This window comes from Gymnogyps californianus, chromosome 4, assembly GCF_018139145.2.
Source record: "Gymnogyps californianus isolate 813 chromosome 4, ASM1813914v2, whole genome shotgun sequence".
NCBI classification, from domain to species: Eukaryota; Metazoa; Chordata; class Aves; order Accipitriformes; family Cathartidae; genus Gymnogyps; species Gymnogyps californianus.
Window position 1 is genome coordinate 2,941,133 of NC_059474.1, and position 71,201 is coordinate 3,012,333.

Sequence of the window (71,201 nt, forward strand, 5' to 3'; positions counted from 1 at the left end):
CCCAGCAGCCGCGCCCGACGGCCAGGCCCACCGGCGCCGCGCTCACGGCCGGTTTTTGCCTCACGGTTTTTAATTCCTCCATTCAACTTCCCTACCGGGCGCGCCAGCGGCCGGGCCGGGCCGGGCCCGGCCCCGCCGCTTTCCTCACCGCCCGCCCCGCAGCCGCCGCTCCCTCACGGCCGCGCCTCAGCCGCCAGGCCCCCCCCGCCGCCTCCCCGGGCGGGCTGCCCTCCGCCGTGCCGGCCCGGCCCCGCCGCGCCCGCCTCAGCGCCGCCCCGCTGCAGGCAGCCAGAGGGCAGCCTGCGCGCGGGGCCTCTCAGCGGGGAGGGGCGGGACGTACCAAGTGCCACCGCCCCCCCCCCCTACCCTCGCCCCCCCCTCCCTGCGGCCGGTGTGGGCGGGGCCGGGCCGGCGCTACGGGAGGGCCGGAGTGATGGACGCGGCGCTGCTCGCCGCCGCCGCCGCGCTCCTCGCCGTCCTCCTCTTCTTCGCCACCCGCCTCCGCGGCCAAGCGAGGGCAGGTGGGTCACGGCCCGGCCGGGCCTCATCCCCCCCCCCCCCCCCCCGCCCACCGGGGCCGCTCCCCGCCCCGTTCCGGCGGGGCGCGCTCAGGCGGGCCCGCCCCTGCTCTCAACGGGGTCCGGCGCGCGGGGGAGGGGCGCCCCCCCCCCCCCCGGCGGGGGCGCGTCTCCATGGAAACCGCGGGGGGGGGGGGGCACCTTGCCTCAGGCCTTGCCCTGAGGGGGAGCCGCCGTGGCGGGGAGGGGGGTCCCCGGTAGTTCTGCTGGGTTCCCTGGCGTCCTGCCCTTCCCTCCGCCCGCCGGGGTCGCCCCTCAGGCCCCGGGGTGGGAGTCCCGGGTAGCGGCGAGGCCTGTTGCTGCTGGCCGGGGCCTGGGCCCTGGCCCGGTTCCCGACCTGAGGCGGTCCCAGGGTGAGGGGCACCGGGTTTGCTGTCGGGTTGAAAGTCTGGCTGGGTTCCCGCTCTGGGGCCGGGCGGGCGGAGGGAAGGTGTCCCTAAGGCTCCTCCTGCAAACGGGGAGTGAAACCCACTGCCTGAGGTGACAGCCCAGCCTGGCTGACAGGCGGGTCTTCACCCCTGGTCCTCCCTGGCAGGTCCTGGGCAACGGCCGGTTAGTGTTCCTGTCAGATGGGAGACCTGAAAGGGCAGGCCGGCCCCTCTCCAGCCCCTGACAGCCTGCTTTACCCGCGTTTCACAGAAATTGCCCACTTCTGCTCCTTTTCCGCCTCGCCTGACGCTGCGAGGGGTTGCTAGCCACGCCAGGTTTAGGTGCAGGGTTGCGCAGTCCCGTTCTGGGAACGGGGAGATGATACAGCACTTCCAGTCCTCCCTCGCACAGCGAGTGTTTTATTGCTGACCAGCGGTTAGAATCACAGAATCATTTAGGTTGGAAAAGACCTTTAAGATCATAGAGTTCAACCGTAAACGTAGCACTGCCAAGTCCACTGTGGCAGTGTGAAACCGTGGTGGAAGCGACCTTGTGTGGGTGCGAGTTGAATGTTATGGGAAGAAGTCAGATGCAGCTGTGAACTTGTCAGCCTCGTTATGTTTTAAAAGTAGAAGAAGGGAGGTTTTTTAGCTGCAAGGTCTCAAATTTGGCTATTTAGCCAGGACAAACACTGAACCTTTATCAATGTAACAACAGCAGTTCCAGGTTTTGGGGTTTGTTTTGTTTGGTTTGGTTTGGTTTGAAAATGGTAGCTTTCATAATTTTTTTAAGACAGAAAAAAATCCGCTAGTGCAAACACAGTCATACTAGTGCAAGAATGTATGCTGGTAAGGGCTTTGTGTTAAAAGCAGTTTTGCTGATAATAATTAAATTTTCCAGCACATTTCTCTCACACCTCTTCTTGTATAGACCTGGCCTAAATTTTTCTCAACAGCTTGGAAACTGATGACATTTCGTCAGATTCCTAGTAACTTAGAGCTGAGCTTTTGGGAGAAGTGAGTGATACATGTCCTAGAGAAATGAGACTGCTGGAAAGACATAATTTCCTAAGTTTGACCTGTGTCGTGACTTAGGTAAATCAGGGGCTGTGGGGCTTGGGAGGATTTCTTTTCTTTTTAAGCTACAAAGGTCTAACTAAATTGAAGCCCAAACATTTGTTTTAAATGGTGTGAATTCTCAAAAAGCTTTAGTACTGTTTTTGAGCAGCTTGATTAAAGTTAGTTTACATTCAGGATAATTTAATCATTTTGAAGCTTCTTTTTCAGTGGCATCTTTTTGACGCTTCCACGTTGGTCTTGCTTTTTTTTATTGTGGTTTTAAGATAATTTCTACCTTAATACACTGATTTCTGTCATTATAAAGTCCTTTACAGAATTTCAGATTGTGGGGATGACTTTGTTCTCCTTACGCAACAGAAATTATTTTTCAAAACCTTTGGGGATGTGGTGTATTTAATATCTGCAAAATTTGGTCTTAAACAGGAATTTGCTTTGCTGTCCCTTTTTCTTATGTGGAAAATGGAAGCTGCTACAATTCTGCTAGTAAATCTGTGTTGTCACACGGAAAGGATTTGAAACCAGAGACTCTTGACCTGGAGAACTGGTGGTAGCTCTCACCTTTTCTTTTCTTTTTAATGTCTGGGGATTGGGGCAGCAGCTTCCCTTTATGCTCTCTCTTGGGGAACTGCCCTTTTAAAAAGGTTCAAGACTTGCCTGCTTTAGGTAATGAAGGGAGCTAAGGATCACAAGAGGTAAATCCTGTAACTTTGTATTTCCTTTGAAAGGTCATTTGGAGCAGCACAGTGTTTCCAGCAAGACGATGCCTGGACTTGTTCTGCTCAGAATAGGAAAAAAACCGTAGCATTGCTGGCTTTTATACATGGCTGGCCTATCTATTTGTGAACAGGCCCTAACGTGGTAAGCTGTACTAGGCAAAAGCACCTCCCCAGGGAAGCCAAGCATACTTCTACCTGTTGCATTTTGAATCACTTTCTCATTGAATTTCGCAGGTTAGGTTAGCATGAAGGTAGAAGATGCTGGATGCTGCCAGTGTGGTGGGAAGTATCGCTACCGTGTGAGGGTGCAGTAGGTGAAGCTCTCTCCGTGTCGGTGCAGGACGGGGGAGCTCACGATCTAGTAGCTGTGTCTTGCTGGACTGCCTCGAAACTTGCCAACCCAGGTGTTACCCTGATGGACTTGCTTATCTGATGTAACTGAAGATCATGCGCTGTGATAGGCAAAGGATTGCTTCTCAAGGAAAAAAGTCTTTGCTCTGAGCGAGTGGAAGTTTGCAAAGCTTTGTAAAGGAGCAGATTTCTACCTGGGGAATGTAAAATTAGGTCCTAAGAAGTCTGGGCTCTGAAAGATTTCATAGTATTCTTTGTAATGATGTAACAGTGGTGCTTCCCATCCAGTTTAGGAAAGAGCTCTGCTTTCAGAGCAGAGTTCTGCTCTGTTTCTCTTTGGGAAGGAGCTCTGACAGTACAATCAGACTCTCACAGTTGCTGCTGTGTGCTGGCTGACAAGTCAGATGAAATAATCTCCGTTGCTGCTTCTGCACTGTGCTGATGTTTCTGAAAACGCAGAGGCAGAGCTGCTGTCTCAGCACGACAGTAAACCTGCTGTCCCCAGAAAAGAGGTATTGCCTGGGTTTTGGAAGGCTGAGTCAGAAAGTGGAGAACCTAAGGCTTAAAATACAAACCAAACCCAGCTTTCAAGCCGTGTCCATTTTCAGACATCTGTTTAATTTTTTGTTTGTATTGCCTGTTAATTTGAGGGCTTTATCTAATTAATTGCTTCTGGCCTGCCATTCTGCAAACCATCGAGCAACTCTTGGATCAATTTGTCTCACCTATATAGTGTTGGTCATTAAGTTTCACTCAGATGGCTCTACATCAAGTCTCATTAGTCCTTGTGTGACTGATCTCTGCATGAACTGGCTAGCCTGGGGTGCCACTTATGTCTGAGACCTCTGCAGCTACAGGAAAATGAAGAGATGTATTCAGATAAGTGCAGTGGCCAAACCACGCCCTGTGCTGCAGGAAGGGGTGAAAAAAAAACCGGGGCCAGACCCCAGGGAAAATTATTCTTGACCTCAAATCTGACAGTCAATCCAGTTCCAAGAATAAGAGCAAGAGGGTTTTTAAGCGTATTCTCTGTATTCTTTGAAGCCACCAGTCACACCCCTCCGTGTGCAGCTCTAGTCGATCTACGAGACTTCCAGTTCAGAAGGAGAGAGAGCACATCTAACTTTCTAGATATTGGAATAAATGATGTGTCTTGAGCCACGTAGACAAATCGTTGACCCCTGAAGAACCAACAAGGTGTAAGTGTGTTACAGGCAGCGTAAATGATTCTTTTCTCCCCACACCCCCCCTCAGCCATGAAGGATGGGAAGAAATGCAAGGGCTAACATTCACATCTTTCAAATGACTGCCCAGCTGAATGCCTTCCAAGCAGAAGGTATAGGGGGAGAGGGGAAGTAAAAAGCTGTATTAAAGCATATCTTTTCCTACTAAATGACAATCCATAGTGTCTAGGTGTCTTCTGTTGTTCTTCTGAATGTTTTAGACATCTGGCAAATACTGTCCAACAACTGCCTTGCATGTTTGACCGTGATACGGGTTGGGTTTGGTGGGGTTTTTGCTACTTTCTGAGCCTTGTTAACACTGGTCAGCTTTGAGGAATTACCATGTCTCCTGTAGAGGATTAAATTAAGAAAACAGGATAGCTTGGTTCACATATTTGTCTCTGTGAGGGTTAAGCACCTCGGTTTGAAATGAATACGTGGCTTATAAATAGATTCCTCTTTCACAAAATGCAAAACAGTCTCTGTTTCGCAGGACAACGGGAACCAAAAATAAGCCCCAGAATGAATGAGCACTAGAACTGCACAGCCGATACGCTGTGCAGGACCACCTTTGGCAGTAACTGAGACAGACGCACTGAAGCTTTCAGGTGAAAGGATGCTAAGGTTTGATTTGTAGTGTATCTCAACAACTTATTAAGAGAAATACTGCAGTTGCATAAAAAGTCTTTTTGCAGACTATTTCTGGCATTTAGTAGTGTCCCAATATAAGTGATCTGCTACTCTGCCTTTGCAGTATAATGCTTTCCTATAGCATGTTCTATAGCATTCAAAATAAGCATTATCATGCTACCAATAAGACTGGGCAAGCCTTGAAGCAAAATGATCGGACCCCTGGAGCCTACGCTCTAATTTATTACAGACTTGTTTTGGTCCACAGATAAAAGGAGTGGATGAGAACGAGAGGGTGACAGCAGTGTGATAGTGCAGTGACTCAATTCAAAATGTCACGGTGCGTGTTAGTGCTCGAGTTTGCTAGGGAACCGCTAACATCGTTGTTGCAGCAATCCTGAACTGCTAATGGCTTTGCTGCCCAAATACTTCCCCAGATTACTCTGCTTTGCAGCCTGTGCTGAGCTCGGTGCTGCTGCAGCTATGTTGTTATCAGTACCAAAGTCAGCTGCTTTGAAGCTAGTTGAGATATACTGAGATGAGCTGCAAGCACACCTTTGATCATCGTGTAGATATAGTCATAATGAATCTTATTTTCTGATCATAGATATGCTAATAGTTTTTTTAGGAAGGCATTGTTTGGATCTGAGGATGCTGGAGACTTGGCAGAGTGTGGAAAGCATTTTGTGCTCCTGTTGGGACACAATATAATCCAGCAAAGCACAAAAAAATGTGTCCTGAGTTTAAGTAAATGAGTAGTTCTGCAGCTTTCCATGACACCATTTGAGTATTTACCTGAATTAAGGCATAGTAGTTAATACTTTGCAGGATTGAGCAAGTAACAACGTACACAAATATCAGTTACGCTTATCAACGGCATATGCAAAGCAGGTATCAAGGGTGATGATATTTTACCATTATCTGATTGTTTTGGCATGACTACCATGGTTGATAGCAACAGGATCATGGAGGTCTCAAAGAAAAACCTGGCGGAGGGTTTTCTATGGAGAACTTCTGAAATGAGCCCACTGGTCAGTCGCTTGCTCCCATGCTGTCTCCCAGCTGCTCCTGTTATGATATTCCTCGTTTGTCAGATCGTAATTAGTAACTGAAGCATATGCAGAGAGGATGGCAGTGAGAGCTGCAGTGACCTTTGGTGTTCTGTCTTCCCCTACATGTGTTTGTTGGGAGACCTACAGTTTAAATCAGCGTGGTAGAATGAAGTTACCCTGTATGTATTACGGCTGTAATTTGTAATCCTTATTTGCTATTCAGGTTTTGTTTCGGGTATAACAATTTACATATTCCACTCTGACACATGCGTGGTCTGAGGTTTGAATTCAAATGAATCTACTTCTCAGTTACACAAGTACAAAATAAAAATTAAAAAAAATTAAAAATCAGAATACTTTAGAAGGGAAAAAAAGTATTTCTGGGTCCTTGCCTTTTGGTAACTCCGAAATGATTAGACTGCTAGTCCTGCCAGATAAAGGGAATTGTTTTCTGGCAGAAGGGAGAAACAGATTATCAGTTTAGATTAAATAAGAATATTTTTTGAGCACTTGGCGGGGGGTGTCTTTGGTTTGTGGTGTGGTGATTTTTTGGGTTTTTTTGTGTGGGCTCTGTCAGATCGAATAACATTAGCAGCTCATAGCTATAGCTTTTTCTTTATGATGATCTATGTGCTATTGCAAAAGGGACTGCTGTCAGGATAAAATTTCCATGGCACAGAGCACTGTGCACAAATAAGAAGGTTCCAGTGCATGATCCTGCTTAATCATGGGAAAGCAACTTGCACATCTCTCCTGCCACGCAGGAAAAAAAAACACATGAGAGTGGGGAGGCATTCTCTCATTTGGAAAACAACACTGGTATTGCACTTCTGATTGCAAAAGCTGACTGGCAGAAGGACAACTGCAGCAAGCAGAGATGGCAAATCTCTCATCAATTATGTTTCCCTTTTGCAGCTGATGAGGAACACCAGCAAAATGTGGCGGCAGCAGCAGCAGTGGCCAGGCCTCGGCCCCATGCTGAAGAGCGGGGAGATGGGATGCCAAGGCGCCGGAGGAACATGGGAAACCGGATGATGGCCCAGAGGAGAGCGCAGCAGGCGGAAGACTGGGTGGAAGGTAACGTTTGGTTCAGTTGATCTTGCAAACATTGAAACGGACCTTAACACCAGACGTGAAGGTTGGTGAAGGGATGCGGTTGGCTCCTGAAGAAAGTTTTTCAGTTTTGCTGACTGTGAATTGTTTGCAGCTTGACTATAATCTCTTTGACTGTCCAGCTTCTCTCCGTACTTCATCGCTTATCTCTAGATACCACTTACCTTTAACTGAAGTGTCTACCTCCTTCTGTGGTGAGTTCTGGCAGTTTGTTGTGCCAACAGTGCATCACAACATGTTCTTCACTTACTTCCTAGAAACTGCCTTTTGTATTTCCTGCTTAGCCATGCAGGTTAAATTTGGGTAAACAGAATCTGCACCTTGCACTAGAATAACAAGCTGTAATAAAGTATTGGTTTCTTGCAAATCGGTGGGAAGTGTTAATTCCCCAATGTAATCTCTGCAAAATCTGGAGTTTTCTTTCTGAGAAGCCATCCAGGTGGTGATCAGAATCAAGCCGATTAGCTGGAGATCACCACAGACTGCAGCATTTTGTCTTACCGCCAGCAGTTTGTTGACAACGAGTCCTCTGTTCCTGTGCTGGATCTACAGTTAATAGCTATACTTCTGTGGTGTGGTTGTAGACAAGAATATGGTGATAAATAACATCTTTCTACACCCTTTAAGCCTCACTCCCTTTTCTGGTGAAACTTCACACATTATTGTCTTTATTGCTAAAGAGACGATATCACCATGATTCACCTAACTGGATTCCTTCTGCTTTCAGATTGTGGGTTAAGTGTTCAGGGTTTCTGCTCAAGTATTGATAAAAGTGGGCTTTGCTTCACTTGAGTTTGCAGTGGAGATCAGGGTGTCTTTTTGGTCTGCAGTAGGTAAGAAACAGTGAGCACGCATCCATGGGATGCCTTGATTAGCGGCTAGTTGCACTTTCTTCAGCTTTTCTTGTCTTGCAGTTTGTAGAAAGCGTCTTGTGCTCACGTTGGCAGGTAAACGTGCTTTTCAAGCTAATTGCGTTCAACGGTTTCACAAATGGAAAATTGACAGGTCTGAACTTTTCAACTTTGGTTATTTCTTTTCATGTGATAACATCCTGGAAAGAAAATGAAATCTAAAAAGCTTTTGCCTTAAACTCCAGACATCAAAAGTTTGAATGCCGAAGGCCAACAGTGAAGCTGTCAAAGCAAATGGCTTATCTTACTTTGTCACTTTAGCAATAGAAGAATCTGTGTCATTGGGCTTTATGAATAATTCTTTTGCAGCTTACTGTACATCAGATGCAAGTGCTGCGGCCCTTGCGTGAAGTTTTCTTTGAAATGACATCCCTGTGTTATTTGGTTTTTTAAATTTCTTTTTCAAATTAAAACAACTTTTTGCTCTTTGCTTCTGTTTTGTGCTTCTGTGTGGGTTTTTATTCGGATTCTGGGATGGTCTTTCCAAGTGCCTAAGCACCGCTGTCCCACAGTAACACCAAAGCCTTTGGAGACTGAGCATAGACTTCAGCAGTATAGCTGTGGAGAGAAGCGTCTGTCCGTGGTTCCCCAGCGTTGAGGTGTGCAATGACTAGTGGCCATTATTACTTGGGATTAGCCCCCCTCTGTCATGGACTGGCTGCGTCTGTGCTGCAAAGTCCTTAGCCTGGCCCTGGGCTACCTGTATTAGTGTGGGGTCTGGGGTTTTTTTCCCCTTAGAAAAGGATCTGTTGCACGTTTTGAAGACCACTTTGCGGGCATATAGCATGGGCCTGGAATCACTCTTGGATTTGTCTCCTTTGTGTGGCGGCCATGTGCGTTTTCTGTGTGTCATTGCAATATAGAGCAGTTCTGTCTAATTACTGCCTCCATTTGAACCTGTTGAAATAGCAAGTTATCCCCACAGCAGAGTTTTGTGTTACAAAAATTAGTTGACTCACATGGAAAGAGAGCCCAGAATGCATGCAGTGATGTACAGTCCCAGGCAATGCAGGACCAGTTGGGGCACCTGAGGCTGCAGAGCAAAGTTATTTGGCAATGTAGACAGAAACACTGAAAACAAGCCAGTCTGGTTTCTTCGGTCTTGACTTGTAAGTGTTCTTGTTGCTTTAGAAGGCTTCTGAACATCTGCAACTGAAGTGGGTTTTGTTTCATTGTTAAAATATTGTTAAATTTGTTAAAATGTTTTACTAGTAAGTTTCTATTCTGTGTGTGGAATTTCCACTCTGGGCCTGTGTTTAGCTTTGGGCACAGCTACCTGATCCTGCTCCATGTCACTCTGACTTCTGCCACAGGTCAGTGCAGGCATAACACCAACCCATCGCTGCAAGATTTCTAGCGCTGAGCTCAGGAAGGGCGTGAGGATGCCCTGGCCATATCTATGTTACCATTACAGACATAGAAGTAGAGTCAGGTAGGAACTGCTGTTATCACCAAAGTATTCTGCCTGTTGGAAGCCAGTTCTGCTGACTCTAGGAAATGGTCTCAAAGCAACGCTTGCAGGCTTTGGAGTTGTGGTTAGCATGAGGGTTTTCTGTTTTCCATCTAACAATCAGATTTCAATTCCAGAATGAGAAAGAAAGCTTCAAGGGTAAAATAGTAGCCCACGGTTTCTGCTGCCTGTGCTAAATTGTATTGTGGCGGTACTCAAATCTCTTGCAGAGTAATGGTGGGGGGGAACCAAAACAAATTGTGGCACTAGGATCAGAACCTTGTTAACTTTTAATTTTCCCTTCTGTAGTTGAAATCCTAATCTTATTTACTTGGAAGTCTGGATAAGGAGTCATTTAATACAGACAAGGATAGTAAATGATTGTTTTGAAGACTCAAATCTACACCCATTGCCAGTGGAGCTAAACCAGGTTATAATTCTTCCTTTAGCTCGGTGGGGTGGGGTAAGACACCTAAATTAGTTGCAGATTGTCACAGACAGAAAATAAACGGCGAAGCACTAAATGCCTCCACTTTCCTACCAGAATTGCAACCCACACGGCGTACGTAGGTTCCTTATTCACGGGTTCCATGTGGGCTGCACTGTGCTGTGGGGGCAGGCCCGCTAGCCGGGTGCCTACGCTGGCTCGGTTTGCCTGAGTAATGTTTTTCGGTGGTTAGCTGAGTACTCAAAGGAGGTCATCTGTTATGAGAATATCAACATCTATTAATATCCTCTGATGACCAAAGATTGCTGGGGAGATATTTTTCATTGGTGACCAAGTAATTCTCAAAATGACTGAGACCCCTGAGCTGTGTTCCACCAGCGTGGCTTCCAGGCTGGCTTTAGAAAAATGGGTTTGGTTGGCTTACATTGCCCAACTTAATTCTAGTCATAACACTGCTGTCTTTCATGCAGCCCAGTGCAATCTAGGCGACTGTTGTTAAAGTCCCTGTGCCTCAGAGGACATCTGCTCTGCACATTGTCACGGGGTGCCTATGCCTTTCCCTGTAGAAAATGAGTCTGGAAGGAGAGTTCTGTATTCATGTGGTTAGGTTCCTTCTGATATCCCAGCTATCAGACTTAATTAACTCTGTTGTAACTCAATTTAAATTGAACCCAGACAGAAGTGGCTTTGTGGGGCTAGCTACAGCCAAGATGAAAATAAACTCACTGCAAGGCATGAATGCGTGTGGATTTCAGGCATTAATCATTTAGGGCAGGAGAGGCTAAGCAGTGGAAGGAAGCGAGGGAAAGGGGATAAATTGGAGTCGGGCTGAGGGTTGTTTGGGGCATGGGGTAGTGTGAATAAGTAGCATTAGCCGTTTTCCAATTTCAGATCCCATTTATTTATTGACCGAGGAGGGTGTTTTTGGCTCTTGTTTTTGCCTGACTGATGCTCTGAGTGCATCCACTTGGACTTTGATCACCTTTGGGTACATGTAAAGATGTTTTGTTGAAAGCTTTTATTTGGTTGCTGGTCACGTGCAGAAAAAGCAGTTGTCCAATTCTCGAGTTGAGCTTGCACTTCCAAACCTGCTCGTTGTACCTTGAACACTGCAAAGAGCTCTGCAGTGAAGTAGGTACTTCTCTTGACAGTACATTTTTCGCTTCTTGGAGCAGAAAGTGATCCAGCCAATCTGATGGTTGCATAAAAGTTTTAGTACTGTAATTTCCTATCAAGTGACAAGAAACTTGTGGGGATGAACTTATAACGGCAAGCATGGTTGGGTTGTCTTGATCCCGCTGTGGTAAAAGTAACGAAGATGATGATTTGAGGCAAATGTCTGTTTGCTTGAAGGACTGTTATCCATTATTTCCAACAGTGACTTTGTACAAACATGTCGTGAGAAAACCTGCCTGCCTCAGCACACGATACAAAGAGTTTGCAGAGAGACAGAGGCATGCACAGGCAAAGTGCCTTTTCCAGGGTTGTTCAATCAGTCGGTGAGTAGGACGCAGGTTTTGCAGTCCCGGTTTTCTGTCACTTGGAGTGGTGTCTTGGACCAAAACTTGCTGCTGTTGATTTGAGGGGGTGGCATTTTTGTTGGCTGAAACTGGTGGGTGTCACCACACCATGATTTAGGGTGATTACAAAGAAACAGACTTCTCTAAGAAATGATAAGTATCTCCAAACCACCAAGCAAAACAAAGACCACTGGGCAACCCTTTGGGTGGAAGGCTTTGGTGGGTGTTGTGGGTGAGGCTTAGCTAGACAGAGAAAGAAACGAGGCAAAAGAGAAGGATGTGCCAGGAGAGCCTAAGCAGCCCAGTAGATTTCCAGGGAATACTTTCAAGGGTTTCATTTTGAAAGGTGCTCACTTCCACATCCTACAAACAAATGACCTCTTGGACTTGTTGCAAAAAATGTTGCCAAAAATGGGATTTTGTGTGGATTATTACATTTTGATTTTTTTTTTTTCTTAACAAACAGAAAGTAAGGACTGCATCAAAGAAATAATCTGGTTTTGTCAACGGCCTTTATTCCTAACTGGAACAAACTACAGGCTCTCTACTTTTGGCAGCAGCATATAACTCCAAAAAGTTAAATATCCCAACATCTGCATGCCTTTTCTCTGAGCTTTTAGCCCTGTACATCTGAGCATAGGTTTAGGGACGTCCAGTACAGTGAACATTGGGTTAAATTTACTTTACTTACACAGAATCGATAAAGTGAACAGGTTTTGACAGTCTGAGTGCTCTAGCTTGTAAAATAAAAAATGATAACAAGAAGCTAACAGTTCCAACATAAATTAAATCATAAGTTCCGCTCCTCTTTTGCTTGGCAAGACTTGGAGATCAGAATCTCATGTTTTCCTTTATAAGTGTTAATCACGATTGAGGAAGAAAGCACAAAACAAACAAGAAAAGGTCTTAGAAGTTTAAAAAAATACAATATTTGGGCATTTTAAAATGCCCATTATTGCTTTGTGTAGCATCTAAGTCCAGCATTCAAATCTTGCATCTAAAAAAATCTTGCGTGAGTGTTTTCTGCTAGTTTTGGGGAAAAAATAATATAAAAAATAATTATCTTTTTTTTTTTAATCCCCATTCAGTAGCGGATTCTGTGCATAACTTAAAGTGAAGAATGTGTTTGTGCTGAAATTTGCCAATATAAGAAACAGTTTTTTCTGAGGAGACTCTCTACCTCTTGTGTAATGTTGCATCTCCCCATGCGCTGGTGTGCCGAAAGATCTGGAAAATTTATAGATGTAGAAACACTGATGTGGTCCTATGCTGTTCTTGTGAAACAGCTGGTAATAGAACTATATTAATTGATGTAGTAGTTGAAATAATTTTAATGCTTAATCAGTAGGAAAACCTTTCTAGTACAGTTAAACTTTGACTACTAATATCCTAACTAGTGAATCAAAAGTTAATTTTGACTTGCTACTATTCATATAGAAAGTGACTTTAGTGTTATCAAAGTATCCACAATGTGTGTCTGCCCTTGAGACATTTCAAGCGCAGATGGTGTGTGGAAGAGGTAGGTGTGTGGTTTCTCAGTTATGCCATATGGCTTTATTCGAGAAAAAACTTCAAGTTGTTTGACTTCTGCTTAAAAGGGCTAATGTCCTTTGTTTGCTGCCCTTTTTCTGTCCTAAGTGTAGACTGATTTTGTGGCTTCAGATTAATATGCCAATGTCTCATTCTGTTCCTAAACTGGATAGCTACCAAATTTAAGAAAAAAAAAATAAATTAAAAATTGTTATGACTGTACCACCGCAGGGCTGTGTTACTCATGAATGCCCACACCTTTCCATATGGTGGACCGATTCCTTTCCAGTGGCTGGTGTCATACGTCTATTCAATGTTAATAACACGCATATGTCTTCTGCCTTCAGGATGAACTGTTTGTTTTGCCTGGCATCTTCCCCCCACGTTCTCTTACTCTTTTTGTAAGGTGCTGCATAAATAGTAAATAAAGCAGCTAGCTGTGCCCAAAGGACTTTTTGTGAGTAGCCACATGTGCAGCTCGCATCCTTTTTCGTGGATGGCAATCCATTTGCTTCACTTCCAAAACTTAATAGGAAGCAAGATGGACCCTTTGATGTAGATGACAAGGGCAACTAAAATATATGATGCAGATTGTTTCGTTTGGAGTTTTTGCATATTCTGTACACAGTAGCTGGTAAATTCCTGTCCTGATAGAGAGCATCAGCACTCCAGCACACTTTCTAATGGTATTGGGAAGTATTTTTAAAAAGTAGTCTGTAAATTTCAAGAGATTCAAACACCTCTGTGACTTAACTGTTTCCTGTTGTCCTGCCTCTCAATATGTTCAAAACATTAAGGAAAAGCTAAGATTCCCTGAAGCTACCTCTCAGCTGGCTAGCTGAGCAAAACCCATGTTTGTGTAAAGCAGAGTATGTGAAGTGGTGTGAAAGCGTCACTGTAAGTCAGACTGTTTCTGCTTTCTGTCTCTTAGAGCTGGAAGCTGGTGGGAATGCTTTGCAAGCTCTGGAAATGTTGGTATAGTTATGTTGGACTCTGTAAAGGTGGACCAGAACATGTTGGTAGGGTTGTGACTCCGGTTGAAAGCAGTCCCGTTATGTCACATCCAAGCAGTTCAGGTGCAGAGGGTCCTGTGTGCCTTGAGGTCTGGTGTTTATCAGCACTGTATCATGAAATGGGAACAGGACTTTCATGTCCTGTGGTACTGTGAGCAGTTAGGGAAAGTCACTACTGAAAAACTGCGTGTGTCAAGTTTGGAGGACTAAACTTCTCTCCCTTTCCTGCCACAACCCTACGTACATCCCAGAACTGCCACTTTTTAAGACATCAGACAAACTGTACAGAGCACCATAGAAGATCAGCCTTCAAACAAAAATACGTTTTCAGCTTCAACTATACGATGATGTCTGATGTTGTTAGGTTTCCCAACCGAGTATGTGCGCAGGCTGGCCAACCCTAGTGCTTTGGGTGATGATAAACTGCTTTCACAACAAGTGAGCACAATTAACTGAACATCTTGCATCACATCTGAAGCACAGGGGTAGATGGAGTGCGTGTTCCCATGGACTGACCCCCCATCAGGTCTACTAGTGTTGGCAGCTATGAGTATGTGAAAAGTGATTGTTAAAAGCTGCTGAAATGAGAGCTTCTTTATGTAAAAAAACCAAATAAATAAAATCTCACTGGCTGTGTGCAGCATCCACTCTGCTTTTGGTGCAGCTGTCCTGCTATAATAACCAATTGATTCAGCAAATCCTTTTACCCTGTGCTTATATTCTTGCCAGCATGTTCAGGTTTATTTAGCACATATTAATTGCACCTAGGTTTAGTGCATTGTTGACTTCTAAAGCTCTGCTGAATCATGGGCTGCATCTGCATCACTGTCTCTGTCTTTTGTTGGATGTAACTCCCTGCACTAGAAAAAGCTTGGAGGAAGTGGTACTTAAGGGATCACATCAGATGCTTCAAACGGGAGGAAAGCAAATGCTACTGAACAAAGGCATGTTTGATCCAGGACTGGAAAAAGGCTTTTAAAAGCCTTTCTAGACTTCTGCCTAACCTGTGGCTCAGGTACTCTTAATATAGATGAAATTTGAGAAGCACTCGGAGCCTCAGGTTGAATAGTGTCATAGATGGTGTTTTATACTTGTGGTGTTTTCCAGAAATAATTTTCTAAAGAATAATACCAGTATTGAACTGTTAATTTTGGAGTAATAACTGCTGATGCTGCGTTGCTCACCCATTGTGTTTGGAACCCCCCTTGGCCTGGTATTTAAAATACAAATAAAGGTATTTTAAGCTTCAGCAAAATTGTAGAAGTAACTGTGTCAAGTCTGAGTGTCTCCTGTTGCTCTCTTTGTTTGTGGTGTAGGAAGGGGGAACCCTTTTGATCATCTCAGTAATCAGATACCAGTAATTCTCTGAAGCCCGATTCAGCAAGCCTGCCTCATATTAACTTCCATATCCTGAAAACAGCTAAGTTATTTGAGAGCCACCTACACAGCTCTCAATTACATTTGTTTCTGATGATGTGTCTCGGTGGCTTAACCATAGTACCATACTGTGTATTGGAATTAGTAAAACAAGAGTGTTTCAGACCTAATTCTACATACAAAAGAAGGATGAGTCTCATTCATCCATATGCTCCTTTTAATAGCGGCTCTTTGGGTTCCCAAAAAAGGGGACCAGGCACTCTGGAGAGAGCTCCCTGCAGAAAACATCCTGGCAGCAGCCCTACCAAACCAATTCTGGTGATTGCCACAGTACGGTCCGCTGCAGGTACAACTGCTGCAGGCTCTCATGAAACTGGTTATCAAACATGACTGGCTTTTTCTTCTTGGTAGCCCGGTCTTAGAAACCAAGGGCTCAGGGGTTGTGTGAGTGGGGAATTGTTTTTTTTCCCCCCAATGGTGAGGGCTAAAACTTAACTGAGGAAGAACTTCCCCTGCATACTCTTCCCCTTCTCCCTCCCTAAATAAACACTGCATTTCAGGAAAATAGCAGGAGCTGGCAGTGCCGTGGTTCAGATTACCCAGCGGACTTCAAGTGTGTGGATCTGAAGTCAGCATCAAGCACTGTGGATGCTCAAAGTATAAATTACTTTACCCAAAAAAGGGATCCATGTGATAAAGATCTTTCATTTTGATTCTGCCATCTCATTCAGACACATGAATCTATATATTGTGTAGTGTTTCATGAAGTGAGCTAAGGATTTCTCTTTGAGTGTTGAGGTCAATCCACAGTACTTATGTTGTAGGATCAAGGACTGATTTAGATTAGCAAATAAAGTGGCCAAATGTTCATGAGACCTTGGGCGGGGAGCGGGGAGGAAATGGCAGTCTTTAAAAGCTCTTTAGTCTTACTTAGCCCCTGAGTGAGCAGAAATATAATGCATTTGCACATCATTTGAGCATGACGCTTTCATATTTCACAGTTGCAGAAATCATCTTTATAAACAACCAGTTGTCGTACAACAGGGAACTGTTTACATGTAGTTTTGTTGCAATCAAGCCCAAGATTTGCATTGCAGGGATTTTTTTTTTTTTTTCCCTCCTCCCTTAAGGGTTAGTTATATCAGGCTAGAACTTGTGGATGAGTGGCATGCCTCTGAATTCCACTTTTTGAATGGATGTCTTGTGCTAAGCTTAAAGGTAACTGGGAAGAAAGTCTCTGCAGGTGGGTGTTAAGCAGTTATATGACAACCATTAGCACATTTTATGTATAAAAGAAAGTGTATCTTTTAATTGTGGAAAGCAGGAAATGTTTATGAAAAGCCTTCCTTCAAAAGATCAAGTAAATTTTTACCCCTGGCTTCGCTTGAGTGTGTGTTTGCCTTGTTACTTCTACTCTGTGGCTTTGGCAGTCTCGTGTGATTTTTTTGCCTTTTTCCATCTTATAAGTCTTGTCTGAAATGTATGTGTGTCTCCTTTTCATCTGCTGCTGCTTTCCTAGGAAGCAGTGAAGTTTCTCGAAGGGACTTTTTACGGATGATTTAAAATTTTGTTGTTTACTCTTTAACACAATGTTGCAGAGGAAGATGATGCTGAGGAGGTGCCAGAATTTCAGGTGTCTGGGAAAATTGGAGCAAAGAAGCAGAGGAAATTAGAAGAGAAACAAGCCAGAAAAGCACAGAGAGAGGTAAGCATTTCCTGCCACGTATAGAGCCCAGAGCAGAGCCTGAATAGCAGTACTCAGCAAAGAACTGGTGATGACAGACACCCCAGAAAGCCAAAGGCAGTGTCATCGCTACAACGGTTGTGTTTTTGTTTTAAAAATGTAAATTCAGCTGTTTATGTCAGATCCCAAGAGGGCCATGGAGAATGGTGTCTCGTTTTCTTTCCATTAGGTTCTCTGGCATTCTCGTGGCGAGGAGAGAGGAGTTAAACTCTTGAATGCTCTTTATTGGATGTTTCCACTGGCTTGCAACTTAGTGTCAGTACTGTCTCCCCTTAAAAATACACTCAAGCCCACATAGCATTGTTGTAACACTGGGTCTGTGACCAAAACCGCGGGCAGTTCTGAGTAGTGTTTCATGTGCTCTCATAGTGCAAAAACTTTGTATGGGTTTATCTATGTTTAGCCATGTTTATTGTTTTTATGGATTGGGGGAGATGAAAAGCAGACTCTGTAATCCACCGAAATCTATGGTGCAGACAGATATTGGTTGAAGTTTGGCCCTTAAACAGAGACCAAGTATGCAGAGCGAACACACTGTAGCTTTTCAGTTGTTCTTTCTTAAGTATATGTGTAAAAGTACTTAAATACAGTTGCATTTTTTCAGTTTTGCCCAGCATTTTGCTGTTAATTCCAGCAAAGCAACAGGCTTTTTGAAACTTACTTTCTGAAGTGTGCTCGTGGATGGCAGCAGGTTATGCATTAATTCCTTTTAGTTGTTCAATAATTTTTTTTATTTTTTTTTGCAAACTCTGTATTGTTCTGTAACTTGAAAGGTGGGGTTGCAAGAAATAGATACAACTCAAACAGCCTTTGCGTAACAGAGGCTGGAGTGCAGGGTGGACTTGACACATCTTACAAAAAGACAGGGTTTATGAAACTACTAACATTTCTAATGTGTGGAGGGTCCAAACAAAACTAGTGAAATCCCATCTTGAGAATTTAGTGTCACCTGAGGTTTAAATCCAGTTTCTGCTTTACACTGTAGTGGTATGCCCTGTAGATAGGGCGGTTGGTAAAAAACTTGATTATTATGTTATTTATAAACTTCCATTACGATCCTTTTCTCACTCTATGTTTTAACCATTTTGTCATTACTTTCCATATTCATTCTATTTAATTAGCCTCTTTTTTGTGGAAAATTTGAGCAAAGTTGAATGAAGTTAGATAAGCGTTGGTTGGTGGAGTGGGGAATCTTTTGTTTCATTTTAAAACACGCTGATTTTTATTTTCCCATGTAGACAAATTCCTCGGTTAGGTCTTTTTCTCTGAAACATTCAAAGCCACAAATCCTCTGTTTGAATGTCTTCTGCTTATTCTCTTAATATATTTGCAAATCTAAGTATACTGAAGAGACTCAAGAACAACTTAAAAAAATCTCTAAACAATACACTAATCACCCTTTTTATTTTTTCCCCATTTTGCAACAATCTCTTTGCTAGGTTTGGTTTAAAAACAAATAATAAAATTATTTGAAGAGACTAGCAGAGCTTTTTCTTTAAGAGATTCTGCCGAGGTTAATGATAAATTTGAATGTACTTGGTTTTACAGAGTTTATATTCCCCTTTCCTTTTTTTCCTCTCCTTAGAGTCCATTCTAACTAAATTTTAAGTGAGGAGAAATGGAATGCCATGACACAATATTACTTAATATCACTGTAGTAATAAGCTCATATGCATTTACCGAGCTTAAACCCTTACTGAGATACAGATAATGCAAGTGAGAAGGGTAATTTCTAAACTTATCATAATGTTAAGTATGCTGAAGATTGGGAGGAGGGTGGGAGTTAAATGAGAATGACTTTTCCTTCTTACTCTCTTTACTGTTTCTTTCTGAACATGCATCTAGGAAGATAGTAAGAGACACCTCCCCATGGTATCACAATATGAAATTAAAAAATGTATATTCAGGAAGAGTCAGGCTTGGCTTGCATAATATTTTTTTTTTTAGGCTGAAGAAGCAGAGCGAGAAGAACGGAAAAAACTTGAGTCAAAAAGAGAGGAGGAAAGGCGGAAAGAAGAGGAGAGAATACGTCTTGAGGAAGAACGACAGGTAGGATTGGTTGTATTTATAGATGGAAATTTTGAACCAAGTTTGTCTTTGAAATTGCTTCTATGTAAGTTCTGTGATCAGCAGAACTCCCTTTGCTTTTCATTACCATTGCATACATTTTTTAATTTGTTTTTTTTTGTTACTCCATTTTGTTTGAATTACAGTAATACTCAATTATTTCAACTGTAGGTCCCAGCTTTTTTCCCCCAAGTGCTTGGCAGAAGTGAAAACTGCTCCAAACATCAATACACTCATGTAGCAGCAAGCACCCACCCACGGTTGAGTCTAGGGCAAAACGAAACCCAATCTCCTGGTAGTGAATCTGCTACCGCTGTATGCTATAGTGACAGATTGTTTGGTCAATTTGTTATGTTGGCAAACATAGCTGATAAAGCTGGCTGTTAGTTCGTCTGGGAGCTGTTTAAGTGCAGGTATATGAAGGAAGGAGCTGTACCTAGTTGCAAGAGAAATTTTGGGAGCTGCTTGCTTGGTGTCTGACAGGAGAAGTTTGGTTATCACAGAATCATCGAATAACGTAGGTTGGAAGGGACCTCTGGAGACCATCTGGTCTATCCTCCTGCTCAAACCATGTCCAGTTAGAGCAGGTTGCGCAGGACCTTGACCAGCCCAGCTTTGAGTGTCTCTTAACGAAGGAGATTTCACAATCTCCCTGGGCCCCTGTTCCATTATGCTCATTAGGGCTGCCTGCCTGACAGCTGTAACCAGCAGGGCAGAAAGTGAAAGACATCAGCAACCGATTTTGCAACTGTTGTGTGAAAATATATGGTTTTATTCTAATTATACAAATGTACGTGTGCTTCACAATTAAATATTTCTGAACTCTGCATACGAAGGTGTGTGTTAGCAGGAGTGACCCAGAAAAACAGGTACTGTGCATTTGAAATGCTTTTGTTGAATACTTTCATCATTGAGGGAGGCAAACTTATTTCAAAGCTGCTTTGTGTATTCTGGGCATCAGTGCTACTGGCTAAGAACTAGGAATGAGCTTCATGCTCTCTGGTGCTTGAGCAAGTTGTGTGGTAGCTTTGCAATGTGCTTCTGGAGGCAAGGACTGAGGTGTTCTGCACAATCCTGTGCTGAATAATTGGTGTCCCAGGGGAGCATAGCCCCCAGCTTTCAGTGTGAACTTTCTGGGATACTTAAATATGCATGGAGATTTGTGTCTGTGGTTTGTAGTGAGCAGATTTCTTTTAAATTTTTCTGAGTTGTGTAAGTGGAGTGTGTTGCTGATAACATTTTAAAAGAGAAAAAGACAATTTTTCCTTTCCTCTGTTGAGAGCATGAAGGCAGGATAAAGCAATTTTAAAATTTTATTTCCATACATTACACACACAGATTGTATCCATGAGATCTTTTGTAGAAGGTACATTTACCTCTGGGGTTATCCCCTCCAAAAATCCTTTATCTTCTGAACTCTCTGTTGTTTCCTTTTCATCAATAGAAAGCTCCTGAATTTCAGAAATTGAAATGGATGAGGAGAATGTCAGTACTACAACATCAGGACGTGTAGCATGGTCCGAGACTTTGACTTGTAAAGCAACTTGAGCAGACTTCCAGGGGACCAATTATTCCACAGCTGCCCTTCTGAGAAAGATGTACAAATTTAGAAGTGGTCAAAGCGTGAACCCTGAGGTTGGATAACTGATCTCAGCTAGTCCGAGCCACTCCTGTGCTTAGCCAAGGTGTTTTGTAACAGCAGAACTATCAGACCTGGCTTCCTCTGGAGCTGTGTCTACTGTTTTTTCCCCTGCCCACACACTTCAGTAGCACCAGCTTCTGCCCTGTGGTCCCTGCGACCACTCTGCTTTTCTCCTAAGTATTGCCAATTTCTCCCTCTCATACTTCCAGCTCGGAAAGAGGCAAGATGAGCTCTGGCTGCCTCTAAAGCACATGTCTATTGCCCATCCTGCTTGCCGTGGGGCTTGGCATAACACATAACTCGGATGGCAAATTTACCTCCAGTGGTGTATTCTTTTAAGTGTTTTGTCTCCACCCAGTTCCTTGATTTTTTTTTTTTTAAATTTATTTGTTTGTTTGTTTTTTCCTGAGGTTCTGGCACTTTAATATTCTTGAAACCCTGAAGAGTTGGTTGAAATGAACCAAATTACTCTGGTACTCTGAGGGGAATTAGGAGGGCACACTGGCTGGATGCTAGCATTGTTTAAATGTCACTGCCTTTAGAGGAGGCTAATGAACAGAATTTCAATTCCTTGCAGAGTGGTAGCCAGCACGGCAGGTGAACTGCTAAGCAAATTGCAGTTGAGCTTGGCCAACCTGCTCAGAAGAAGCTGTAGCACAGGACAAAGATTTTATCCTGTTAATTGCCTATGGGTTTGACGTGGGGTTTAGCAGTGCAGCTGGCTAATCAGGATCAGTCAGGCATGGTTGAAAAGTTGAGTAGAAAGTAAAAGGGTGAAATTCTAACTAGAAGTCTTTTCACACAGAAAGTGCTTATTAACATGTTTAACTTTTTTTTTAATCCACTTCTGTTCAATTTAGGGCTGAGTAATCTATTTTGGTTGAATGAGGAAAATCTTAGTTGTTTTTATTTTAATTTTCAGTATTCGTTGTAAAGATTGCACTAAAATACTTCCACCTCCATTTCACAAGGCTCAGTGAAAAAGAGGAATATAAACTAAGGCTTTGGGGTTTTTATTTTATTTTTTAAATTTTGTGCTCAACAGTCTAAAGGAGTACTTACTAGAATTTTGAAAATCACTCAGATGCCTGAATCTAGCTTGCTGTTCACTTTAGGCAATAACTTCCTTGGCTACTTAAATTCTGTAATTTTAACCTTTTTTTGTCTGGCTCGTTTGTTTGTTTTTCCCAGTAGTCTTTCTCAGGGCAGCAAGCCAACCCACCGGGCTACATCACAAACATTATTCTGCTACTCGAGGGAAAGTGTTTTCAGTATTTTATTTTTCACTTGGGTTTTAAGACAGGTTGATAATCCAGTAACCGCTGAACATTTTGAGCATGGATCAAAGTAAACGTGTCTGACAATATTTAATGTCCGTCCTCAAGTGTTTTTTAGTAATTTTAAGTGTTTTCATCCGAGTCTTTAACAGGAAACAGAACAATTCAAGACTTGTACATGTTTAGGCTGTGTCGCTCAAATTCCTGCTTCAGTCAGCAGAGAAAGCAGCATTACAGGGAGCATGGTAATAACGAGACTTCAGTGTTTTAGTGTTGACTGGGTGATAGGAGGGGAAACAAATTGAATTAATAGATACTTGATTACTGTGCATGTAAGCATAGCCTGTCTTTATGATCATAACATCTTATCTTTCAAATCTTGTTACAGACTGATTGTATGATGTAAAAGCTACTGCCTTTCTCTTCTAGGCCCCTATAAGCGATAAAGAGATTATTGGATTTATTGTGGTTTTTATAGAATACAGAGGATAAAATGTCATTTATATGTTCCTCCAGGGAAAGGATTCTTCACTTCCACTAGTAACATTTTGTCACGAGTAAGCCCTTGTGGACTACACATGTGGTAATAGTATTCCCCCATATAGGTTAGGAGATGGAAAGGCAAAACTATGAAAGGTAGCTCAAGTAGTGATTGATAGTCGTGAGATAAAAACCAGAGGGTAGCTGGTTGTATGGTTTTTGGAGGCAGGTTGATTAATGACATTTCTGTAGTTTATATAATCCCAAAATGCACAAGAAATTTAGAGTTTATCACTGAAGTTTGTCTGAGAAATGTTACGGTTGTCAGATAGCTTCATTTTTTTTTTTCCCCCTTCCTTTTCCAGTACATCAGAGTACTTCTGCAGGTATAGTGACAGTGGCAAGTTTGTTAGTTTTTATTTCTTTCTTCTGCAGTACAGGAAGGGTATTAAGACCACTGATGAAGGCTTATTGCCTCCAGGAAAAGTAGTGACATAACTGCATGAATTGTTTATTGTTTCACTTGCTGCACATTCAAAGATTTGAACTCATAAATTTGGTTGGCTATGCTTTAATTTAATTGCAAATAAATTTAATTAGTGTATTTACAAGAGAGCTTAAGTGATGAGCAGTTAGTCTCCAAACAAATGCAACCACCTTTGTTAGCTAAATTTCACTTGAACCTTTTTTTTAGTCTCTCCCAAGAAGTGCTACCAAAATTGTGCTAACTTCTGTGAACATTGAGATTGGCTTTGTGTTTCTTTTCAGCGTTTCAGCTACAGCCTTGAACTAATAGCTGAATCATAGTCAACAGCAATAGGTGATTCCTGAGCCATTAAATACCATCTAAAAGTTTGTCAGATGATGAGGGAAGCCAAATAGATTCAGGAGGATAGAAAATCATGTTGCAGCATGCAGATCTTCTAGAAATTCCCCAGTGTTGAGCTTTGATAAAGCCACCGGGTCTGTTAGCCCTTTCACACACACACCCCCACTCAAGTAGTTTGAGAAATGGAGTGTAGTGGAAATAATGAATTCTTGAGTCAGATGAAAACCCACTTTGTTTTATAAGGAAATGGATATCTCTCTCCAATTATTTTTGGGCAACTCTACATAGTGCTATACTATAAGTGGGAACTGTACCTTCAAGGGAGTTATGGGGGCTAAAATCTTGCATATTCTTGAGAAAAATAAGTCCCTGGTTCTATTTAAATATATTTGTATGCATATATAAATAAAATGTGGTTGCCCCTTGGCTTCAGTGTTGCAAACCAGACAATATATTTTTAAATTCAAGTTTCCTTTCCAGTGTTCTGATGACCTGATTGGCTATGCATGTGAGGAAGCTCCTTTATAATTGGCATTTGCTTCAGCTCTGCTTTACCCTGGGGATTTCCCTTTCACTCTTGGAGTTTTTTAGTGGTGAGATGGTTTACCAACCGACACCTTATCAATGAGAGCGAACTTCCTCTGATGTTGCAAAACAGTGTCTTCATACAAAGCCTTGCAGGTTGCTCACATAAGAGCTTTTTTTTTTCCTGTGCACAGGGATTTTTGTAGATTTACTCCCTCAGCCTAGCTTTGCCATGCTAAGGAAACTGCTTGTGCAGATGCAGGGCTCACAGCTATCACTCTTCTATACTAAATGCAGCATTGAACAGGGTGTGTTGCTGTAAATCCATTGCAGAGTGGACTGCTCTGGAAACATAGCTTGATACAGCAGAGAAACTACCAGTCTTCCAGCAAGCAAGCTTTTAACTGTTGTAAAACAAAAGGCCACAGCAGGAGTGCGGACTGGTGTTTGCTCACTGTTACATTAAAACAAGAGCTGTATTGCTTGAGCATAGCTGTGCCCAAAGTTTCCAAACGAGGGCAATTTCATTTAGGCTTTCAGTTTTGCATTTAAGTGCCTAAATAAAAATGGTCTGGATCTTCAGAGCTATAGAAATGGAGGATCGGCTAGTGATCCCAAGGGTCCTGTTGAAGCTTTTGAGAACTAAGACCCTAAAGTTTTGGCTCTTTGATTTGATACTTGATCATGTAAGAATAGGCACCAAGTTTTAAAATGTTGATTGTTGAGTTATTTTATTATGTGTAGCATTATGCGAACATCGAGATTTGTGTGCTTCTCAGCAGAGCTTTTCATTATCTGTTTAGCATTTATATCCACTATTCATACATAAACAGTGCATTTCTGGAGGCTGATGGAGACTACTACGTAGTTTCAGTTTAAGCATCAGTTTTCAAGTGTGTATACTTTCCTGAAAATTAATTTCTCCTAAGGAAGTACAAGTTGAAAAGCTTGCAGAAAACTCATTCTACTCTGATTTTTAGGAGATGAGGACTGGTAAGAACACTTACTCTGTCTTACTAAAGGTATTTTTTTATTTTGTGTCTGAACGGTGAAGGGGGGGAGGAATCCTAGAGATCCATCTGCTCTATGCCAAATTATTTACTTCTAAAGTCCCTTTTCACTTCCTGCAGAACCTGCACTAGCAGCATGAAAACTTGATGTTATACAAGGAGGGTTTCTTTGGTCCATGAACCTCAAAGCATTTGGCATAGGAACCAGTATGCTTTTCCTTATCCTGCATGTTAAGGAAACAGCCGCAAACAAGGAGCGACTGGTAGCAGGTGGTGGTTGAAGAGAATCCAGTGATTGCTCTGCCTTCCTCACTAGCAATGAGATCTCTTCCACTTAGCAATCGAATAAGCTGCCTATAAATGATTTGTTTGTCAGCAAGTTGGTCCTTTATCTGATTTGGAGGAGAGTTGGCACAGCACACAACTCGCAGTTTCCCCTCTGGGAAAGCTGCTTAGGCAAAGCTCTCAGAAAAGCTACTTACTCTGTAGGCCAATATCGCTTAGTCTCAGTGTCACCTTAAATGGGTTACTGCAATGAAAGCTAGAAACGGTGGTTCAATATCTTCTTGCTGGACAGTACTGTAAGGGTCCTCACCCTTGGCTAAAAATAGTAATGCATGATAAACCTTCAAAGGCTGTAATCTGTTAACCAGCCAGAACAGTGCAGTTACTCAAGCAGCATCCCAGGACTCCAAAGGGATTTGTGATCCCAAGAGTCAAGGTCTGCTTCCAGCGGTAAGCCTAAAAGAGTTTTCAAGATGCTGTGGGTTTCACCTGGTAAAAGATGGGGCTCTTGTGCAGTTGGCACAATTAATGTTTTTGATGTCATGGAAATAATCATTGCGATCAAGGTAAGAGGTGAACAGAAGGTACTGATCTGAAAGGAGCCTCACAGCAAATCCAGGTCCTCGGTGGGCAGGTGGGATGGAGGGAGCCTGGAGAGCCGTGGAAGGGCTGGGAATGGGTGCAATGGGAAGGCGGCGCTGACCAGATCCGGTGTAGGAAGGGGTAAGGGTGTTGGAAAGTGTCTCCCAGAGTGCTGGAGATCCCCAGGCTGCTTGGAGCTCTGGAAGCTCATGGGTTTCTGCCACGCAAGGTGGCACATGAGAGTCATAGCAAGCATGCAGAGGTAGAGTCGATCCAGCAGTGGTAACGTGGACATTTTTTCAGAAAAAGGACAGAAGGAAGAAAGGTTTGAGTGATTAATTTTTTTTATTTTTAATAAAGACATGATCAAAGTGGGAGAGTTCTTCACATGCAATATGGTAAACTGATCAAAAAGAAATCTTTACCCTGTAGCAAGCCCCCAGTTTGGGTAACATTTAGGTGGGTGAGGAGAGAAGCAAACCTGCTTCAAAAAAAAAAAAGCAGGCAGCTGAAGGTGAGCATCTGCAGTTACCAAATTTCCATGATGCTGGGATTTCCCCACCACCCCACCCATCGTTGAAGGGAGGTGGCCCAGCTATTATCTCTCCTCTGAGCCACATGCTTTACCACTTAACTCCACAGCAGTTAATGAGATCAGAATGGGGAGGGGCAAAGAAACCTGACTAACAAAGATGTGGGTTTTTTAAATTTATATTTGAGCTGAGTGCCCCCTGTATGACTTGCATGAAGCAAGTACTGGGCTCTGTTTCATTAGTAGACCCTGGGGTGCTGAGAGTGTTTCCGTGTGTGGGTTATGCATACAGACAGACTGGTTTTTGTGGGAATGCAGCCTGCCTAAATTTGACCCTGCAGCTAGCATGCAACTGCTGCATGACTTAGGCATGTGAAAGAAGATAGCGTGATGGTGAAAAAATTAGCTGAGAATAAGTGTTAACAGACAGCCTGACCTCGTTCCCCCCGCTCAGCTTCCACTGCTGTTGCTCGTGGCTTCTCCCAGTGCAGTTGTGCAAAGTCATCTCTCCTCTTGGCTTTGAACCAGTTTACAGTTTGGCTAAATCCTTCTTTTTCTACAGATTGAATCATGGGTGAATTTAGGTATTAAAGCATGTGAGACTGTGCAGGAAGTGGCTGGGATTTTTACTTATTAGATGAAAAAGCTTCTGGAAATACTTAGTGTTATGGAGGAGGCTACAACCACCAGGAAACACGAGGCTTTGAGGGCTGACACACTTTGGCTACCAAAGCAGTGGCTCAGACCACCTGGAAATGCTCTGCTGATCGTACCATCAAAATTTAGGATCTGGAAAACAAACTCACGTTGGCTTTTAAGGAGACCGCAAAGGAGGGACTGGTAGCTGAGTGCTTTGCCAGTCTCACAGCAGAGATGCTTTTCTGCATATGTTGGAAATGGAAGTACTGAGAGTAACGTGCCGGTATGCTTTAATAAAATTGAAGGTACTGTTCTTCAAGTAGGTAAGGAAGACAGGAATGAGTCTTGTTCATTTGTTGTTAGACCTTCCAGAAACAGGAAAATATTTCTTAGTTACTGTTGCTCTTAGTTATAAATGGGACACTGTCTTCTGATCTTTTTTTTTTTTGTAGAACCATCTAGAAATAATTTGCCAAAGCAATTTTGAGGTTTTGTGATTATTTTTTTTTCTCATTTCAAATCCTGTGAATTACAACCTCTGTAATAGACCAGGGGAAGAACATTATTCTATTTCCAGGATCAAGATTAAATTTAATGCACTTACAAGAAAAGAACAATTGCTGTCACTTCCAAATGAAATATGGTTATGTTGTTCTTGGCACCTGTAGCGCTTATAAGGAAAAAATCTACTGTTGGGCTTTTGGTAATAAACGTTACAGTGATGAATGACCCAGAAAGTGGTCTTGTTTTGTCTCAAGAGCTTCCTCAGATCTGTAGTTTTTTTCATGAGATAGCGGTTAAAAAAATGGTTTTGACTTTGCACATACAGTAAGATCCTTTCAGTCCTGTTTTTCTCATACTTGCATGTCGGTAGCATTCCTTCTCATGACTTTCTGGGAGTTTGATTAAATACATTTGAGACCAAATACACTTTCTTTTTGGTTTTTATTGAAGGGCAACCCTCCCATCCCCATTTCTGGTATCTTGCTGGTTTTGGCCTTACATGGCATCTTTTTTAATATGGACATTTTTTAATATACTTAATGACCTGTTCCTGTCTCTTCCTGTTTTAATGGAACAAGTGTTTGCTGACCAGCCATTTAAGGAAGCAATTACCATATTAGTGTCAAAGATGTAGCATGGCAAGCATTTAGAAATCAATATAATTGTTCTTTAAGAGATCAATTCCTGTGCTAATAGTAAGGGAATGCCCTGAGATTGTCACTGAAATTTGAAGAACTCATCTTTCTAAGTTTTAATCAAGCCTTTGCAATGTGATAGCAGCCAGAGGCCAGTCAAATTGGAATCTCATTGTACCAGGTGCTGTACAAACATAAATTTCTCTGTGGAAGAAACCATTCTGTAAGGAAACATTTTTCTTCTGTGTGAAGTTACATGCGTAAAGTGTTTTGGAGAAGAGCAAAACAAATTTTAAAAGAAAATCATGGAAAGCTGAAAATTTATGAGCTCCCAGTAAAAACCTGTTCTTATTTGAAACATTTTTTAAGTAATCTATCACTGTCCAAAACTTTTAATCACAGTTTTGCTTTGTGAATGTGTGACTATTCTACATAACCTAGTATGCATCCCCATTTCACTGATATTGGGCTTGGAGTTTTCTGGGTCAGCATTTTCAGGTTTTTTAAGACTTTAACATTTCTTTCAGGGTAGATAACTGGAAGTATTTTTATTGCAAATAACTAAAAGCAGAGCCTGTAGGTTTTGGTTAACCATCAAATGTAAAAAAACCCTTTTTTTAATACAATCATACCTTGTCTCCTATGCTTGAAATACTTTATACAGTTTTTTACATTCCATGTAGACATAGTTTGCTTGTATGTCATAAGAAAGAGATTTTACTTGAAACTCTTTTACAGGCCAGCTTCTTCTCACACACAGATGGACACCAGTGTAACTCTATTATTCTTTGTGATCACTCCCAATGTACACTAGTGCATGTCAGAGCAGAATTGGGGCCAACTACTGAAAATGTGGATGTTGCATCAAAGTACAGTTAGGGGCAAGGACTTCCTGTCACGGGATCTGCAGAAGGAACATATTCATGCAAATTAAGCAAGAACGTTGCTATATAAGAGTGGTTTTCTCCTCTGTGTCAGATCTGTTAAGAACCAGCCTAGGTGTATTGTGTGCAAGCTTACACGACCATGTGAGAGGGTTACTACCTTAGGGGTGGCTTGTGAAATTAATGATGCCGTCAAGGGAGAACTTAGACTCATTTCAGAAACTTTTTATCTGGTGTCTGTCTTAGTAAAATCAGACTGCAGATAAAGAAGATGCTACTTTACTTAAAACTAAACCTGATCTGGGGAGGAGCAAACTGACCACTTGTCATCTTTTCTGTCCAGGAAGAGGAAAAAAGGAAGGCAAAGGAAGAAGAGGAGAAGAGAGAGTATGAAGAGTACCTGAAGCTGAAGGAGAGTTTTGTAGTTGAAGAGGAAGGGGTTGAAGAATCGATGACGGAGGAAGAGGTATGTATGTTAGGCTTTTACTGGAGTTTCCTTTATCTTTGTTAGACTCAGGTTGCCCTTAGTGCATTCTGTCTCCTGTAAAATGAACTTGAAAGTAGGAGTCAGCCAAATGTTTTTGCTTGTAAAAGCTAAATTGTGTATATGGCACAGGTTAACCTGGAGTATTTCCTGGGGAATGCTACAGTTCCTCATAGCAGACTCCTACAACTTAGTTTAGAGTGCTAAGGCAAATGCATATTGCTGGAAATGAGTTCTCTCCTCCCTTCATCTAAGGATTGAAATAAAACTCATTCTGGAATTCAAATAATCTTTTACTGTCATCAGCTCTGCCCTACCCATATACAGTGGGCCAGATGAAAGTAAGGCTAAATTTGCAGTTTGGTAGTGCCCACATATCTTGGGGGGAATTGCTTGGGTTTGGTTTTATTTTCTAGACCAACAGAACTGCTGTGAAATCAAATGAAAAACAAAGCTCTTGTCTTAAAAGGCTTCTGTTAAGAGAATTCACAGGACAGAACCTAGGTGCTTGTGGGTCGTATGCTGGAAAACTGTGCATTCAGTGTTGCAAATGATTGCTATGGTTGATCGTATTTCAAACTCGTGCATAATGTTCTAGCATGCTCCTCCTGTGGCTGCCTGCAGACGCGCTGCTGGGGATTGTGGTTGAAATGTGATACTTGACATAATATCACAGCAAACTTGAAAAAGTTCCACTGTTGTGGGAGGCAGTGTTCTTATTCTGTCTGCTGAAAACCTGTTAGACTCATTTTAATTGCTATCAAATGCTGAAATTGCTCTTGGGTTGTAGCTGCCAAATTTGAGCTGTCCAATGCATGTCATGATAAGTATTTTTTTTCAGGGCCATGTGTGCATTTGCTCCCCTGCTAAAGCGACCCGGTTGAATTGAATGGATTTGCCTTTAGCGTGACTGAGAGAGCTTGGGCTGAGGATCTTGTAATAAGTCAATACCGCTTGATGTTAGTCACAAGTTCTCACTGTGGACCCCTTCCCATTAAGATAAATTCCTCCATCGTGCTGGGATTAACACCAAGACAAGTTGTATCTGGTGATGGGGAATTTCCTAAGATGCTGAGAACAGTGAAATGCATACTTTCTATTGAAAGTTCCTTCAAAAATGTGTGCCTGTCCTGTTAGAAGATCAGATGATACCTAAGTATTAAATTGTTCCACTTTAGACACCCTTTAAAGCTAGAATGTGTTTATTGTCTGTGTTCCTACGGCTGCCTATCAAGGAGAAATTAATCTCTCTATATGTGGGAACAGAGAAGGGTGTTCCTCCCTCAAAAGAGCTTGGCAGGCAGTTGGTGATGCCTGGATCTCAAGATATCGTTGGTAGGGGTGGGGAGTTAGAACTTTAATAGTAGGTGATTTGAAAGTCGTCTTCAGAAACGATCACAGGTACATAGTTATTTGGAGACACCAGCCTTGCAGAAATGGCAAGCCACCCTTCTGCCTTGTGGTGGATAATGTACTGAAGCTTTTTAGTATCCTGTTACAATAGCTGACTCTGCCTTGTGTTGTGGAGGCTCGTGTGCTGAAACTCATGCTGAAAATTAAGGTCCCTAGTCCAGAGCTAAGCCGTTAATTAAGGCTGATTGATTCCAGGGTTGCAGAGTAACTTGATCTCCTGTTAACTTAAACACACACTGTTTGCATTGCCTTTGAAAATTGAGCCGCTTATATTAAAATGCCGGATTTCAAGTGCATAGCTTTGAAAACGGCTTGAGCTTCCACATGTGTTGCACAGCTGTGTGCTACACTTGACCATCTGCATGAGCTAGCTGTCTCCTGAATCACTCTGTACTTTACCTCTGTACAAAATGTCCTCAGTGCATATATTTAACTTAATACACGACGCACAAACTCACCCAGATGTGGTTATTTCAGGGTATGTATGATGTAAGATTCAAAGATTTCATTTCAGAAAACACTTAAACTCAAATTGTACTTGAGCCATATTCTGTCTTCGAAAATACCTATCATAAATTCCTAGTTAAGATTAAATCTAGATATGTTTTTTTTTTTTCCAGTTCAAAATCTCCCTCAGTGTGTATGTTTAAAACTTCGGAAGTATGCAAGCTGAACGCTTTTATAATATTTGTACTCAGCAAGTTTGCGATGCATTTAATGTTCATGAGTTTAAAATAACAATTGTTTTCCTTGCTGTATCCAGTCTCGCAGCTTTCTAATGGAATTTCTCGAATACGTTAAGGTAAGCTACCATTGGTCTTTCTCCTCCTTCCATACTTGTTCGACTGTGTAAAATACCTTTGTCAAAGAGCTGAGTTGCAGAAGGAAGGGAAATCTTTACTTCCTCTTTGATTTACTTAAATATTCAACAAGTAACAAAAGTGATACCTTAGATAAAGTCTGCAGTATTTACTTAACCATGCATGAGAATGTCCATCATTGCTAAAATGATTTGTAATTATAGCTGTGTCTTGGCTTTTTGGGGCAGGATTGTAGCTCTTACCCTCTTTCATAAGGATAGGCGTTATAAACTGTGCCTGGTGGATCACCCTCAGAGTTTATGAACAGCAATGCTTGCTGTTGATTGGGATTCGGGACATTCAGGCTTTTTGTTTGTGAACATCAGCTACTGATTTGAAAACAATCTCTACGTCCCAGCTCAGCATGAATGAGAATTGCTGTACCAGCATGTGGCCTGCCGTGCAGGATGTGTTTGTGTCTGAAACACTGGCATTGTAAAGGTCAATCCAACTTTTCATGCGATTTCTTTTCTTGTTTTTATCCATGCAATTTGCAATGTTGTCTTAATGTTTGGAAAGGATATTTAAGAAGATCACTTGTTTTTAACAGGGTGTGTTAGTCTCCCTTTCATGATATTATATGGTTGGTTATTTAAAACCTGTGGTGTGTTCATGAGGATTTCCACTTTTGATCTGTAACGACAAATGCTTCTTTCTCCACTACTAGTATATCAAAGGTCAAATGCATTTTTCTACTCTTGCTCTAACAACGCTATGCAAATCTTTTGTCCCAGTTAATCCCTTTCCTCCTTTAGTGGAAACTGGACTCTTATCTGACAATGTATGGCATGTGTGTGAAAGGCTTCATTAGTAAGCAAATCGCTTGCATACTTAGGGACCTCCTAATCATTTTGTTAATCCACAATCTCATACTCTGGGCCAGTTTTGCATGTCCATTATCCCAGCAAAACCCGGACTTACAAACAGACTTGTCTCATGGGTAACTCTCCGCAAGGAGTCAATTTGAGTGATTGCCATGCAAGCCTGAACAATGGCTCGATCGTTCTAGAGCGGCTGCAAAGCTACGGTGCAAGCATCTTTCGCTGTGCTGCTCTCTGCCTCCTGTGTCACTGGCACTTTTGGCGGTGTATCCCATTGCCATCGGGCCGCAGTGAGATTGGCTGCTAGGTTTGCATCTGCCAAGTGCTTTCTGATCAACGTGATCTCTGGGGGTAATGTGGAAATGTCTAAGCTAGTAGCACTCAGAGTTAGGACATATCTTCATTGCTGAAGCCCAAACAAAAATAGCTCCTGTTCAGTAACCAAGTCCCCAGCATAAGCCAGTCAACTCTGATCAGAAGCCCCGCCAAAAGCGGATGAGACGGCCGAGAATAGATAGGAAAAGCTGTGGGTGAACATGTTTAAAGAGCCTAAGTAAAACCGTGGAGTGAAGATGAACCGTCAGATGGCACATTTCATTTTGCAGCCATGCAGTGATTTCAATATTCTGTTTTCCACAGAAGCCAGAGAGATTTCTTTGAAAGGGAGAGGGACTTTGAAATGACCATGTCTGTTAAGACCACCCTCTGTTTCAGTTACTATCTGTGGAAAGGGACTACATGGTACGGTGTGATCCCAGTTCACCCGTTCCCACCTAAGGTTCTCAGGATACAGCCAAGCTGCGAATTAAGGAAAATGTGCTGTTCTTTATCCTGGGGCAGCTTGTTTATCAATAACAGTAGGTAGAACAATAGGATATTTCAATGTCCCTTGGGATCTTCCACTAAAATTGGGAGGGTTTCCAAGGGATAACGCAGTAGGGTCTGATTCTGCACATTGCCCTGGTGGTTGTGATGGATGGAACAGATTAGTCACAAACTCTCAGTTCAGTGTTTAAGCACACATGTATAGTTTTATATTAGTCACTTCTACTTGACGTCAGAGAAATTAAACACAGGCTGAAAACCTAATTCAGAAGCGCTTCGACACCTGATTTCCTATGTAGAGATGAGTTGCAGAATTGGGGCATTGCTTTCTTTTACAAGTTTTAGTATTTTTTTTTTTTATCTTGAAAGTATGCTTAATATATAGATTATGTATTGCCCTCATCTTCTGTTCTATTCACAGAAACTGTTGACATATCAAGAAGCAGTGCTAAGCTGCTAGCAGCTGCCTGAAAAACGTATAAATTAAAAGAGCAATTGGCATTTTTTAGAAATAAAATTTAATTTAGCTCTTTTGTTGAATAACTTTACTGGTATAACTGACTGGAGATAGCTCACCCCATGCTTCATTCCTAAGGGTGTTTGAAATAAAATGCAGCCTCTATTCTCCAGCTCTGCTTCGTGGGATTGTTTTAAATGGAATTTTTCTTACAGGCACCAAAAGGATTGACACCCCCCAATTCTGCTTTTCTGAAAGCTGAGCATCTCCCTTCCTTGGGGGCTTTCATAGTAGCCCCTCAACCTCAATCTGACTGCTGCAATATCACCACCTCGCACCTCAGCCTGTGGCATTGTCTCTGCTCCAGGAGCCGTCCTGTGCGTTTGCTTCTTACAGTGGCCAGTCCTCCAGTTACAGACTTGACTGCTCTGCTCTCAGGGGAGCAGAATAACCAATTCATAATGGGAGCCTTATGGTTTTACTTAGCAGTGCTGTAGCTGCACGACACACCTTACAAACCAGCTCTGTGGGCTCTCTGAGCACTTCAAAAAAATTAATAAAGTGGGCAGAGGTTAAAGAGTGGCTGAGCAGTTCCCTTGCTGTGGAGCACTAGGTCTGTCGGCCCAGGGAAATACGAGCCCGCACTTTGTCCGTCAAACTGTTCTCACCCAGCTTGACAGTGTATCATTGAATGCCTCTGAATTACAGCCAGTGAATTGAAACAGCAAACTACATTTGAAAGGTATAGCAAAGGACTCGCAGGCTTTACCCCTTCCTGTTTTTTCTTTAAGAAAAATGACGCTTACAAGATAAGGAAAAAAAGTCCTACTCATCTTCATCCTGAGAGCTCTTGCTCTGTTTCATCCCTTGCTGAGGACAGCAGCAGAATCATACCCACAATTAAATGAATTGAGTAAAATGTGGATGTGTATATGTCTCTAAAACGTGAAGCATGTGGTGAAGTGTTTTGTTCGCTTGGGACCTCACAATGTCATTATATTTCAGAGCGTGTGTGGGGAATGCATCCTAATTCCACCACACCCTCTGGGCTCTTATTCACAGCAGGATCTATCTTGGAAAGCTTCCACTAAACTTGCTCATTGAGGGTGAATATCTTTAAGTGAAGGTTTAAATCCTGTTTTTCTTGTTTATGTGGCTTTGCACCCCCCCTATCCTTTTAAAAGAAGATGTGACGAATCTTGGCAGTTCCCAGCTCTGAGAACTGAATTCCATGGACTGGTTCCAATTCCATGTGTTCAGTCCATGGTATTCAGTTCTCTAGCTTGGCTGCATCGAACTTCACAACTACTAAGTCTGTGTGTGGCTTTTTTTTGTCTGATTTTATTAATGAAAAAGATTCATCTATTTCAGCCTCTCTTTATTTCTTCAGTGTCCTTTCAGTGTATTTTCAAGATCAGAAACAAATGCCTTTATCATTTGAAGTATTGCATCTGATAATGTAGATGTGGCTCTTGTGGCTGTACATATATGGCTCTTAGGAATGTAGTCCAGAATGTTAACTGAACAGTTTTCAAAAGTTTTATATTTTCTAAATTCCTTCTAAACAGCACATCCTTTTACTGCATCTAAACAGATGAGTTTCTAAAACTTTTGCAGATAAGGAAACAGGAACCAAGTAGCTCCAGACGAGTGCACCAGGTGTTTTCTCTGTCATTCTCTGGAGCTACAGAGAAGCATAAAACCAGATGTGAGCAGTGGTGACTGCATCCTGACTGAGAGAGGCTGCAGTAAGAATCTCTTTCAAAAAGCAAACTGAAAATTTGCAGTTCCTGCTTCTGCTTTTGTTCTCGGAGATCATCGTGCTGCCCGCACAGGAGTGCGCTAGCAGTACGCTTCCAGCACTGACAATTTTAGTAAGGTGTTCACTTGCTTAGGAAGATTATTATGGCATTAATACACATGACATTAGTAAAACAGACTAAAGGACTTAATGCTGCCAGTCTTGTCTGGATTTTTATGTATGCACTGATATATACCAGTGATCATTTTAAAAGGTACTTTGAAACATCTCTCAAACAAAAAGGGATCTTGCTAAAGCATACTGGAAATGAGAGGCAGCAGTTGAGAAACTCAGGTGGCCGGGAGAACAGAGCCATGGCTGTTTTGCTTGTGCTTGTCCTGTCCTCCTAACGTAAGGAAAGTTCAGGATGAACGCTGGCAAATGTACTTGAGTCTTCACTGAAGTGGGTCAGAGCATCCAGTCTTTCCACAGAGCAGATTGGTTTAAGTAACTTAAATTAGAGTTTTTCGTCAGATAAAAGTGCTTACTAGGAGAAGTTAGGTAGAATGACAGGTTCTACTTTGTCTATTGAATGCATTTCTTGTTTGAAAGATAAAGAAATAGGCTAACCCTCTAATTCATCAACTGCATGTAACTCTTGTTTGTTTCTGTAGAAAACAAAGGTAATCCAGCTGGAGGACTTGGCTTCACATTTGGGTTTAAGAACACAGGTAAGTACTAACTTTTGGGGTGCAAGTACAAGAAATGAGTTTAAAACGACAGGAGAGAAAGTGAGTAAATAAAGGTAACATCTATGCAAGTGTCTCGGCATTACTGAAAATGCTTGGATTTCGGTGAAGTTCAGCAAAATCAGCCCTAAAAATGTGGCCATTCATCAAATTACCATCCAGCCAGTGAAGGATTGTTGGCTTACAAGATTGTTTCAGTGAAAAGTGCTCAGTCTGCCTCTTGCACAGCTGCCTGTCGGCTAATGGATCCTGTAGTGTTTGAAAATCTAGTAATAGAGCAATTGAGGGTACTTGGGAGTCAAAAGCAAAGTTAGAAGCAAATTCAGATGCTGCTCACATAATTAGACAATGTTGTTATGTTTGCAGACAATCAATATATGAGCTGTTTTGCTCCAATTGCTTGTGTATTCTTCGAACATTGAAGAATTTGTATCTTCTGTTGCACTATTTAAGAATATTGTCCCTCTCAGCACCATATAAGCCCATCAAAGTGAGCTCACGGTGTGAGATCTGTACTTTTTTTTTTTTTTTTACCCTCCCTCTGTCCTCTTTCTGTTCTCTAAACATTTTGTGGTTTGATTCTGCAGAATAGTCGTGGCTTGGTTTATTTTAATTTGAGCACATTGGACATGTATTTCTAAGTGACCAATGTTTTCTGTTGTTCTGTATCTAATCTGATCTTGGGGTGCCCCTTCACAGCAGCTTACACTGCTGTAAGTCCAGGCTGCTGTGCCCCCGCCTCTCTCTTAAACCAGAACTTCATTTAAGCATGCAGTGAGTCAGTTAAGGGAATTTATCTGGTTGAAATCTAAACTATAGTTGGCTTCTGCAGTCACATAAATACAAGAAAGGGAGAGAGGCAGAACAGTCGAAACCAAGGCTTGGATACTAGTTTAAGGTGTAGTGGAACTGCATGCTTGGAGTAACTGTAGAGTTAACCCAGCAATAAACTCAACAAGTTGTTGCTTTGGATTGGTAAAAGAGGTTTTTCTCTTAAATGGAGCAGGAAAAAATATAAAAAGCTTTGGAATGTGTCAAGTGTAGCCAGGTTCTTGGAGAAGTACCTCAGCATACTTCATGGAACTTGCGTGTTGCATTGGCACTATACAGCCTTTCCCTGGGAAGATTTCTATAACCACCCCCCGTTCCTTGAACCAGCCAGGTAACTTAGCAATAAAAGTCTCTTTGGGGGTAGGGAAGTTATTTGAACGCCCCAAAATGCAGAAGCTTACTTCATCCTTCTAAGACCAAAAGGCTTATTGCGTCTGTCTGTGTGGAAATACTGATGTGTATCCTTCACTGAAGTCTTTAACACTGAGGAATTAAATGTAAGCCTCCATCTGTAGTTTATCTGAACATATGAAATGGTTTTTTGCCTCCCTCTTGATCAATTTGTTATTCCTTTTTCTCTTCTGAACAGGATGCAATTAACAGAATCCAGGACCTCATGGCAGATGGCACTCTAACAGGTGACAGCCAAAACACAAAGGGGACTTTATTGTAGCTGGTGAATAGTTGGTGCAGAAAATGCCTTCACTGGGGTGGAGAGAGACTTCCAGTCTAATTTCTGTTTTAAACTGTAGAGGATCCTAGTAGGAATTGATAAATAGATATTTTTATTATCCTTGCTTCAGCTGCTGTGAAACTACTGTTTAAAGCACTATGGGATGTGATTGCTCCTCTGATGCATTATACAGAGGTGGGGGGGTGAACGTCCCCAACAGTTCAGGAACCAGCACAAGGCTTCTGCGTGTTGGCTGAGCCCTGCTGAAGGCCGTCAGGGATTGCTGAGCAGCCAGCTGCAAATGACGTCTTCTGAAATCTGAATTTGAAAGAATCACTTGGATGTTTTGGGGTAGTTTGCAAGCCTGTTTTTAAAGGTGCCGTGGCTAAAGCCAGGACTGGGGTACGGCACGCTGTGGGAGAAGCAAACATCCCAGAGCACTCCTGGATGCTGTAGTAAGTGAAGTGCTTGTTCCTAGCCGTGTACCCACGCAATCGAAGTAGGAATGTACGCAGAGACTGAGCATGTGGGTAGCTCCCTGCCTGAACAAGTCTGTTTTATTGGTGGGCAGTCTTTTTCTTTCCGAAGATGAAGTAGAGGAAGGTGCCAATGCAAACATTTATTGACCTGATACTGTGGTCATGGCTGGGAAACAACTATCTTGGTGGGTACATGTGGATGTCCATTCAAATGACGTAAAAGTGCTCTGAATCAAAGCATAAGGATGTGTACTGGCTGTGTCTGTGGCCTAAAAGGCAGGCCAGTGAGGCTCTCTGCCTTGCGTTTGATCCTGTAATGCGTTAAGAACAGAGAGATCTGTTCTCGCTCTTGATGGAGCAACTGAAATATGGAAATTGAGCTTCATTCTCTTTTACAGGGTAAGTTGGAATGGCTGAGGTGGGCGCCCCAGGGGCTCTGAATCACCGCCTGGTCGCTCCTGCTGCTCTGCCTTTCTCCACTAGCTGCCTGGGCCCAGAACATCAGCACCAAAACTATGTACCTGAAGTAGCTGCTGTGGTACTCCCAGCTAGCTGCGCACAATGAAAAGAATGTGTTACTTTGAACCAAATTAGTCTTACCAAGGCACTCGACTATTGTCATAGCCCTGTTCAAAGACCCGACAGTAGAGAGGAGATAAAAGCCTGACTGCTAGCACGTTGTTCTGCCTGCCCTAGATATGAAATGCAGCTTCAGCAGTTTGAACGTCCCTTCCAAAAGAAATGACTGATGTCTGTTGGGAAGGGAGAAGAGCCAAAGTGCTGACTTCAAGGTCCTTTCTTTCCCCCTCTAGGTGTGATTGATGACAGAGGAAAGTTCATCTACATCACTCCAGAGGAGATGGCTGCCGTGGCTCAGTATATCAAACAGAGGGGACGAGTCTCCATCGCAGAGCTGGCCCAAGCAAGCAATTCCCTGATCGACCTCCAGCCTGACAGCCGAGCTGTTGCTCCAAGTGTGGCATGAAATTGTGGCGTGAGAAAAATACAGCAGGAGTTCAACCTTTTAATGAATAAGCCACGTAATTAAAAACAAACAAGAACCCCTCTAGTCCATTCACGGTGCTTGAAGATAGGATGCTCTTTTTAAGCATCAGCTACAAGACTTGATCAAAAGTTTTGCTTTTCATTCTGTTAGAGCTGGTATAAAATAGGACAGTCTTTTGTACAACAGAAGCTAGCCAAGAACTTGGGGCTAAAACACGCCTGTACCCCAGGAATATCAGTAATTTACACGTGGTTACTTTATCTTGGCAGTCAGGCTCATGTGTCTATACTCAAACTTTTTATTGTTTCCAGATTGTGATGTCTGTATCAAATATATTTGGTTTTGATTGCATTCAGAATTCTCCAGGCTTGCTCTGCACTTAACAGAGCCGTATAATGTTGTGGCAATGACGTACACAGCCCAGAACAATAGGTGTGTAGGGGTGCGGCTTGCAGATTTTGTCTTCTGTACCAACATCAGAAGGATAGAGTAAAGAGAAAATACTGCAAGTGTGTCTTTGTTCTTACTGAAAGATATACTGAAACTCTAAAAATTGGAGTGCTTGCTGTGTTGTGAGAACTTCCAAAGGTTCTTTCAGAAAACCTTTGCTATATAAATGTGTTTTCCTTGGTTTATATCACGTAAAAAGTTCACTTGCAGCCAAGCTGCGTTATTTTTCTGGAGCCAAGAAACAGAAACACCTCCAGGGAAAGGCTAACTCGCCTCATTTATTGTGCAGGGCAATTCTACTGATACCAACCAGATTCTGATGATTCATCCTTTGAAGTAAGAGCCAGCTCAGTGTGTCTGAAGGCCTCAGACGCCCCCGCCCCATGGCCTGTGTGTTCTGGATGTTGGGTTTGGTTTTTAAAATAAACAATTCAGGCACTAGGAGTCACACAATTAATGTTACAAGTAAATGATTATTAATATATTAGTTGTAGGGGTCAGTATATTTCCTGCATAAGAATATTTATTTTTTTAATAGCCTAACTGATGCTCTCTTAATTCTCCTTTCTGAAATCAACAGGATCTATGTGGCTATACAGTAATTGGGGAGGGCAAGAGGGGCTGGTTTTGTCTCTGCCAAACTTAGCGATAACTTGAGTAGACTAAAAGCTGCCTTATCAGCGAGATGAGATAGCAATAAAACAATGGAAGGAAGCGTATTTCCTTTTTAATCTCTGCACTACTGCTGAATGGGATGCTCTGCAGGAGTGCTGAGTTACGGTGCAGCACCACATGTTGATGTGAAAGTTCGGTACATCGTTACTGTGTTGCACAACGATAACCAGCAGAGAGATTACTTGAGATTCGAGGCTTGTAAAGTCTCTTAATTATTCAAAATTTGATTTTGCCATGATTTTTTTGTTCTGTCCTAAACGATTCTTGTAATAAAATAAACAATATTGAAAGAATTGCAGAGATTTGTATTAGAGATATTCTTTTCAATGTGTTGAAGGATTTTATGAGATAAAGGAGCCAGCCGGCAATGCCATAGACTCCAGTGTGCCAGTCGAAGACCAGAGGTATTCCATTAAATCCACAGAAATCACTCCAAAGTACCCTCAATTTCTGTGAACATAACAAATACCACCGTGTCCGCTGTGCAGTGCAAGCTTGCTTCTGCTCTGCTAGCACAACTGCACCAGCGAAACCGCCCTGCCGCTTTAGCATGGGCCAGCTGCCTGCCGAGAATGGTGTGTGCAATCTCCTTTTACACGCCTCTCTATCTTAGCTCGGGCAAGATTTGTGTCTTGTAATACAAAAATAATTCAGACCGTTTCATTATTGGAGTTTCACAGGGCCGTGCCAAAGCCAAAAGGGTTGTTTGTGCTTCATTGACAGGTCGCAGAAAGACTGAATAAAAGCTGCAGTTTAAAGGAGGTGCTAGGCAGAAGAACGTGGTAGCGAAGTATTTATTATGAGCCAAATTCATGGTCTGTTAGAGAGCTCTAACAGTAACGGGCGCCTCGGAAGCGCCGCTTGCCTAAGCTCCTGTTCCGAGCTCTGAAGAAGTGTTTCCATATTAAGTGAAGCGTGTGAGGCGAGCAAGGTAGCCAGACCGAGCCCTTTCGTGTGAGATACGGGTCACCGAACAAGTTCTGTAGATCTTTCTTGCATGTTGTCTGTCGTCGTGGGAGAGGAGATTTCACCTGTGGGTCCCTGCTCGTGCTGAGCTCGTACCTAATGCTAGGGTTTGGGGGTCTGTGCTTGCTTTTATCCGTGATTCTCTACTGGGGATTCCCAGTATTGCATTTTGAACCTGACCCTGGCCGTGCCGTTCCTAAGGTTGTGGAGTTATTGTGTGGAAACTAGCGCGCAGGTCTGGTGATGCTCTTCGGCAGAGCTAATGTCATCTGGCTCGGCCGCGTTGTAGTCTCAGACGTAACATCAGCCAGGATAAGATGTGACCGTGTAGCTATGCCAGCAGCTGGTCGGTCTGTTGTAATCCTCTTCCATTTCCATTCCTGTTCTTTGCACCCAGTTGCGTCGTATCAGCGTTCAGGAAAACTCGTTTCACTCTCATTGTTTTGGGGTGCTTTGTGATCTTCACTGCCAGTGACTTGAGAGACCCCCCACTTGTACGAGCCAGGAAAAAAAAATCTAGGTAACAAAAAGCACGCGTAGGCTTCTAACTCTTCTGAAAACTTAACGTGGAGGCAAACTGCTCTGCCGTGAAGAAATGGTTTCACTCGCTCAGGTTTTCTAGCTTGCGTGCAGGAGGTAAGGACAAATGGGTGCTGGTGCTCTGACCCACGGGTCCCGTTCAGCCCTATGCCGTGGGCAACAGCCACTACTATTAAATTGTAACTGATTTTTCTATTAAAGAGCATTACGGTGTTTTCTGGGAATCCACTTACAAAGCCTGAGCAGACAGTTTAAAACCTTGAATACAATTACTTCAGGCCATTTGTTTGGGCGGTTTATAAATGAAGCAATTCAAAGCTATGCTGCTTCTTAAATCTGCGTTCGTGTTTTTTCTGTGGAAGTGGAGAGGGGAGAAATTAAGGGCTATGCCCCAAAAATTCTTTCACTGACAGGATTCTTAAATCATGTTGCTAACTCACATTTCCTATATCCCACGAGAAGAGGCACCTAACGGGAAGGCAGTTATCCCCGCTGGCACTAAATTAGGGGACGCCCCTGGGTGTCGTGGCTGAGACGAGGGGTGTCCCCAACGTCCTGGGTGAGGGTGGAGGCTGAGGATGGTGGCGGAGAGGTGGACTGGTCCAGCAGCACCTGGGGTGCTCTCCTTTCCTCCTTCCCCGGTGTTTAAAACTGGCCCTGACCCTCCGCTGCAGGGAACCACAGGACAATACGAGATTTGCCTGACTCGGCCGGAGCGCTGATCCACCCCCCGTGCTCATGGAAAATTTTACGGGGTCAAGCGCAAAACCCAGCCTCCACGTTCATCTTGGGTCAGCGTGGTCCTTTCCGCCACGTCTGGCACGCTTAGCGATAAAATTACAGGGCAGTGAACTAGTAAATACAGTAAAATAGTAAAATACTGGCATGCACCGTAGATTTTGGGTGTTCTGAATTCGTAAAAATTTAACAGCTCTTCAGTGACTGCTTTCTTGGAGTATCTACCTTTTTAAAAACGTAAACACATACCGAAGTTTCTCAGAGATATTTTTGCAAGCGCGTGTTAGCTGTTTATAGCTTACGACTAAGAACGAGGGTACGGTGCTCAGCTAAGCTCTACCCGGGCTCTTCACTTAGGGATGATCTGTACGTAAATCCCTCATCAAAATTAGCTTTGGGCAAGGACAACTACTCCCGCTCCCGCTCTGTGTTAGAGGCAGGGCGGTTTCGATGTTTTGCTTCCTGCGGCTTCGTCCGATCTGCTTTTATCATTTTTAAAAAGCTGGAACATCCCCCTATTATTTGGCTTTAAAAAAAAAAAAAAATAAATCCCTGTTTTCTGTTAAACTTTGCCCATGCGTTATGCAGCATTTATCACTGTGTTTTTCCTCTGAACTAGCACAAGAGCTCCCAGGTACTCTGGTTGTACATGGAAGGAATAATAATTACAAGCTCATTTGAGCGAGCTTGTCCTAATTTTGCCATTCCACCTGAAGGCAAAGGCCAAAAAAACTAGATTGAAAACCTTGTCTTCATGTCACACAAGGTAAGATCTAATCAAGGAAAACTCCAGCTTCTTTTTCAATGCAAGAATATATGTGAAGCATTTACAGGCTATAAAAATGTCAAAGCAACAAATGTCACAACTTTTCATTTTATTTGTTTGTGATACAAGTTTTAGAGCCCATCAGCCTCATGGTTTCCAGGTTTTCTCTGTAAATATGGATACTAGGGACAGATTTGGGGTTTTTTTTGTTGTTTGGGGTTCTTTTTTAATTGATACCGTGTGTTGATCCTTTTAGGAAAACGCTAAATATCACAAGATGGCAGTGAATCACGAAGCTGCGATATTCCCCTCTGCAGAGGAACAGCCACATTCTGGATTCACAGATTTATATTTTTTTAACTATTTAAATTTATTTTTAACCCTAGCAGCAAATTCAGAGCATTGCTGCCGATCTGTGGCTTGAATGCAGGGATCTCCGCAAAAAGAGCTGATATCCAGGGAAGTTTTGTGCCCGAAGCACTGTAGGGATGGGACTTTAATTCTTTTCATCTTCTCTGATATTAAAAAAAAAAAAATGAAAGTCAAGTAAAACAAGGGAGGGGAAAAAAAAAAAATCCCCTTCCTGCCCTAAAGACAAAGGAACATTTTATGATCTCTGTGGATACATCTGCATTCATCAAGTGTGACATTTTCTGTCCCTGGGGAGAAGTCATTCGTGTCTGTTTATACGGTGAAACAAAGAGCGGCAGCAGCTAAACTGCTTTTTGGAACTATTTTCTGGAGGGTCCCCTCAGCTGGCCCGGGACAAGACCCCGCAGCAGTGATGCCCCAGCCCGGTCCACATTTGCCGCCTTCACCCTTCAGAAGGCTTCTCGTTACGGGGCAGGCTGGTTTGGCGGTGAGACAGAGGAACAACTTCAGATTTATTTGTTGACCAGTAACCCAATTCATTTCCCTTTTGAGTCAAAGATCCGCACTTCCCTTTCTGACACCCGATAAACTCCCCTGACGTAGCTTATCTCCTTCTGAAAGTGCCTGCACGGCTGTTTGATGTTCTCAAAAGTGCTGAGCTTGTACGTAACATCAGGACAAACAAGCTTCTGCTGACTGCACCTAAAAGCGTTGAATGACCGGCCTGGCCTGCCCCATCAACAGGGGAGGCTGCAAAGAAAACGGGCCCCTAAGAAGAGGAGCTCCAGGGAAGAGTCAGTTTTGGAGATAGATGATTCCTTGGAAGCCAGCTAGGCTGTGCTCAGGGCTGCTCAGCTGAGGAGCTGGCCCAGAAACCTACTCAGATGCCTTACTAATTGGGTCCAGCAGGAACGTCTCTTCTTCGAGTCAATGGATTTTGCTGTGCAGCTGGACAGATGAACTAGGATTGTGAGATTTAAAAGTGAAGTTATGATGTACACATGGGTCCTATGAGTGACCAGAACTGTCCTCGCTGCGGGTGGGATCTTCTGCAGGTCTCGGATGGCAGCATTCACACTGCAGTAAAAAACATCTCTTCGCCGTTCATCCTGCATTTGTCTTTCCCTCCAGGACCTTCACTGGCAGCTCATGGTGGTTTGGGGAATCGTCTAATAACTCCGATATCCTCAGCCAAAGTCCTGCTCAGCCGTTTCCAGCTGACGAAACCCAGTTTACCCCAACTTCTGATTACCCCAAAGTCTATGGAGCAGAACAGAGTCAGGGGGAGGCTTTGGGAGCCCATCAATGGAGGATGAAGGAGAGCTGGTATGGGGGGCAATTCCAGGCATGTTTGATTTGCCTTTAGGTGAGAACTTCACTGCGGGGACAGAAAAAGGTAGAGAACATAACGGGAGCTGGATCTGGGTGCTATTTCTGTGCAGTAGCTCTAATGGAAGGATCAGAGGCACCAAATGCAGGGAATCCCACGCATCTCTCCAGGAAAACCAGGCATGGAGCTTGATGCATCTTATGTGTGTGCTGAGGGTATCTGTACAGCTGGCCGCGTATGCACAGGAAGTCTGAAATGTTCTCTACCCTTATGGTTTGCATATGCAAGTCATCTCTGCCAGTCACTTCTGCAGACCGCAGCCTCGCAGCTCCTATATATGAGCACCCTGGAAATATCCCGTATGTTAAATGCATGTGTATGTGTATGTACGTGCAATTGTCTTATTGACTCTTCCAGAGGTCCAACAAGTTTTCAGGGACTGACGGATATCCCTGAATCCCTGGTAAATGAAGAGTTTCCATCATTTTCTAACCAAACAAAAGGTATGATTCAGGGCTGTATGTTAACGCTGAACAGGTCCCAGATGATGGAGTTTATAAAAGATCCACGGAGTGGGAGCTGCAGGCTGCAAATTGAAGTGAAGACAATGTTAATGAGGTTTTGAGGAAATAGGACACTGAACAACTCTGCAAGAGAGGTTTTGAGGGCATGCTGGAGGATACTAGAAGCTTCAGGTATCCGCTGAGCAGGAGGTCTGAAGAACAGTGAACCCAGAAGTACATATTTGGGGGGAAAAAAAGAGAGGAAAAGGCCAGATGGGGGAGGAGGAACAAGGCTGAGAAGATGAAGTAAGAAGAAGTGAGCAGCAGGCCCCACTGGAAGAGAAGATAGCATGAGACCAGAGGCCAAAAAGGAATCAGAGGATGCACAGAAAACGGTGAGAAATCACAGCCCAGCTAATGCAGAGACAAGAGAGAAAGGACCAGACATCCACACCAGTGCCAGGTGGAGGATCTGTGTGGCAGTAGACTTATTTGAGAAAACGCCGTTGGTCTGTCAATGGGGGAGATCCAACTAGAGACTAAAGTGCTGCCTGCTAGGAGCAAACGCAGAGGTCATGGCCACGAGGCTTGGAGGGAACTAGGAGAGCCTGGGCAGAAAATGGCACAACTAGAGCTGCCAGAGCCTTGCGTGAAAGAGAGAGCGAGGGAACTGCAGAAACCACGGTGGGGTGGTGAGTGAACGTGCTGAGATGGGGCAGATGCAGGCTAGAGAAATCAATAAATTCAGAATAAAGTGTTCAGTGAAGGCTCTGGAGGCAGGTTACCTCCCCAGCCCTGTGCAAAGCACGGACCACCCAGGTCAGACGTTCTGCAAAGTGCTGGGCAACAGCACCACAGTATTTTGGAAAGGAGGGGGGCCCGAGGAGCAAATAGAAGATCTCTCTGGGACCTGTTCTCCTTCATTCAGGCACTTGAAGCAATCCTGGTTTGCATTGCCTGTTGTATTTATTCCACCTTGTGTTCTTTTCTCTTTCTTTTCTCCTTCGACAGCACAAGTCATTCCCTTGCACCCAAAGGATTTCAGCTTATTGCACTTGCTGATGGAAGTGGTTTCCTTGGCATCCTCACTGGCTTCACTGCTGTCCTCCTTGCCTTCACAAAAATCAAGTGACTGGCACGAATATGCACGATAGTCACAACTGTCCTACGTATTTTGGCAGGTAACTCTGGACATGGGAAAGGTTTTTTTTCCCTCTCTTTCTTTTATCTCCTACACGAAAGGGGCATTTTCTCTCTCAAGGAGGGTTTTGCCCTTGCTGTGTGTTTTAATTCCCATCCGCCCTGATGAAACCCCAGCACCGGCGTTCCTCAGGGAGGGGTGGAAATCGCAGCTGCAGCTGGCGAACCACGGGGTGACAGTGAGCACGGTTCAAAAGCCAAAGGTGCCGGACGGCTCGTGCTGTGCAGCTGGCTGTGAATCCTCACCCTCTCTCAAGGCACCGCACGGTTTCTCAGCAGTGGAGGCAAACCCAAAACTCATCGATCCGGAGAGGAAAATTAATTAAACGGCGTAACCCAGGACGCAGCGGGCTGTGGAGCATCTGGGCCAGGTGCCATTGTCCCCATGTGGTTTCAGGGTATTGAAATTGTCTCATCGGTGGCAATGGAAGAGCCTGAACTGCTTCCCAGCCACCGACTCTGCTCTAGGGGAGCCTCCTGCTGTCACAGCCTCTCCCCTCGTGACCACGGGAGTCACGTCCACCCGTCACGGGGACCCTGGACTTCACGCAGCCCCAGTGCCTCCAGTGGCTGCTGTGCCTGGAGACAGCTCAGCCCCTGAAGCACATCAGCCTGTGCTCTGAGTTATTTTTCTTTCCCTCGGGCAGCCATGGAAGGGCCCCCAGAGCAGCGGGATGCTGTGGGAGGGGTGTAGGGTCTCCAGCTCAAATGATCCAGCAGAGAAACTGGTGGTGGGAACCCTCCCGTTTCCCAGGTGGCATCTGAGCGTGGCAGCTGGTAGACGATCTGATGCTGCGTGGGGGCTCCGACTCTCTTTCTGCTGCATGGCTCCCCGTGGATAAGAGTCGTGCTCCCAACCTTTCAAAGGCTGGACCCACCTGGGCCCATGCCCTGGTCTCCTGATGCATCCCATGGAGAGAGATGGACAATTGAAGTGCACAGAGGATGGGATCCAAACCCTCCTCCCTGGGCCATGGACACCCAGCTCAGCTGCACGTTGTGCTCCCAGCCGGTTGATGTTGAGGTGGACAAGCTCTCCTTGCCTCTTGTGCCAATGTAAACAGGGGACGAGGTGACTTCTTCAGGCAAAGGGCAGATGCAGAGGTGGCAGCCAAGATGCATGACTGCCTGCTCTGGAGGACAGAGAACAGACACAGCAAGACTTTTACAGCTATAACCTGATCTTTAGGCATCTTCAGCACAGCAATTTACCCAGCTGACATGGTTGTCTCTAAAACCTACAGGTCCCATGCAGACCTGCGCTGTGGGATGCAGTCTGGCAGCAGAGAGGCACAATTCCCTTTGGCCTTTCTTTCAGACCATTTTAGTGGCCTGAAATTTAGTTAAGATGACCTAAAAGCAGGATCAAAATGGTTACGGAGAGGATCACGCTGTATGCTCAGAGACGAATCGGACATGAACTGTAGGAAGGACTGGCATCTCCTCCTAAAACACCTCCTGGTCAGGTGGATCCAGGGTCACCGCAGATGACAGAGATTTCTGGTTTGTCTCGAAGGGAAATTTCTGCCAGCATCAAATTAAAGTCAGGCGACAGAGCAGAACGATGGCCTCGTTTCAGCCTCGCAAGGGAATCTGGAATCAGGAGCGTGGGTACCGCAGTCACGCTTGCGCTGCACGGTGCAGGACACGGGTGCCCTGGTTGTGCTGGTACCTTTGGACAGTCTCCCACACCAGATGAGCTGGGGAACGTTTGTGTGACTTGTTTTCTTTCTCTGTCCTCCTGCTAGGAAGATGCTCCTCTGGGCTGGCATGTGTGAGCTTCTCACACTTTGCATGAGCTCTTTGGGGAGGGCAGGATTCAGATGGCAGAGGGGGGAGCAGCGGGACTCGTGAAGGGAAGGTTCCGAGCAAGGAGAGAGGCTGCAGCGGGGCAACCATTGCAGAAGGGACTGCAGGAGGTGCTGCTGAAGCTGGTGTTGAGCTGGCAGTAGGGATGATCCAAGCATCTCTCATCCACTCCAGTGCAAAGCCAACCCCAAGGGTGGGACGAGGACATCCTGAGGAGGCACAGCAGCTCCTGAGAACACCTTTCCCTGGGTGATGACAACCCAGCACACAGTCAGGTTACCCCCATTTAAAATCATTTCATACTGCAATGATTTTGGCCATTAGCACAAGCAGTCCCGCGTTTCAGCTCCAGTCATTTTGTCCCCATAACAATCAGCCACAGGAATTCAGGCTGTGTCTCCCATCAGCCGCCTCACAGTGGGACCCACGTTGGGTCCCTGCCATCTAACAGCCCGGCCCGTGACTCACCTCATCTTCACTACAAGGGAGCCATCCGCAGCCCGAGGTTTCCATCCGGATGGAAGCAGCCACTCTGCCCTGCGGGCTGGGGTCTCTGATCTCTGGGGGTGCCCGCTTACAAGAAAGGTAAGAGTAAATTGCAATCTGCAGAAAAGCTACAGCTCTTGGTCATAACACTGAGAAACAATGATGAGCTGCAGCTTCTAACACGTCCCACGTTCATTGTCTGCGTTGCCTCCACGCACGCAGCTAAACCTCTGTGGTGGGGTGACCCTGGCTGGATGCCAGGTGCCCACCAAAGCCGCTCTATCACTCCCGCTCCTCAACTGGACAGGGGAGAAAAAATAAAACGAAAGGCTTGTAGGTCGAGATAAGGACAGGGAGATCACTCACTAATTACCGTCACGGGCAAAACAGACTCGACTTTGGGAAAAATTAGTTTGATTTATTACTAGTCAAATCAGAGCAGGATAATGAGAAATAAAACCAAATCTTAAAACACCTTCCCCCCACCCCTCCCCTCTTCCCAGGCTTAACTTGACTCCTGATTTTCTCTACCTCCTCCCCCCGAGCGGCGCAGGGGGACGGGGAATGGTGGTTTGGGTCAGTTCATCACACGTTGTCTCTGCCGCTCCTTCCTCCTCAGGGGGAGGACTCCTCACACTCTTCCCCTGCTCCAGCGTGGGGTCCCTCCCATGGGAGACAGTCCTCCACGAACTTCTCCAACGTGAGTCCTTCCCACGGGCTGCAGTTCTTCATGAACTGCTCCAGCGTGGGTCCCTCCCACGGGGTGCAGTCCTTCAGGAACAGACTGCTCCAGCGTGGGTCCCCCGCGGGGTCACAAGCCCTGCCAGCAAACCTGCTCCAGCCTGGGCTCCTCTCTCCACGGGGCCACAGGTCCTGCCAGGAGCCTGCTCCAGCGCGGGCTTCCCACAGGGTCACAGCCTCCTTTGGGCATCCCCCTGCTCCGGCGTGGGGTCCTCCACGGGCTGCAGGTGGATATCTGCTCCAGCGTCGACCTCCATGGGCTGCAGGGGGACAGCCTGCCTCACCATGGTCTTCACCACGGGCTGCAGGGGAATCTCTGCTCCGGCACCTGGAGCACCTCCTCCCCTCCTTCTTCACTGACCTCGGTGTCTGCAGAGTTGTTTCTCTCACATCTTCTCAGTCCGCTCTCTCTGGCTGCAACTGCAACTCCCCTGTAACTTTTTTTCCCATTCTTAAATCTGTTACCCCAGAGGCGCTACCACTGTTGCTGATGGGCTCGGCCTTGGCCAGCAGCGGGTCCGTCTTGGAACCCGCTGGCATTAACTTTGTCGGACATGGGGGAAGCTTCTGGCAGCTTCTCACAGAAGCCACCCCTGTAGCCCCCCCGCTACCAAAACCTTGCCACGCAAACCCAATACAACCTCACAGCCATCCCCTCCCATCTGCCTGATTCACACACCACCCTGTACTACTGCAGGTATTTCCTTGCTGCCACTTCCATTACTGCATTAAGGATGGGACCAACTGGTTCAGGGCTTTCTCTTCCAAGAGCAGTCACCTCCAAGCCATTCTCCATCCTTGAGCTGACCTCACCAACCCTTCAGGGTCCTCCCAGAGAACCCAGTCCAGCAGAAGACGTGCCCAAAGCTCCCTAGGGTGAAGCTAACCAAGGACAAACCTGGGGCCAAAATACGACATGGGCAAGTTTGGGCACGATGGGGGGTCACGGCCATTCAAATCGTTAATGGTTTGCTTGGCAGAGAGTCCGCTGATTTGGGGTGATGCTCTGCAAGCTTCTGGCCATAAGAGGTGGCAACAGGGGAGTGCCGCTGGGCTCCAAACGCCATGGTACCAATGTACCTGGGCCTGGCGTGCCTAGAGTTGGGCTGAGCTCTGCCTGAAACATCTCCCCAGCTGCCTGCGCTCTTCCTGAAACACCCCACGCCATCCACGCCTCCTCCAGGAGATGGCAGCAGCAGATCTCGCATCCTCCCCGCCGTCCAGCATTTCTATGGCAACGGGAGAGAAGCATCCCCCAGAGCTTGGAGGGCGACCACAAGGTTAGGGAAAGCCATTGCTTCCCAGCAAACAGCCCATCTCCCAGCTTCCCTGGGCTGGGGAAACGTGGAAAGAGGCCGCCTGCCGCTTTGCTCCTTGCCCAGCATCGCAGCGAAATAATTGAGGTGACAACCAGGGTATTGCAGTCGAATTAGCCAAGGTTACTGAGTTTTCTTTTACTGCTTTTAGCAGGAGGGAAAAGCTACTGCAAAACTTGCACAGCTCCCGGATATACCGAGGAGGGAAAATGGCAGCATTGGCAGCAAAATGTTTACGGCAGCATCAACCAAGTCTGACGGCCGTCGGCAGGGAGCAGCCAAAGCAGGGGAACGTTTGTGAGCTTAGATCCCTTCCTGCTGCTCGTAAACAGTTGATCTTCAGTGTTTAGAAAGCTGGCTGCTCCCTCTTGGCTCCCTGCTTTCCAGCGTGCTACCACCCAAGCTAAGCTGCTTAGCACATGTGGTATAATCCATCTTCAGGCTTGTGGCAGGAGCAGCAGTGGGAGCTAATTAGCATGCGCTAATATGCACGTTAACAAAATCTAGCTCCTACAGCAGGAAAATCATTACGGTTGTTGCCGTTTATTTGCACGCTGCATTTTTTGCACTTAGGCACCACATAACGTTGAGTTGCCGCCAGGGACCTGTCCCTCCATCTGTCGCTAATGCCAGCTCACGTGAGGGGTGAATTACGGGCAGGTCAGGCAGCAGAGCTCTTGGGACCCAGCTCAGATCTGCTCTGAAAAGCTACAAGGAAGGGGTTTTTTTGGCAGGAACCTGCCGTCGTTCCTTGGAATCAGGGCATAGCTCAAAGAGTTGTTCAAGGGGGGCGAGGGAGCTGTTTGGAAAGGGTTTTGTAGTAAGGTTTCAAGGCTGCTTTGCTGTCTTAATACTTTACATTTGGCCACTCAATCTGACGCCTTCAAAACTCCTCAAATGTTAGTCCCCTCAGCGCTGGTGAGGATAAGCCAGCAACCGTAACGTTCTCCACGTTGCTTGTAGACTCATAAAGCTGAGCCCTGGAGCTGGGCCCATCCTTCTGCTTCCAACAGAGAGCAGGAGTGAAGCTGGTCCTGTCCCAGGGCTGCTCTCCAGTTGCTAGATCTTTCCCTTTGGGACCGTAGCTCCAGCAAGAGGTGCTGACTGTGCTGCTGTCACCCTGCTAGGACCTGACACAGCATAGCCAGACATTTCTCTTGTGTTGTTCCAGCCCTGACTCTGGCTGATGAACTGCTGTGGTTTCAAGTCCCAGCTATGAACTGACACAGCAGATACGGCTCTATAGAAAAACACACATCATCGGGCCATCGGGATCCTTAGGCATCTGCCAGTTGGCTCCTACTCTTGTATAGTTTCAGGTTCCTTCTCTACAAGGATTACACCCACTTTTTCTTTGGAAGTCTCCTGTTCAAGCATTGGGCAGATCCCGCCTGATTTCATCTTATAATTTTAACAGCTCTGATGGGCTGCGGCTTTGATCAGCTCAACAGTGTGTGATGTGCACTGCTCCAGGCCACATCCCCAAGGGATGGAGAGCCAGGAGCTGAGTGGGATGGCACGGAGGCACGGCAGGGACTTCACAGGGCAGGGACTTCGCAGGGCAGGGGCCTTGCCAGTTGGTGCCCGGCTTCGCAGGACCCGGGCAAGGCCAGCAGGAAAGGCCCATGGATGACAGCCATGTCCAACCAAGAGGCCAGATCATCGGGCAAGTTGGTGGTGATGAGGCAAGTCCGAGGCCACGCTGTGAAGTCAACCCCCAGGTCAGGGCCAAAGGGCGCACGGCCAGGCACGGGCACGGCTACGGCTGAGCTGGAGATCAGCACTCCTCCAATGAAGCTTGGGCCGGGAGTGGGAGCCCAGGGCTGAGCTGAAGTGGGAGGGTGCCTGTCAAACACAGCCCTTTGGAAAACTGGTCCTCATCACCCACGGGACCCACTGATCCACTGGAAAACATTGTGTCATCCTCTATCTTGGATGAGCTAAGAACTGAAGCCAGTTCCCACATCTCTGTCCGACCACAGGAGCACGTCTCAGAGACCTCATGAAACGGCAGGCACTTGGCATAGGTCAGGTCTCCTGGCCTGTTTGGTCATTCCCCAGAGATGCTCCATGTCTTTTTGTTCTTTTTTCTTTTCCTTATTTTCCCTGCCATAATTATTTGCCTGACTGGCAGGAGGGATTCACACTAAGTTAGCAGAAGTTTATTCACATACGCAGTCATCCTAGAGAACTGCCACTCACCAGCATACCAAGATATTTTGGGTAAATATAAATAGAATAAAATAGAATAAAGCTAGAATATAAAGTAAACTGCTTATGCAGACAGCAGAAAGCACCGGCGATGTTTGCAAAGTACGTTAATATTCTCTGCTAGAAGGTTGCTTGTACCAGCAAAAGTAATAGTCCACCCTGCTGTCCAAAGCAGCATAAGAAATGTCTGGTGCTGATCTTCATTTCTAAGCTATGATGAGCTACACGAACAACGTCCAGGTCAGCCCAGCTACTTCCAAGGAACAAGATCCTGTCCTTGAAACCCACCCAAGAGATAAGCCCAGCCTTTCGGACCAAAGAAAACCTTGGATGTTGGAAGTGTCTCTGAAGCGTTTCCTTAGCCTGTTGGGTCTCGTCCTTGTGTGGAAGAGCAGAAAAGGAGAAATCCCAACACAGAAACACACACATCTCATACAGTTCTGTAAAGGGAATGCAGTGGGCCACTCCACATTTCACATACCAAGGGATCATCTATAGCAAGGACCCAGGGCTCCCTCCCTTGTAGAACGTAGGAACTAGGGTTCACCACCAAACCCCGCTTCTCAAACCTTCCTTCCAAGCCCAGACCCTGGTCTAGTCCAGACAACGATCTTGGACTCAGCAGAAACATGCAACCAAGGCAGACAGACCTTCTCCAGAGGACTTTACTCATGCAAGGAGTCCTTTCGCTCTCCCAAACGATAGGCAGAGTTATCTGCAGCTCAACAGAGAACATCAGATCTTGAGCTTGATGGCATCTGTACTGAGCCCAGGCCAGAAGAAGGGAGCACAAGCTTTTCTTCCTCTGCAAGACTTAACACTGGCTGCTGGGAACCAGCTCCCTCCGCTCCAACTCTGGGTGTTGAAGTTAGCATGTCCTTAAGATGCATACACACCTTACATGACGAAAAAAACTGCACTGAGCGGAGCAGTCGCAGCTGGGCTCCCATGGCTCTTTCCTCTGCCAACAGCTCATAGCTTTAAATAGAAAATTTATTCTTAAACTTACAGAGGACAGGGACCTTGAAAAAACTATGACCCATCAGGATGGGAATGACCTGTGCCACCAGAGAGTCTAAGAGGTCCCTCAGGTACAGGAGGGATCCTTCAGTGTCTCTGGCAGCAGGTAAAGACGGGGTGCTGGCAGGGCAGATCCAAGGGAGGCCAAGGGGGAAAGAGGAGGACCTCAGAAGAAACCAGGTGCATGCGAAATGAAGGCTGTGCTGGAGCCTGAAATTGTCTCTGCTTCACTCTTCCTCCCTCTCCACCTTCCCGGGAGAGTGTCTGGGTTTGTTAGCAGCTAGGAAAACATTTTGGCCCAGATTCAGGCAGCCTATTAAGATCCGCAGTCCCAGCGGGAGCTGGAGGCTCCTCGAGGCTGCGTGGAGCGGCGAGCTGGAGCCGATGCTGAGGAAAGGCCGTGTGGTCCCACCGGGTCCCAGTAGGCAATGGGGTCTTCCCAGTGTGAAGGGCACGGTTAGCACACACACCCCCCCATGCCCGTTGGGCTCCGTCCGCCCAGCCCTGCCGGCTGCTGTCACACGATGTCCTTAGGTTTGCAGGAGACGTGAGCTCACTTGCTGAGATTAGCCAAACAAAACAAGCTGTGTAAGACTATTCCCAGCTTCGCTTTGACATTTGCCAGAGGAGATGTCGAGCGCGAGAGCTGCCGTCTCCCCACCGCGCCGCAAAACGCAAATCCGTGGCAATGCAACATCCCCATCCTCCGGTCCCCTGCCCCAGGAGGCATCCCCACCTGCATCCCCTCCACCAGTGACACCTGAACTGGTTGTCATAGAAACCGGTGGTCTGCCTGTCTCCCCCGTGTCCCGCCTGCCAGGGTATGATGCTCTGCTCCCTCCAGCAGCAGCTATTTGCAGTCCGAGGTACTCGGGGCGGCTGCGGTTTCCCCGTGCATCTGGGAATGGAGCAGCCCACGTGGCCGGGAGTGTGCTACCAGCTGGTGATGCTGCTATAATTAAGGGGAATTGAGGGCAGACTGGGGTCACGGCGAACCCCCCCCACCACCACCACCACCACCACCCCCCCCCCCGAGTATTTCGCCAGCCGCAGGATGCTGTCGTCCGAGCGGGCTGCAGCGGTTCCCGTCTCTGCCGAATCGAGACGGGCTTGTTCGCATCTGCGCGTTTTGGAAGCCGGTGGGGATGTGAATGAACAGAGCCAGCTGCAACGCCTGCCGAATACTGCAGGGAAGCTTTTCATTCAAAAAAAAAAAAGAATCCACCCCCCTGCCCCCCGCCAAATATCAAAATATTTAGGGTTTTTTTAATAAAGCTGCAGAGGGTATTGACTACAATTAATTTCAGGAGGGGTTGATGCTGTTGGACAAAACCCCATAGCCTCACATTTCTTTTATGACAACAATTTTGGTTTTCGTTCTAAATTGTTTTTCTGGGAAACCTTGTTCTGCGATGATCATAACTGCGAAGTCGAGGCCAAGGCGCCTGTTGGAAGACAGCGATCGCCCATCACTCAGCGCCTCAGCTTTTCTCCCTCATCCCTAGCCAAGACCCCAGGGAAAGGCTGTGCTCAGGGCACCCAACCCCGGCTGTGGCTGGGCAGCAATGCCATGGAAAGCAAAACCTGGTTTCCTTAGGGAAATGGGCTAAAAATAACCAAAAGCAAAACACTGTCTGTCTTCAGCCAGCTAAACAACCCCTGAAAACTTCACTCTCTGGTTTGTGGCAGGGAACCAGGGTCCAGCGACACCCAGGGCATGAAAAAATGAGCTCCTTGAACCCCTCCTGGCTGCAGTGGGATGGGATGGGATGGGATGGGGATGGGGATGGGATGGGATGGGATGGGATGGGATGGGATGGGATGGGATGGGATGGGATGGGAAGAAAAGGAGATGAGTGAGGTTGCACATGAAAGGCATGGAAATGAGGCCAGGAGAAGTGTCAGACACCCCATCCCATGGTCCACACCCGTGCTACCCAGGTTCAGCCACGCCATCCGGGGTGGATTTGGCCCCGCTGGCAAGGAGGGATGGGGGCTTTCCTCTGCCTCCATCCACCGTTCCTCCGTGGGCCACTAACCAGCCGAGTGTTTTCTCCCAAACACGAGCGCTAATCAGACAGCATGTTGTGTCTAATTAGGACTCGTGACAAAGTGAATCAGCCTCCCCCCGCCCCCCGCGGCAGGACGATGATTTCATCCGAGGCCAGGTGTTAGCAGATGGGTGCCAGCTCCACACGCACGCAGCCAAGCTGCTCTTAGCATTAATAAAATCCCTCCCCAACAGGCTCCGGGAAGGATGAAACCAGCCACAGGAGCGTCCGCTCCTCAACCTGCTTGCCTGGACCCTCTCCCCCATCTCCTCTCACCATCCAAGAGCTGGTTGCCACTACCTGACTCGCTCCTCCGAGGTCCTTTTTTTGGAGGATAAGTCTGTGTTCCTCCAAGCAGGACCTGATTCCCACTCCTGATCTTTCCTCGTCCAGGAAACAAAAGGCAGGAGGCATTTGACTCATCCCCACCAGGCACTCAGGCCAAGAACATGCACGGGAGCATCCAGAAGGTCATGAGAAACCTCCACGTGAAAATCGGATCCGGTAACAAAGCAGCGAAAGGGGATGAGGAATGAGACCAGATTTCACAGGACACTCCAAAGCAGCTGGTGGCTTGGCAATGAGACAAATCTGGATGTCTTAAAGAGGCCTGGGACACTGCAGAGGAGGCAGAGATCCACCCTTTTCAAATGAGCTGAAGCTGATACTTAAACAAAAGTGGATCAACAGTGGCTTTTTGATAGTATCATCCCATTTTTTCTAGGGGATGGTGCACCCTGGGAGTGGATGGGAAAGGGTAGCTCAATCAGGAGTTTTATAGCTTTGGATGAGGACTGTATTTCCAGCTTTTCAGGGAAAAAACTGATGCTGAAGAAAGCCCTGTGTCCGTTCCCTCCGCCCCACAAGCAGGCAGGTGACAATTTATCAGCCTGCTTCCGAAAAGGCGCTCCCAAGCCGAGAGCGGACGTGACAGCAGCGTGGATACAACTCATCTTCTCCACAGGAAGAAAACAGCAGCGTGAGGACGGTAACGTGAGCGAAGGGTAAAAGTTGGGAAGCACTATACGACAAGACCGGAGCAGCCACTGAAGGCAAAGTAGCCACCTGGAGAATATAATTAGCTTAGCAGGACTTTCAGCATCGTTAAGGGATTATTGTCTCATTATTATAGTTGTCCCATTGTTAAGGGACAATTTGTTCTGCTGGTTCCTGGTCAGACAAGGCTCTCCCTGACCTCCTGGGCATGGCTGGATGGCCCCTAGAAGCAGATGTTGTTAGGGCGGGTGGTGAGGTGGTTAGAGGCATCCTCTCCTCCACAGAGACCATCAGCAGTAATGGGAGGTCTTACGAAGCTTTAGGACACAGACCTTCCTGTTTAGCTGGAGAAGTGGAAATCTTTCTTCATGGCCTTGTCTGAATGAGGCTTTTTTGGCTCTGCTTTAATAACAAGCTGAAACTCCATGCGGAAAGCAAACGTCTCCTCCCAAGGATTTATTTTTCTTCTTCGTGTGGAGCAAACTCCATCATTTTCCATCAAAGCTGGTTTTGCAGATTTTTCAGCACACGCCGTGTATATCTCTGCCCTACTCCGGAGCAGGGGAAACTGAGGCACAGAGCAGAGCACGTCAGGACGTGACAAATGCTTACACTGACATGGTGGAGAGACCTTCCCAGGACAACCTGCCCTGTGCTGAGATGGCCCCGAACGGGAAATTGAGGTAACCTCTTACACCTAAAACATTGCAAATTATTTTCTATCCTCATGGCCCTACAGGCTCTCTACGGACCATGCACAGTCAAGTCTCTGCTCTCCGTCTCCTATAAAAGGTGCTGGCTGCTTGATTTCTTGATGCCAGACCTCCTGAAGTCATGGGATGATGTGTTTCCCTTTTAGGAAGGAAGATTGTGGGGCCAGAGGGCAAAAACCCCATATCTCAGCTCTTATTTATCACACCTCTCTATAATTAACCTCTCTCTGCATGAGAGGCAGCACTTTGCAGCCCAGGGGTGGACCCGGCACAAGGAAGCCAGAGGTGTTTTCTGGTCCAGCTGTGCTGGGTTTCCACGCAGATCTCCCCACCTCTCTCCAACCCGCTTCTATTTATGGGTGTCACTGCAAGGCAAGCGATCCAGATGAAGTCAGGATGCTTACTGCTGTTCTGCTTTGCTGGCCAAATCAAACAGCGGTGTGATGCAACAGCCGTGGCTGAGGGTTGCACAAACTTTCCAGCCGGAGCAATTAATCTTTTAAATAGAAGTACGGAAAAAAAGCAGGTAAGCACAGAGGGCAGGCTCAGGGCGTCTTTCTTGGAGCAGGTCTCTGCGAGACAGCCTGCAGCACATGTTGTTCTGGCTTCCCTCGGTGAACTTTGCTAACATCGCATCGGTATTTGCTGTGGGTGTGCTTGGGTTGACCTGCTGCTTCTCTCCAGGCTCCAGCCTTGGAGGACCTGGTGCCTCGTGGGTGCATTGCTAAGGAGGGACGGCGCTGCCCCAAGCCCTGCCACCAGTCTCTGGGATGACCTTGAGCCAGTTCTCTCCCAGGACTGTCTCCCTATTCCTCCTCCAGATCTGGCAGATCCATGGATAACGCTCTTGGCTGGGAGGAGCAGGTGAGGATCACCCAGGTGGGCAGCTCTCCTGGACACTGGAGTGGGGAAGATCCTGGGGGAACTTTACCCAAAAAAGGGCTCAAATCTCAATACAGCAGCTAGAGAAGTGACCACGTGCTCTCTGTGTCCTGCAACACAAGAGTGGACAAACTGGGGCAGACGGATGGCCTGTTGATCCTACAGACCATGCATCCTACAGACCATCCAGCTAATGGTCCGTCTAGCACAGTATCCTACGTCTGAGAGCAGGGAAGAGGGGAAAAAAAAATCAAGCAATGGAGCGATTCCCTCACAGCCTCCAACAACTTCAAATTCAAACAATTGCTAAGGCAGAGGTGGGATCTTTGGCTGGAAGAGCCTTTTTGGGATGATCAGGTGCTGAAGTTTTGGGATCCATGTAAACTTTTGTATTTGCAACATCCTGCAGCAACAATTCCCCGGTTTAACTGTAGATGTGATGGGGAGCAGCTCCTTTTTCTGTCTGAACCAGCCCTACGCTAGTGTCACTTGGGGGTTCATTCGATCCCTCGCTCTGGTGTCCTGATGGAGGGGCCAGTGAAGAGTTGTCCCTTCTCCACTCTCCAGCTACTCTTAATTTTGCAGCTCCATTCAAATCCTCCTCTGTCATCCCTCCAACAGGAGCTATCACGTATCTTTGAACCTTCTTACACTCCTCTCCAAATCTTCCCCCAAAATTCTTAATGACATGTGATAAGGATGAACCAAAAGACCATCCGTGCGTTATTGGGGCAGTGGAAGACCCGGGGGAGCACGCAGCAGCCGGCTGACACTTCAGCGTCTCTCTGATCCCTTATATAACCACTGACACTGTTTGTTTTTCCTTCCTGACTTTTTTGTGTGTGCTGCTCCCGCATTCGCGCCTCCTAAAGCCGCTTATAATCGTGCTAAACCCCCAGCTTAGCCAAACACCGCTCTGGGTCCTGGATGACTCACTGAGCCATTTCCTTCACTCCCCTTGCAAGAAAAAGCCTCCTCCCTCCCTCCAGCAGCCCAGAAGGATGCAGCTGGCTCCGGCACCCGCTTCTCCACATGTGCACCCACCAGCTCCAATGCTGAAGGGCTTTTTTTTCCCTCTTGCTAGGTCCAGATTCAACGTTTGCATGGCTTCTCCCCTGCGTGGTGACTCTGATTTGGGACCTGCTGCCCATGAGATGGCCAGGTGGCCTCCTCAAAGGGTTGGCCAAGGTCTTGCTCATCCTCATAAACACCAGCCTGCAAAACCCAAAGGCCCAAACTTGCAGACAGAGGCACATGACAGCTCAGGCCGAGTGTGAAAATGGGTGTGCAGGAGACGGTGATGAAGTCCTTTACAAGGTAATGGCTGTTTTCTAATGTATAGCACCCAAATATTCTCATCTTGCTAGTGTTATTTTGATAAAGAATAACGTATGCTGTTCTTGCTTTGTGCAATGTTGTCCTCTAAAACCTCTGTTGCCTTATATATGTGCAAACACACTCAACAGATGCACACACACGTCTACTACCAAATTTTCTGTCAAAATCCCCACCTGCTAAAATCCCAGCTATCGCTCATGATTTGCTCTTGCTAAGCAAGATCAGGAGTTTTGGGGTCTTGCTGAAACCTCTTCACTCCACAGGATGAATTTGTAGCCCTGGCAGAAGACTATCCTGGTCTTTTTTGTTGATGCCTGTGTCTTTACCAGAAAGCAAATGAATTTTCATGTGCCCTGGAGCAAAAGCAGTATCTGGGCTTTGCATCTACTCCAGAAGGGCCCAACCTATTTCTGCAGGGACAATATTTCACATCCAGGCAACGCCAATTAAATTAACAGCGCCCCACACTCCTCTTCATGGACTTGTGGGAACGGATGGGTTGGTAAGCCTCTGCACACCTTCACGGTGGTTCAGGTTGATCCTCACGTCTAGAAACACTGTGCCAGGAGCTGCCCAAGTCTTTCCATGTCGTGTCTCCCTGTTTGACAAGGCATGGGGTGAACCAAGGGGAGCTCCAGGATCTCAGGCCAAGGCAAGTGAGTCCTTCAAAGGAAATTTTAAAAAGTTTTTGTGATCTTCGTGACGCCTGGACTGTGGCAAGGAAACGCAGGACCTCTCACGTGCACTTGGCAGTCTGATTTACTCCTGACACAGGCACAGCCAGGAGCTGGGGAGATATGGGCTGAGATAGGATATTTTTAATGCCATCAACCATGCTGCAGCTTCTCCAGCCCAGTTTCTGACCCTTCTTCCCCCAGACCAGTCTCATAGCGGTGGCTCCAAGGGCTCAGCTTGGAGGCGGCTTTTCCCTTTGTGATGCTAAACATCTAGGAAGGAATAATCAAATTATATCCGCACGATTACATGAACGAGTGCATGAAGCATCCCATAGAGATTTGTCCCTTGTCCCTTTGCAAGGGCCACTGGATCACTCAGGCTGGCAAAATGCCCCTCTGGGTTTTGAACAGGGAGATGGGGGGACTGGTTTGGCCACCTTTGGTTGCCTTTCTTGAGTGCTTCTGGATCCGCTCACCTGGTTCCCACCAGCCATAGCACGATGGTGCTGTCTTTTCCAGGTCCTTCACCTCTCGCTGCTGTGGTTTTTAGGTGCTGTTTTTAGGTTTTTAGGACCCTGAGCCCTCTGCCCTGGTCCACGTTGTAGCCTGAGCAATGCGTGCTCCTTCTCCCCCCTGTATGGAGGGTGGTCCCTCCACGCGGCCCCTGTGCTGGTGCACAACAAGTAGGAAACAGATGCTTCCCGGCGCAGCTCCCGCTGGAGCGAGCGCCTGCAAGCGCATCCCGCTCCCGGGGTTTATGCAATTAGCAGATGAATCAGCAGCACATCTGGGTGCCTGATGAGGCTGCACAGTCACATTTTCCCCTTCATCCCATGCCGATGAGCTCTTAAACCCCAGGAAGGCAGCGGGCCAGGCTGGCCTGGCTGCTTGGCCGAGAAGCGGGAGGGAGAGGAAGCTGGGTTGGCTTGCCTTGCAGGGGAAATATTAAATGCTGCCGTCAAAAACTAGGTCATGTCCCTTGCCCTGTGTCTTTTTGATCCAGGGGTGAGAAATCAGGTCCGTTTTCTGCAGACAGTGTTTTCAGGTTCCCCCTGCCCTGAACTTGGTTATGAAGGGGAGACATGGAGCCTCCCCTCTTTCTCCTCCTGGCTCCAGGCTTCAGAGCAGAGGGTTGCTCCTGAGCTCAGCCCCATAGCACAGAGCTCGGTGTCCTGTGGGGCTGGATTTTACGGAGCCAAGTCAAGCCCATGGCAGCACAGCGTGTGACAGCCAACAGCAAGCTTTTCCCAAGCACAGGGCGAGCAGAAGGAACCAGGAGGATGGCTGTGGAGAAGGGGAGGCTGGGGATGGAGAAGGCGAGGCTGGGGATGGAGAAAGCCTGGCTGGGGATGGAAAAGAAGAGGCTGGGGATGAGGAAAGCGAGGCTGGGGATGGAGAAGAGGAGGCTGGGGACAGAGAAAGGGAGGCTGGGGATGGAGAAAGCAAGGCTGGGGATGGAGAAGAGGAGGCTGGGGACAGAGAAAGGGAGGCTGGGGATGGAGAAAGCGAGGCTGGGGATGGAGAAGGGGAGGCTGGGGATATAGAAGGGGAGGCTGGGGATGGAGAAGGAGAGGCTGGGGATGGAGAAGGGACAGCCTGGCTTGCATTTGAGCCATGAGGAGGTGAAGCCAGGCTGAACAGGCACCTTTCACCCTCAGCTATTGGGTATATTTCCCCCAGCCCATCACCCAAATCCGCAAGCCACGTGAGTCCCTGTCCCAGAAATGCTCCTGCCCTCCAATGCCACACAGCCCCATCCAAGGGACGATTCTTCACCAGCAAGTGGCTGGAGGCTTTTTTCTAGCCCTGCCGCACCAGGTCCCATTTACCACTTCTGTCCACCACACCCCAGATCTCCGGGACCCCTCAAATAGCTTCACCCCAATCCGGAGGGCTGGACATGGGGAGTGGGGTGCTGATCAGCACCGTGGGAGCAGCTCCCCAGGCGACGTCGGCTTGGCCCCAGTGCCGAGGGAGGGGGAACGGCTGGCAGGGGGCTGCCGTCTCCCCGCTCTGCACAGTCAAGTGTCGCTCCACATCACCATCACCCTGCGCGGCGAAGGGATCGGCCACAAGCAGACAGGACCGGAGGCGGGAGAGGCAGTGCAGGGAGAGCATCCCTTCCCCCACCGCCCCGCTCCTTCCCCCAGAGCTTTCCCTGGCCCGAAATTCAGACTTTTCCCAGGATGTAAAAAGAAAGGTGGGCAGGGAAGGGGGGAGGAAGGTGTTTGCCAGCTGAAACAAAGCCGGGGGGGGGCTCCTTGGTTAGCAATTCCCCTCCTGGGGTATGTCATTTCCTCTCTGGCCCCCTCATTTCCCCTTCGAAAGAATCGGGAGAACAGCCTGCAAAATCATGAGCTCATGCCCAGAAGGAAAAAGGAGTGTGTGGATCCCACACTGTCACAGCACAGCCAGCCCCTTCCACAGCAAAAACCGCTTTTCTGCGAAAAAAATGGGAAGCTGAGGCAGTCTGGGGAGACGTCTCTGCAAATGGAGAGCTGGTTCCTTCAGGCTGTGCATCCCAGAGGTGAATATCTGATCCTTCCCTCTGCCGAGAGGCATCAGCGAGCCCAAACTGGGCCCTCAGACCTCGCCCAGCACGATCTGGCACCCGTGAAGTATTGCACGTGGGCTGCCATGTGCGTCTTTCACCTTCAGTCATGTCCTGGGGCCACCGTGCCCGTGGGTGATGGAGGGAAGGGGACACTAGTGAGACACCCCCCTGCTCCCATTTGATCTCATTATTAATAGATAATAAATGGTTGATCCGACATGGCTCAGCCACCACCACCCTCCTCTCCCTCAAACCGGGTCCTGGGAGAGGGGAAGGAGGCAGTGAAGGAGGGAGAATTTCTCCAGCCAACCTAGGTCATGGGCTGTCCTGATTTTTCCACGCACAGCAGCCGATGCCATTTCCAGATTATTATCTCTGAAGTGTTACACTCAAAATTTAGCAGCAGGCAAAAAGGGAGCAGACCTTATGCACAGAGCAGGGAGTTTAGCGTTAGTCTCATTAACGATCGAATCACAATAAAGCAAGTCATTTTTGTTAGCCTCGTTGCAATGAGACCAACATGTAGCGTCCAAATTATCCAATTACTGCTAATTCCCATTAATAATGCAATTATGATTGTTACACACAGACTTCCGACCATCTCTGGCGCTGTGTTCACCCCTCCTCAGAGTCGTCACGGCAAGTCACCAGCACCCCAGATTTTTTGCTGGAGGTGCTGAGGGTGGGAGCGTTGCCCTGGTTGGTGTTGGGGGTCACTGGTGCTATTTTCATACCTCATCAAGCAGCCTGCTGCTGGCACTTCTGTCTTACCAGTCGGCAGATCGGGTTATAGAACAATCCCTTCTGGTTTCTTAGACTTTTACTGACTGCTAGCATGTTTTGAGGGTGAAACCATGCAATTGCAAAAAGCTTAGCTAAAGCTTGATGCTCTTTGCCCGACCGCTGGGCAGATTGGCTGTCACAGCCAGCAACGCTCGTCTGACCATTGGGCAATATGCTGTTACGGCTAAAACCGGCTAAAAAAAGCTCCGGCCAAGACAAGTCTGCCATGGCCTCACAAGACCTTAGCCCTTGTCTTGCTAAGCTAAATAAGTCTCATGACCTAAAGGCAATGGCCATACCTTATTTTCTGCTCTACCAGGCCATAAAAGCAGTGTTGAAAAGCTACATCCCTGAGTCGTCCCTGGAGCGATGCTTGCACCCACATGCGGCATTGGCAGAGCCAGCTACGCCCAGCCTCGGTGGAGCTGAGACCGGTCACAGGTTGTCCTCTCCTGCGTGGAGCAGCCCTAGCAGGCTGCAGAGCCGATGCAGAGACAGCCTGTGTAATGCCCAGGGAAGAGCAGCATCTCTGCAGGTCTCTGCGTCCTCTTGCATCTGCGATGCCCTTGGGTCCATCCCGCCCTCCACGTTCTCCAACCAAGAAGCTGCTCTTGGAGGCCACTAGACCTCCACCTTCCCCTTGGCCCCAAAACGATACAGGCAACAAAACATTAATATTTACCGTGTTGCTACAGGATTTTTGCTAGCTGAACCCCTGTCTGAGCCAAGCATGAACGCTAAACAACAAAGCTCTGGGTTTCTTGCTTTTTCAACTCCCTTTGATTATTATTAGTAGTATTCCTTCAACTACTATCACCAAATCTTTTGCACAGTAGGGTAAGTGCCCACCACCCATTTTCTAGTTAACAGAGCTCAGACGTGATGCGTGCCCTCAGACATCCCTGCCTAAGAAGAGCCTCAGGCTACTGGTTCCGAGGATGGCCGGAGCAGGGACGGCTGGGGAGGAAGAACAGGAAGGTTTGCTCTCAGAGCTGGGTTGGAGGAGGATAAAACACTGCATGCAGTGTGAGCTAATGGCAAGGAGAGATTTTTTTGAGCTTGTCAGTAGGAAGCATATGGCTGCCGCTGAGCTCTCAGGCTTATTTAGGATTTAGTGACTATTTGATCTATTTTAATCCAGATGTTCAGCTCATCACATAATGAGATCCCACCAGAGGAACCGTATCGTGATGCCTCCCAGACCGCCAAGCCCCCCAAAACACATTGAGGAGAAGGAGCAGCTTCATCAAGGCCATGCATGGCTGAGCATCCCGGGAGGGTGAAGGTGAGCTGGGGGAGCTCATGGCTTTCCACCGGGGTGAGGTCAACACACTGGTGTTGGGAGTCCAGTCAGCTTCCCAGGTCCTTCTGGCATCCTACCCAAGCAGTTTCTAAAATCTGAGATTTTTATCTTAAAGCACAGAAATCTTGAAGGGTTTCACCAAAGCTTGGACATGCTTCTCTCCGGTCTCCTTTTCCCTGTGCCATGGGCCTTCTGTCCAGATAGAGGCACCGTTCTCCTTATTTCGGCGCAGAGACTGACCGCTCCACCGTTCTCCTGCTTCCTGCATCACTCCATTACAGGCATCAAAACAGAAAGACCAACTGTGAATTGCAGAGCAATGGGAGGGAGGGTGGGAAGCACCAGCATTGCAACCCTGGAGCTGTGATGCGATACGGAGAATGAGCCCATTGCTGTACGCAACAGATAGTCCAGGATCTCCCATCCTCAGGTTCACGCTGGGATCACTGGGCCATGCTTGGAAAGCTGGGGTGGACAGGGTGGGATCTGGTGGAGATCACCTCACCTGAATTTCAGTCTACGTGCACGTGGAGTGTGTCAGCTCCCACTGTAGCCTAGGGAGATGGAGGGGAGTCTAGGGCTGGAGTCAGTTGCCTGTTCATATTGCCATCTGAGATGCCCTGCTAAAGTGCTTTCCAGGAGAAATTATGGTTATTTTGGAACACTAAATTTCTCTGCCTTCCAAGTTGGCTTGTGTTGTGGACTCCCCAGAAGCTGACAAAAACACAACACATCCTACCAGGGCAACTCCAAAATCCCACTGTCATCACTGCAAGATTTATGTTGAGATTTGAAAGTTTATCAAGATTGAAAAAGGCTTTTCCCAGGTGCAACGCTGACTCCGGCCAGGTCTGAGGCTGAAGCAGCGAGCCAGAGAGCAGGTGAAGCTGACCCAAGGTGGTGGCCTGGGGCAGGAGCTGTGCGCATTTACGGTTGGCACTGGACCACGGGAAGACGGAGGCGATGAATGCGTCCTGCCTCCAGCCCTCCGTCCTGCCTGCTGCTTCCCGCTGTGCTGCCTCCTCTCCTGCTTCACCTCCAAGCCTCCTTGGGAGGACAAATTGTACAGAAACATCCAAATGCCTCCTTTGGGAGGCATCCAGCCCTCCGTCAGCTGCAAGAAAGCACATCTGGCATCTCTCCACATCGGTCACCACGCCTTTTACAGGGCATCTTTAATGGGGAAGCACGCAGGAAAGGAGGTGACTTCAGAGGACTCGATACGGAGAAGCAATAAAGGCTGGTAGCATCTACCCAAATCTCTGAAAGGTCGTGCCAGGCAGCCCTTTGCTGCATGAAAGCAGTTTTGGTCCTTCAGGACAGCCCATGTTGATGCAGGACGGGGCTGGCTTCCCCGGGGGGTGATGCCCCGGGACTGGCCATCACTTTGGAGATGAAGGAGCGGCACCTCAAGCATGGAGGTGGCTGGTTTTAGTAGATCTTTGCAAATAAACAACGCAAAGTATTTCCAGCAGATGTAGGCTGGCCGTAAGCATTTATCAGTTTTAATTGTGTTGCTTTCTCAGCTCATCCAGGGGGCTTAACGGTTTCACTGCATGAAAAATCTGAGAGATGGGTTTTCTTCTTCTGCATTCAAGAGACATCATAGCATTCATCAGTTTTCACAATTTGGTGAGGTGGGAAGCACAGCACAGGTCTGGGCACAGCCAAGGCAAATTGAAGGCAGCGCCCTGATCCCGTGTGTCTGCAATCCCCCGTTTTCTCCACAATTTTCCTACCCAAAGCTTTCCTTCCTCCCCACCTCCTCACCACGCGGTAATCGAGCTCTCCATGAATCTTTCTGAGCACAGGGCTCTTAAAAAAAACCCCTGCATATCTTGACATTGAATTGTGTGCAGTTGATGGGGGATGTAGAGTGCACAGCACCCGGCCAGGAGAGCCGTTAGCCGGGTGCCCTTGACAGAGCCTGAACGAGTTGGTGGGCGTGGGGGCGGGGAGGAGGACGGGAAGCCCATTTTCAATTAAAATGCTGAGGCATGAAAGCCCTCTGGCCTCATTGCTCTTTGCACTAATGACCCTGCTCTCCCCCACCTCCATCCCAGGTGGTTCCTGGGGCACTGTCGCTGGCGCATCCTTGCAGAGAGAGGCAGGAGGAGAAGGACGGAGGACCAGCAGCATTGGCCAAACGGCGCCGCGTGAGCAAGGAAGGCAGCGCAAGGCGGCAGGCAGAGCAGGGAGGCTGCAAGGCCGTGCTGAGCAATGCTTTTTGCTGGTGCTGCTGCCTGTGGGGCCAGGGGCTGCACGTAAGAATGACCACCCACCACCAGCCCTGCCTGCTCCACGGCTGACTTTGCACCAGGGCAAACACTGCAAATGAGGGTTTTTTTCCTTTTCGTCACCTCCTGCAGGTAAACTCCAGGTAGGAGAAGCATCTCTACCCTCATATGAGAAGAGGTTGTAGCAAACTAGCCCTTGAAGTGAATGTATTTTCAAGGCTTTCTTGCTGGGTTCAAGAGAGCCTGGTGGGACAAGGCTGGCAGGTCCTTCAGCATCCTTCCTCCAGCTCCTAGAGCTGCAAGGCTGAGAGGAGAAAGGAGGAACAGCTCCTAGAGCCACGAAGCCACGGCACTGGACCTGCCCCATCCCTCTGACAGCATGACTCCCTGTTTCTGCACGAGCTGGGATGGGTTTTGCAGATGCCAGGCGTGTCCATGGGTGAGGGATGAACAAGGGCAGGAAACGGCCATTGTCTTCTGAGCTGTGTCAAAAATGGTGTTGTCCAGGGGAGGTTCATGTTCTCAGGTGGGCTCCTGGTCCCACAGCCCACAGTCCTGCTGCAGCACATCTTTTGGCCTTGCTGGGCATGTGTTAATTCCTGATGGCCACCCAGCCCTCACATCTCCCCCCGTTCCTGCTCCAGCCCAGCTAGCAGGCACCCACGGGATGCTGAGAGGAGCTGCAGCTAGCTGGGACGGTAAAGTACGCTTCAGCTCCAACAAGATGGACCAAACTAACCCACAGAGGAAGGTCTCATGCCTTGCAATAATGAGGACAAAGAGGTCCATTCCCCGAGCAAGCACAGGCTTGCACCAAAGCTTCCCCACTGCTCCGATGCAATCAGGTGTGGTTGACCCCAGAGCACAGCTAAGCCTGGGACCCCAAAATCTCCGAGCACGTTGGCCACATGTTTCCATCCATGCATTTGAATGCCTGGCACCCCACAGGAGCAGGACCTCCTGGGATACCCAGCACTGTTTTCTCTGCATCCTCCCCCAGGGCAAGGAAGAGATGCTCTTGCCGAGTCCTCCCCTGTGTTAACGAGCCGGGAAGTGCCCTTTGCTACAGGAGATCTATCCACCTTAATTACTGCGGACAGAGCCTTCCCCAGAGCAGGGGATGTTTAACGGAGGCAGAAATGGAGAAGGAAAGAGATAGATTATCCCACGCTGATTCACATCGCTGTCAGGTGCTGGCCATGTCTGGAGGGATGAGAAGTGTAAAGGGAATGGATTCAGTGCCCAGATCACCATTAATCCCAAGGATCATTGATGTTTCAGACTGCACCCTGCTCAGGAGTGGGTGAATCTGCACATCTCCACCCTCTCCCCACCATCCCTCCCTTTAGCACAGCCTTTTCCCACCTTTTCCCTGCCTACCCTGGCAGAAGATGCTCAGGGCTTATGTGGATCTCTGGGCACGTTTGAAGTCTTGGGTAATCCTTCAAAGGACCCAGTTTCTCAGGAATCACTGGTGTTTCCCATCAGCGCTGGAAGAAGAGAGGACGACCTGCCATGGAGCTGTCTCTGATTTGGCCAAGGTGAGACGAGGTGACGCTGGAGGTGGGATCCTGGTGGATCAGGCCCTCCCCAGGCTTCAGCAGGATTCAGTAGAGATGCTGTAAGGCTTATAATAGTGGACTCCTTCCCCCAGCCGCCCCCAGATATGGCACGTGCAGATCATCAGCTGAAAGCCTGATGTGGGCAGACAGCCCACGGTTGTTTCTCTAAATAAACCTTCCCCTCCCTGGCAGGCTCTCCATCTCTCTGCAATGGGATGGATTTATTTCTTGGGTTCATACCAGGGCCTGGGTGTCTCCTGGAGCCTTCTCAGCACCAGCCCCACTCCCTGGAAAGAACCTGCAACTCCTCGCTCCCTTTGGACCTCTCTTGCTCTAGCAAAGTCATTTTCTGCCTTCTCCCTCTTGCCATGGAAATGCAGGACCCGGTGTGCCCCGTACTACATTGCAGAGCCTTTGGCAGCAGAGATAACTCATATATCAGGCGAGCATGTTGCCATGGCCCCTTATAAAGTGGGAAATGCCCCGGGCCATGAGTTACAAGCATGGTGAGGCTCTCAAAGCCTCTTTTGCTTGTGGCCGGGCCCCGCAGTCCCCCAACAACCCGAGGCGTTGCTCCTGCAGAAAGGGTAGGTCGGAGCAGCCGGGCGATGCCGGGGGGGACCTCATTTGCAAAAGCCTCTCAGCACGGCGATCTCCGTGCCAGCAGCATTAAGGCAATTTACCGCCTGACCCCAGCTCGAAAATGAAATCTATCATGCTTGACTTGACCTGTTGGCCGAATCATCATTATGTGGGGAACGTTTTTTTCAGCTGTGTAAAAACAAGAAAAAGGAGGAAAAAGAGAGGAAGGAAGAGGCGGGGGGGGAGAGGCATGGTGCCTGGCCGTCTCCTCTTCTCACATGTCCCGCGCCGCAGTCAGTCCACAAAGAGCACGTGGGATCCGGTGGAGCATCAGTAAGTGCTTTATGGAGGGGATTGCCTGCTGTCCCTCGTGCCCTGGCCCTGGTCAGCAGCAAGCCGGGCTGGGTGGGAGGCTGACCCATCTGCTTTTGCTGTATGTCTGTCTGCCCCTCTCCCGTAGTTTGCACCCCCCAGTATCGCACGTACCGCTGCTCCCCACGGCATCTCTTCTTACAGCCTCTTGACCCTTCCCATTGCCGTGTCCTGGCAGAAGCTCTGGATGGGTCCCTGGTGCTCTGCAGGGACCACGTTTTGCTTCTCCACCCCGGAACCATCTGGGGCTGAGTTTCCTTAAGAAAGCACAATCCAAAAATGATCCCCCCTTAGCCTCCCTGGCGTGCGTTTTATTACAGTTCTTTTTGCCAAAGTCATGCAGTTTCATGAATTCAAAGGCCAGATTCAGCACAAGAAATTACTAGCTTCTGTGAAGGAACAGGAGAGTCATCTTTGCCTTCTTGTCTTAACCATCTGCCCACGTACTAGTTTCGGCGTTAGCGAGAGCAGGCGTGGGAAGAGCACGGGGCTGAACATCAGTAGCAATGCCCCATTCCGATGTGGCTGGTGATGCTCTTCCAGGAAGGGTTGGATTAAGGAATGAGGTAACTCAGCCCTGCTAAGAAAACACCTGCAAAAACGTTTAGTGAGCCCCAGTCATCTGGCTTAAACCAAACCTGTCCCAAGCATTTTCCAGAGGAGAGGGACAGAGAAATACCAACAACAGCTTTCC

General features: G+C 46.6%; 1 protein-coding gene across 1 annotated transcript; it reads left to right on the top strand.

Annotated features, from left to right (window-relative positions):
* The first annotated feature begins 433 nt into the window (after positions 1-433).
* DDRGK1 (DDRGK domain containing 1) lies at positions 434-40,757 on the top strand. Its single transcript, XM_050896373.1, has 9 exons — positions 434-521; positions 6,914-7,075; positions 16,959-17,065; positions 19,052-19,153; positions 29,339-29,461; positions 31,656-31,694; positions 36,271-36,327; positions 37,766-37,814; positions 39,141-40,757. Exons 1-9 carry the CDS (start codon positions 434-436, stop codon positions 39,311-39,313), a joined length of 900 nt encoding a protein of 299 aa, XP_050752330.1. The 3' UTR covers positions 39,314-40,757.
* The last annotated feature ends 30,444 nt before the right edge of the window (positions 40,758-71,201 follow it).

Coding starts and splice junctions, on each gene's coding strand:
- DDRGK1 (XM_050896373.1), top strand. CDS start 434: ATGGACGCGGCGCTGCTCGCCGCCGCCGCCGCGCTCCTCGCCGTCCTC. Junction 17,066..19,051: donor CCAGAAAAGCACAGAGAGAG/GTAAGCATTTCC, acceptor TTTTTTTTTTAG/GCTGAAGAAGCAGAGCGAGA. Junction 36,328..37,765: donor ATTTGGGTTTAAGAACACAG/GTAAGTACTAAC, acceptor TCTTCTGAACAG/GATGCAATTAACAGAATCCA.